Source organism: Arvicanthis niloticus, chromosome 28, assembly GCF_011762505.2.
Source record: "Arvicanthis niloticus isolate mArvNil1 chromosome 28, mArvNil1.pat.X, whole genome shotgun sequence".
NCBI classification, from domain to species: Eukaryota; Metazoa; Chordata; class Mammalia; order Rodentia; family Muridae; genus Arvicanthis; species Arvicanthis niloticus.
This window is the reverse complement of record NC_133436.1, coordinates 21,869,606-21,941,694: the sequence shown is the minus strand read 5'-3', so window position 1 is coordinate 21,941,694 and position 72,089 is coordinate 21,869,606. Positions and strand designations below refer to the sequence as shown.

Genomic DNA, 72,089 nt, shown 5'->3' with positions numbered 1-72,089 from the left:
TAGACACAGGTAACGACAGAGCAAGCTAGAGAATGAGGAGCCAGGAGATTAGAATATGTCACCAAAGTTAGCATGAGACCAAGCAGAGCAATTCAGGAGAGGCCCAGAGAGAGAAGCCAGACTGAGTCAGTCAGTTTGGAGAAGAGTTTGAGTCAGAACAGATGAGTTGAATCAGCCAGCCAGAGACCAGAAAGAACTAGAAAGGATGAGTTTATCCAGAAGTAAGTCTCAGAGGCTGAAAACATTCCAGACCTAGATTAGATTGTATGGAAGCAGCAAATCTCGGAGAGAACAATTACCTATGGGAAAATAAAAGATACTTTTACATGGTTTTAGAGAGCTTTACTGTCATGAAAGGTGTCAAAGCAACTCACATTATGGTCCATAGAAAACAAAGAGAAGATACTGGCAGGATGGCTCCACAGTTAGGAACACTGGCTGCTCTTCTGGACGTGTGGGATTTGATTCTCAGAAACTGCTCAGTGGCCCTCACCCATCTGTAACTGATCTGGAGGATCAGACACCTCTTCTGACCTCTACAGGCACTGTGCAGACAGACATGCAAATAGTACATCCTTACACATAACATAAAAAACAAACAACAAAAGGAATCAGAGAGGGAAAGGATAACCTGAAGAATCCACCCCTACCCACAGTGACCTCCTTCCAGCCAAGTGCTACCTCCTAAATGTTCAGAACCTCCCAAAATAGCAATAGCAGGTGGGGCTAATCTTTTGAAATGTATCTCTGTGGGACATTTCATATTCAAACATAACCAAAATTACTATAGAACATTAGCATCGTTCTATAGTAGCAGTGATATACAGAACCTTTCTTCCCCTCCTCCTCCTCCTCCTCCTCTTCCTCCTCCTCCTTTTCTCTCTCTCTCTCTCTCTCTCTCTCTCTCTCTCTCTCTCTCTCTCTCTCTCTTTCTCTCTCTCTCATGGGCTCTCACTCTTGCTCTTAGGTTTTTCTATACAGAGTAGATGGCCTTTGACTCTCACTCCTGGCTTTAATTTTCAGATTAGTGTATTCAAATCTCACATTTTTCTGTCAGTGCATTGGTGGCATTAAGCAGTAGTCTTCCAATCTGCAGTTTATGGTTGCTGTCTCCCCATAATTCTCAAACTCTGAGGCTTTTTACTGGCTTGTGTATCTCTGTCGTTATGCCATCAAATTTACCACAGACATCCGCAGCCCCATCCCTACAACCCACCAGCCCCACCCTTACCGTTAGAGATGAGGTACCCACCGCAGTGATCTGTGAGTGGGTAGACTTCAAGACCCTCATTCTAGACACATCTGTTTAGAATTACTTCATGGCCCTATTGTCTTAGGCTGAGCCTTTCAGCAGCAAAGCTTGAGACAAGGACTGACCACTGGAGGCTCTCAACTTGCCCAATGCTGCCACCATTTAATTCAGTTCCTCATGTTCTGGGTGATCCTCAGTTATAAAATTATTTTTGTTGCTATTTCACAACTGCAATTTTTCTACCACTATGAATCATAGTGTAAATATTTGGGGGGGGAAATAGAGATTTGGAAAGGGGTCTAGACCCACAGACTGAGAACCTCTGGCTTAGCCAAACTTGGCAAGAAAGTGGGCTCAGCAGGAGATTACCTTTAACTTGTGGAAGTGAAGTCCTAGCATTTAGTCACCACTTCTGTGGGATTTGAATTTAGGGCAAAGTGGCACCTCTTCTGTAGGGGGCCGTCCCTAAGCTAAAGAGCAGAGATTGATTGATTTGCAACCAGGATTTTTAAAATTTTATGAGGGTAATGAGGCACTGGGCTTCGAAGTGGAAGGGAGCCATCCTGAGTCTCTCTGAGGTTACTGTCCCTCCCTCTGCACTGTTGATCACAATGCCTAGTTCACAGATTCATCTGAAAGGCAAATGAGGTTTGATGACTGCTTGAATATGAATGAATCCAGATATCCCAGGATGCTGGGAAATGATGCCCGGAGCTGTCTGAAGTCTGATGGGAGGTCCTAGAGCTTCTAAGAAATAACATTCGATCATCAAGGTCTCCTTTTTGACTTGGTCACTCGTTTATACAAGTATCTCTGCAAATACCACAGTGCTCACTCTGGTCTGACTGTTTGCACCCCTCCCAGATGCCTTAGTGGAAGGCTAATCCCCAAAATGATCTTCCTCAGACCGTGAGAGTAGAGCTGTCAAAAGTCCAGGTCTCACTTCCTGCCCCAGTCTCCTGAGTGCTAGAACTGCAGGAGGTATAACACCAGTCCTGGCCTAAAGAACAGAATATCTGCTCTCATTTGTTTCTGTTCTAGGGATCAAATTGGGGCCTTTCTCATATCAGATAACACTTTGCACCAAACTACTTCTCCGGGCTTTTCGATTTGCACGTGCATGGGTATATACAAGTGTGCAAACGGTGTTCACACCCATTCATGTGTGCAAACACAAGAGGGTGTGCCACAGGGCACATTTGAAGGTCAGATGACAACCTCTGGTGCGGGTCCTCAACTTGCACCTTGTTTGAGACAGGCTCTCTTTGTCATTTTTTTCTGCTGTGTACAGCAGACCCGCTGGCTCACAAGTGTTCACAGATTTAACCATCTCTACTCCCACCTCCCTGTAGAGACAGGAAGACACTATCACACCTTTTACATGGGTTTGGTGATTTGAACTTGGTTCATCACACTTAGCAGAAGCCATCTTTATCCACTGAGCCTCTTCACCCAGATGTTGTTATTGCTGCTGCTGCTGCTGCTGCTGCTGCTGCTGCTGCTCCTCCTCCTCCTCCTCCTCCTCCTCCTCCTCCTCTTTCTCCTCTTCCTTTTTTGATACAACTTCATCAAGGTGCCCACACCAACCTGCAGCTTATTCTCTTCCTGATTTGGGTGTCTAAGTAGCTGGCATTGCTGCTGTGCCTCCCCAACCTGGCTCACAACCCCCCTTTCTATTTTAAGATTCAGCTGGAGTGATGTGCGCCTGAGCTCAGATCCGTGTTCCAAGTCTTATCATGCAACAAACACCAAGTGGAGAAGATTATGGTGAGGTCAGCTGAGAAGAACTGTGCTGGAGAAGTCAGAGAGGGCAGGCCAGAAGGACCTTCTAAGGACATAAATTCACAAGGGGGTTGACAAGAAGCCCTGTTTCTCAGGAGGGAGGTGTCTTTACAAGGCCTATACTTTCTCTCTTAACATTATTTTTAATTTTACATGCATGGGTGTTTTGCCTGCATGTGTGTCTGGGTACCACTTGGACCTCCTTGTACTGATTCTGATGGAGTCCAGAAGAGGGTATTGGATTCCCTGAAAGTAGAGTTAGAAATAGCATTTGGGTACTGGGAATTGAACCTGGGTCCTTCAGAAGAACAGCCAGTGATGCTAACCACTAACCCATCTCTCCAGCCTCAACTGCCAGTAACTTCTTAACTGGGAGTTTATTATTTATTTCAGACACTGTAGTGAAGTTTTCCTGTGTGAACTTAATGAAGAACCCATGACACTGGCCAATATAGATGAAAGATGAATATAGAAAAGCTATGGTCATGTTTCAGCACACAGGAAGTTCCATGCCCAAGCTATTTCCATTTCTCCCTGCTACTACAAGAAAATTAGCAGCAATTAAAACTATTCTTTTTTCCCCTTCCGATTCCAATGCAGAGCAGTGAGTTTAAAATAGAATGTTAAATAGTGTTAAGCGACACAGTAAAACATCCCAGCAAGTGTTTGACAGAGATAAGTTTTAACACTTCTGCTAAAAATTGAAAAGCTGTCACTTCCGTGTTAGCACTGGAAATAGTCCTTGCTTACAAGTTGTTCTTTCTGATGCAAATGTGCAGCACCCTTTGTTTTGCTAACACCAACATGCAAACATCCCATATTAATGCCCATAGCCTTACAACAGCCTGCGGATTGTTGGGAATGCATTTAATCTACTTTAAATGAATGCAGTCTCCGCAGAGACCTGACTTGCTTCTCTTTTGCCTTCTGTAAATTCAAGACTCCCATACCAATTCCAGTTAATAAATATGTACGGTGCAACTTTTAGCTAAAAATTTGAGGAGCAGACAGTCCCCAGACTAGACGGGTGAAGGCAGATGTGCTAAGCACTGTGCAGACTATAATGGGATTGTGGCTCTGAATCGGATGATCCTGCTCTGTGATCAGAGCAAAGGTAGATTAATTTTAATATATTTGATTAAAAGAAAAGTTGTTGGTATCAGGCTCCAAACCCAGTGACATCACATCTAGGCGACCCCCACATCGTTGCCAAGGCAACAGCCATACACTCCCAGAATCCACCTGGCTACCTCACCTTTACCGGGGAGATACTACATCACCGCCCATATAAAACAGGCAGGACCCCCTGACTCGCTCTCTTATCCTTCCACCTTCTTCTCCCACCTTTGCCCTATCTCTTGAATAAACCTCCTCCCCCTTGGAACCGTGTGGTCTGGAGTGGTCTGTTCTGAACTGCGGTCGGACTTCTAACAACTAACAAAAGTTGCTTATGGAATGGCCTAATATAGGGTTAGGAGAGGTGGCTCACATCAGGAGGCTGAGGCAGGAGGATTTTTTAATAATTTCAAAGCCAGGCTGGACTATAGAACAAAACCAAAGCAACAGAAGCAGGTGACAGATGGCCATAGAAATAGTGGGAATTAGAAATAGTGTAGTTTCTCTTCAGTGGGAAGATAAAATTTTTTTTTCTATTTAATTTTTTTTTTTTTTTTTTTTTTTTTGAGAAACTACATTTCAAAGGGCTTTGAATAACTGGGCAGCGTAGACATGACCGCTCTATGCCTCCCAGTGTCCTTCTTTTTCTTGTGTTCACTGTTGATATTACCCCCAACAACGTCAACTTCCGTTAGGACCTTTTTCTACTTGAACCCGAAGATAAATCCCTGTCCACTTTCCAATTAAATGGTTCTGTGTGTTTACATTTGTGTCAGCAAATAAAATTGGAATGCTATTCAGTGCCATTCAAGGGAGCGATTTGCCATTCTTTAGGTTTTTTGATTCTGATGGTTGGAGTGCGACCACGATGACAAGGCTCAGGTATGGAAGCCAAACATGGAGAGAGAGCCAGGTAGCAGGATCCCGACTCTCTGCCCTCTGGCTCCTTGAACCAAACCCGAGCTGCTTCCCTCAGAAATGGCTTCAGAGAGACATGAATGTCTGTGTTGCTTAGCCTACCGCCACTGGGATGTCTGTCTGTCTTCATGCCCCCCATCCAGGAACTGGGATGAACTTAGGTACAATAAAAGAATGAAAACCCAAGGGGATAGAGATATGTAAGAGGGCCCCTCATGGCTTAGTGTTTGGTTTTTGTCTCTCAACTGAGTCCAGTGCAACTCACCAAACCGGGGCAAGCAGGCCTACAGAGGTGGAGACAGGAGCTTGCCAGGTCTGGTCAGTGAGTTCCAGGTTCAATGAGAGACCCTGTCCCAAAAAGTAAAGAAAAAAGCAACTGAGGAAGACCCTTGGTGTTAATTTCTGCCTTCTACATGAACGTGTGTGTGTGTGTGTGTGTGTGTGTGTGTGTGTGTGTGTGCGCATGTGTGTGTGCATGTGTGTGTGTGTGCGTGTGTGCATGTGTGTGTGTGTGTGTGTGCGTGTGTGTGGTGTGGTATATCCACACAGAAACACACACAGGAACATGCACACATGCATATATCACACACCAAAAAATAATAAATGGTATTTTTTGAAGATAGTTTCAAAAGCCACAAAACCACATAATCAACATCATGAATACACTTCAGCATGTATCCCCAATACCTTTTTGAGTGTGCACTTTCTTTTTGTCTATTTATTTTTAATTTGGTCTTTTTTTCATTTTTTGTTGTGTTATATTATGGGTTTTGTTTGTTTTGTTTTGTTTTGTTTTGAGACAGGGTTTTCTTGTATATCCCTGCTGTCCTGGAACTTGTATGTAGACCAGGCTGGCCTCGAACTCAGAGATTCCCCTGCCTTTACCTCCTGAGTGTGGGGATTAAAGGCATGTACCACCACACCCAATTCCTCTTCTTTTCTTTCTTTTTTTGTCCTTCCTCCCTCCCTCCCTTCCTCCCTTCCTTCCCTTTCTTCCTTCTCTTTCTTCCTTGTTTCAGGATAGGGTTTCTTTGTATAGCCCTGGCTATCTTGGAACTCTCTCTGTAGACCAGCCTGGCCTCAAATTCAACGCTCCACCTGCCCCTGCCTCTTGAGTGCTGGGATTAAAGCCATGTGCCAGCACCACGCAGCAACTTCTCTTTTTTAAAATTAAATTAAATTAAAAATATTTATATTGTATGTGTACCTTATATACCCAGGAGGCAAAGGTAGGGGGAATCTCTGAGTTAGAGGCCAGCCTGGTCTACATGCAAGTTCCACATGTACCCACATGTGCCATGCAGGTGCCCATGAAGGCCAGAAGAGGAGATCAGATCCCCTGGAACTGATGTTACAGTTGTCAGTCACCTGATGTCTGTGCTAACAACAAAACCCAGATTCTCTACAAGAACTGCAAGTACTCTTAACCACTGAGCCATCTCTTTTTCCATAACTTAATTCTATTTGTTATTCTTGTGTGTATGAAGCATCTGTCTTTCTCTTGCTCTTTCTTTGTTCTTGTCTCTCTTTGTGTTTCTGTCTGTCTGTCTGTCTGTCTGTCTCTCTCTCTCTCTCTCTCTCTCTCTCTCTCTCTCTCTCTCTCTCTGTGTGTGTGTGTGTGTGTGTGTGTGTGTGTGTGTGTGTGTGTGTGTGTGTGAACATGGGCTGAGCATGCCACAGCTTGAGTGTGGATGCAGGTCGAAGAATAACTGGTAGGAGGCAATGTATCTCTTCTTTGTCCTTCTGTGCTCTGTATCCAGACTAGGGCTCCTAAGCTTCTGAACAATTCTTTTGTTTCTACTCCCTGGCCCCGTCTAGCCCAGAAATGCTGGGGTTATGGACATGTGCTACCATATCCAGTTTGCTACAGGGATGCTGGGGTTAAAACTTAGATCATCAGGCTCACAGGGAGAAGATCTTGACATGCTCAAGCATCTCACAGGCCTACTCTCCTCTTCGCTGTTATATTATTTATTGTTGTTGTTGTTGTTATTAATTTATGTGTATCGAAATTTCACCTGCATGAATGTTGTGTACCCATATATCTGCTAAGCCAACTCTTCCACCCACTCTTCTTTCCTTAATAAACTCCAACTTTGCTTTACACTGACTGATGCTGAAGTTACTCCCTGTGGTATAAGTCAAGATCTTGGCTGCATCTCAGTGCCGATCTCTGAGAAGCCATCAGTGCAGCTATGAATGTGGACTTGCATCTCCTGCTGTAGGAGACAGAGCAAGGAAAGGTGTTTAGGAGCCGAGGAGAGCCCCTGCTCACCATTCCATGAGAAGAGGCCAGCAAGGCGCAGGTTTTAGGCCATGTAGCAATTTGGTTCAAGAGGTGTCCAAGTTTCCTTTCTATTGTGGTGATAAACACCATAACCACAATTAACTCGTGGACAAAAAAGATTTATTTTATCTTACAATTTACAGCCCATCATGAAGGGAAGTCGGGGCAGGAACCTGTTTCCAGGAACTGAAATAGGAGCCATGGAAGAACACTACTTACTGGCTTATTCTTCTGGCTGGAGCTCAACATCCTTTTTTATATAACTCAAAAGGACCACCTTGCCCAGGAGTGGTATGTACCGTGGGCTGAACACTCTCAAAACAAGCATTAATCAGGAAGATGCCCCTACAGACTCGCCTTCAAGACAAACCAATGGCAGCATTTTCCCAATTGAAGTTTCTTTTTCCCAAATGACCCTGACTTATGTCAAGTCGACCAAAAAATCAAACCAGCACAGGTGGGAACCAGGAATGGAACAAGGCTGTGGGATATGTTAAATAAATATGATACCCTTCCTCAGAGATGCCCAAAGCCCTTGCAAGACTCCATTTTCTCTCTCTCCCTTTCCCTCTGCCCTCTCACTCCATCCCTCCCTTCCAGTAAGTCTCTCTCTTCTCTTCTCTTCTCTTCTCTTCTCTTCTCTTCTCTTCTCTTCTCTTCTCTCCCTTCATCCCTCCCCACTTCTGATTGGAATGACTGATCTCCTGAAATTGTCAACATTCTCTCATAGACTTTGTTTTCCTATAACAGTTTGTCTACTCTTCATTCGTTCATGCCGTTGACATAATTTTAATAAATGAAGCAGATATGGAATGGTGACTTAAATACACTTGGCTGTTCTGGAATTTGTTCTGTAGACCAGGCTGACCTTGAACTCAGAGATATGCCTGCCTCTGTCTCCTGAGTTTTGCCTTTAGAGGCCTGTCCTACCATGCCTGGACCTAACATTTTCTTGACCTGGAACTTGGTCTGTACCAGATTGGCATCTTATGTAACTATACAAAATCAAAACAGGAAATGGGCATCGGTAAGTTACTATTTATTAAGCTAGTTACTCACCCCTTCAACATTAAAAAAAAACAAAATCCCATTCACTGTTATGTGTGTTTAGGCGAGACCTTAATGAAAGTCTAGTAAATGCACACAGATAAAATGTAGTAACCAGGGGGAAATCAATGCTCTCCACAGTCATAGCAGAAAGTCTTCCCTGTGTAGACTGCAGCCAGCAGAATCTGAGAGGCCACCGCTAGTGTCAGAAATCTGGTGTATCTGGAGGGAGTAGAGAGATTCCTGACTTCACCTTATTTTTGCCCATTGGTGCTCCCGCTAGGGCTCAGGGCTGCAGGCAGAATGGCTAAAAATAGATGTGGGGCAACAGAGAACTTCTAAGCTAATGCTAAAGCTACTGTCTAGCTCTGCAGAACTCTTTGCATTTGCCAAAGGAGCCTAAAGTCACTATGTTGAAAATTGATACTTTTTGGAACTCTGTTCTTCGTACCAGCACTGAAGGGTGTGCACCATTCACCTGACAGGGACTATTAAATTCTATGTGTTCCCCTCAAATGAGACATTGCCATATAAATGATTGCCCTAGCCGAACAGACTCAACCTTCAATAACAGTGACAGAGGGAAATCTGTCGCATTCTCTGTCTGTTACTCACATACGCTCTGAGTGTTAGTCAACCTCTTAAAGTGTTCTGAATCACTGTAACTCAGGGCCCAGCTACTGAAAACTCAATTCAGCTGTTCCGGAGGGGAAATCCCGATAATGGGTTAATTTGTTTTTCAAGCACAGGCAGACAAACTGCTCAACCTAGTCAATGCCCTTTATTTAAAAGTCAGTGGATTCCAACTCAGAGAGTCAAGACCACAACAGAACCATCCCGGAATACACTTGCCTTTCAGTATGACTTAAAATGTCAAGCACACATGTGGCTATTTAGAATGTGTTTGGTTGCCCTTCTCATCCACACACAAGTGTTTATACCAACACTGCTCCAGGGCCTTGAGCTAAGCCAGCCCAGGGACTTATTAATTTTGACCTTAAACAGAGCATGTTCATCAATGTATATCTTAAACAGCATGCATGGGAATGTGCCAGTCCCCAGAGTGCTCTCCTGTAGCGTGTACATAGGCTCCTTGGAAAAAAATCCCATGATTCCTTTCTTCAAAGAGGACTCTGCTTTCAGATCATTCCAGGAAGCTTTTCTTCTCTTTTATCTTCTGGTTATGCTTGTTGGCTTTGACTTCACCAAGAGATAAACCCATGTATTCCCTTAAAATTTAACTCTTCTCAGGAGACAAGAATGACTGTTGTAATGGCCAGGACTTGAGAAGGAATTCTTCCGTTTATTATAAAGCTTTAGAGTTGTAGGCATATGAAAAGTCTAAAACAATGTACCATGTGGGAACAGAACAGACATGTGAGGGAATTTACGGGCCATAAATCTTTGACCTTAGGGACTCTTCTACTGATATTTTTCCATAATAAGTTTTTATTTAAATCCAGTTCAATTCTTTGCTTTATAGGTAGAAAACCCTGTTAAGGGAGGATATGTGCTTATAATTGTGACCGATGTGGTCATAGTAATGCTCTCAGCATTGGCAATTGTTGCTAGGCCCAGCAAAGCACTTTCCCATTTCCCCAGGCATATAAGAATGAAGGAAATACTGACTGTTTAGGAGAAGGTGAGTTAAGTCTTGTTTTATAGTGAAAGGTTTTGGTTATGTTAAACAGAACCAAAAAAAAAACCGACAACAATGGCTTATGTTCTAGGCTCTGTTCTAAGAAGTCTGCTTAGTTACTGAATTTTCATAGTTCTACATATGATGAATCTTACTGTTATGGTCTGACTGTAAAATGTCTCCTATAAGTCTAATGTGATTACCACTGGTGGTACTTCTGTGTGTGTGTGTGTGTGTGTGTGTGTGTGTGTGTGTGTGTGTGTGTGTATGTGTGTGTGTATGTGTAGATGTCAAGCCTTCGGGAGGCAGAACCTTGATGGAGGAATTGGGTCATTGACAGGTGGGCTACAGTCTCGCCTGCTTCTGGACTGGGACCCTTTCTGCTTTCTGGTCTACTCAGATGTGGGCAAGCAATGGCCTCATGGCATGATGGACTGAATCCCTTCAAACAAAAGTAAATTATCCCACTTTTTAGTTGTTTCTGTCAAGGTTTTGATCACAGTGATGATAAAAGCAACCAATACCGCTATCCTACTGTGCAGACTTTCTGCACATTTTGACATTTCTGAAATTAGGATGCACATTTCCATTACCAGAATAGTTAGTTCAAAGGTCAGTCTGGCTTGACATTTAATGTGCACGGAGAATGTGCCTCTGTGTGTGTGTGTGTGTGTGTATGTGTGTGTGTGTATCTTTCTTTTTTTAAATTTATTGCTAGGGTCTCACCCCAACATTAGGGTACTGAAGTGGGACACAGCATCCAGTTGGAGAAAGACCAAAGACTGATGACCTTTTAACTCTTTCTTTCTGTTTTGGGGTGCAAAAGCTGATGGCTTCTGGCAACTGACTCCTGACTAAGAAACGGGAATTAAGAAAAGAAACTTAGTTACTCAGATTCTTTACTCCTTAACTTAATTCTTTATGAGCCAGAGAGAAAAAGAATGAATCAAGAGAAAGTCATACACACTCATACACAGACATACACAGACATATGCATGCACATGGCACACACACACACACATGTGGGGTGTATTTCCATGGTGTGGTGTGTGTATAGAGATCAGTAGACAATATTGTCCACTTGGTTCTTACCTTCCACCTTAATGTGAGTTCCCAAGATCCAACTCAGCTTGCCAGGCATTTGAGGAAATGGCCTTTACCGTTGGGTCCATCTCACCAGTCTCAGAGGATATGTGCTTATTTCAGACAGACAACTGGATATAGTCTAAGCCCCCCTTAAATCAAGTTATATAGTAAGGCTCTTTGTCCTGCATGGGTCAAGTGAATTCAGACTTTCAGTTTCCATGACTACCAACCTTCTACAACCTCTAAGGAGAACATTTTCCTCTTAGAATTAATCTTGAGATACAAGTAGGGTGTGTAAGCCAGGATTTTCATCCGCGTGACAATACCTGAGAGAAACAACTTTAAAAAGGAAGCATTTGTTTTTTCATGATTTGGGGGAATTCAGTACATGGTCTCTTGGTCCTGTTGTGTAGCCGCCTGCAGCCGCGGACAAACTGGGTTCACCTAAAAGAGGGACTGGAAATGAAAAAGGGAGACGGAGAAGCAAGAGGAGCATGAAGTCAAGACAAAGTTTTCTGATCAAGGCTCAAATTTTAATATTCATCTCTTCTATTTAAAGGGAAAGCCCCACTGAACCCATCTTGTTTCAGCCGGAGCTGGGTGGGAAAACCCATCCTTTGTTACAGTCGGAGATATCTCAAGGTAAGCTCAGTGGGCAGTCTATTCTTCTAAGTTCCTGTAAGAGGTTGTATGTGCAGCCAAGGTGGGTAACTCCACCTAGGTCTTATTCTTAGGTCTATTGTGGTAAACGAGGTCTTTCTGGCCTGCCCAAGGCTAGGTGGAGGGCACACTATTGCTTTGAGCCTGAAGTGACATAGAGTTTCATGGTGGCAGGAGCATGTGGCAGGGAGACCACTCACTTAATGGCAGCCACAAAGTACAGACAGAGACAAGGAACCAGGTACTTCTATCCATTCCCTTCCCCCTGCCATGGCCTACTTACTCCAAACTCAGCCTTACCTCCATGGTTACACTGCCTACTTCCTGTTAGTCCGTTCAAATTTCAAATCTATGCATGGATCAAACCTTTGATTTGATCACAGCCCTCATGATCTAACCCTCTCTGCATGCATCCTCAGAGACTCACCTGTAATGTGCTTTTCTAGTCTTCAAGTTGACTCAAGAGTTGAACAAGTTGACAGCCAAAGTTAACCATCACATAGAGCCTAGATTGAGACCATACGGTGTTTCCAGAGAGAAGATGTTAATCAATGGAACTAGGCTTGCCTAGAAGCAGATTTGATAAAGAACGTCCCCTAAAGTGCCCCTCCCCCCCCACATCCTCCAGCTAAGCATTTTGATCCATCATGGCAGTAGCAACAGCCAAATGTGTAATGACCAACAGAGCTGTCTTGTAACAACATTCTTTCCACCCAAAAGGCAGATTGACATTTGCTTGTCACAAGAACATGGATGCATCCCTCCCTGAAGACTACAAAGCCAAAGTAGAGCTTACTCTCCTGTTGGATGGTAGCGTGCTACTGTGCTACCACCTCCTGAGGACACTCCATATGCACTCAAAACCAGATCCTGTGCACAATTATGAAGAGACTCATGCCCAGGACCTGAAAGCCAGGTTAGAAGGAATATATGAGGTACTTTAACAAGTGACTCATGACACACAAACTTAGCACCTACCACCAAGCACCAGGGGGGACAGTACTGTGGAGTCATCAGAAATAGAGTCCTTCAAAGACACAATTTTTAGAGTCAAAGAGAAATGTTATCTTTTGCTTCATTATTTTAAAAAATGGAAAGAGTTATATTAACTAGTATTTTATAAAGTAATATAATAGTGATAAAATGTATTTTCAAACTTAAAAATGATTGAGACAGACAAGTCTCCTTATTATTCTTTCCTGGATGATGGGCCTGTGGAAGTCTTCTGTAAGAGCCCTTCCATGTTGACCTATTTATTAGTATTATATGGAATAGAGAAACATCTTGCAATGAAAGATGTATATATAAAAGCAAAATAGATTATTAACATTCTCACTACAGATTAGGGAATTCTCTCTCTCTCTCTCTCTCTCTCTCTCTCTCTCTCTCTCTCTCTCTCTCTCACACACACACACACACACACACTAGTTAAATTGGCCAAATGCCCCAAAGCAATGTGTTGCAATATAGTTGGGAATGAAGACTGGGTTCTCCATAAGCATGTGCTAATGGAGTCTAATATGCCAGCTGCTTGCTAGGGATGACTTAAGAATGGAAACGTCAGAAGCAAGATTGGGCATAGGAGAAAGCCAAGCTGTGGTACAGACATGATAGAACCTCAGTCAACAGGGCAAGAAGCACTGAAGCATACGATGTTCAGCGGAGTCCCTTTAAAAGCTGGACGGGCACAGGACACTGGCTGCATGGGGATGGTGTCCTTGCAGATGAAGTGGCTCTCTATGGCTGAGTCAGACCTGGAGTGTGTGGACAGCCGGAGCTGCCAGCTGCCTGCACTTCTAGTGGTCAGACATCAAGTTCTCTCCTAGAGGAGGAAACACAAGCTCAATAATACATTGCCTGTTTAAAACAAAAAAATGGAATGGATGATTCAACTCAAGCAGTCTGGTTTCAGAGCTCACACTTTTGTGTGTACATGGTTTTTTTTTTTTTTAAACCTTTTTGAAAGTATATGTTAATTATACAAAATGATGGGTTTCATTATGACACTGTGGGACATGTATATAATGTATTTTGATTACATTCACCTCATCACTCTCTTTTTCCCCTCCCCCTCCTGCTAATCTCCTCTATCTTCCCAAGCAGTCCCTCCTCCTACCCCAGACGCTTTGTCTCAAGCTAGAAAAGTTCACCAGGGTTACTCACATCAATGCAGATTATTTAGAAGTAGCTACATCATTGAGGGAAATGTCTCTCCTTCTACCAGTAATTATTGACTGTTTCCAAATCTTCAGTTGGGGTACAGCCTTATGAGTCCCTCTGCCCTCCATAATGGATTGTTGGTGGGTTCAATACTGTGCAGATCTCCTGAGACTTCAAAAAGAAAATCGTCATGCAAGCCCCAAAGTCAGCAGCCTCTGACCACTGGCAAGTTCTTTCTTCCCAAAAGAAGCATCAGGATCAGACAGACCCTGGTGGGCCTTTGATGGCAGGCTAGAAACTTAGACCCAGGACCAAACTCCACTTGACCACAATTTTCCATGTAGTACAGGCCTACATTTCTCACTAATGTTGATGTTTGCAGGGGTCTAAGGGACCTACAAAACTGAGTTTTCACTTTGGTATGACAGCTACAATCCAGGGCTGGCAACATGTTCAAATTTGCAAGTGTACGGTTGGTCGCAGCATTTCTGCCCAGTTGACGGGTATGAAATGACAAACCAAAGCCTGATTCTAAGAAAAGATCCAGTGATGGCTTAATGGTGACAGAACTGAAAAACGAAGCAAAGCAAGAACAAAACGAAACACGGAGGATATCGGAGCTGCCACCTAGCCCACAGCAGTGTAAGCAAGTCCAATCCAGAGAACCTGGACCTGCGTTCAGAGATGCATGTGCTCCATACGAATGGGCGTCACTGCACAGATGACCTCAGCATCTCAGGTCAGTCACACTTAAGTGAACATAGCTACTCAGTAGACTCATCTTATTAGACTAAACTCCTTTTTAAATTTTTATTTTCTAGACAGTTTTAGATTGACTCATCGGGAAATCGTGAATGTTGCTTAAAGTGTCATACTATGACAGTACAGAACCCTTATGTGAGTTCTCACTCACACAAGTGACCGGTGGGTTCAGAGTAAAAAAATTCAATACAGATAACAGGCAAAAACCCAAATTCCCACAACCCTCAGAGTAAAGGTTTGTGGTTTTGTTCTATCAAAATGACATTAAGCTGATTTTCTCTCTCTCTCTCTCTCTCTCTCTCTCTCTCTCTCTCTCTCTCTCTCTCTCTCCCTCTCTCTCAATGCTGCTTTTACCTTCGAAGTTTTAATGTGTGGATTGGTTTGGATCTAATAGTTATTAAATAGTCCATAGTCATAAGGTATTTATATGACGTTCGTATTTAAGTGGCATTGTCCTCAAATAACTTTACAGGAGATACAAATGATCTCCACTGGGAACCCTGTGTTTTCCTTCCTTTGAGAAGGTTCTACTTGCTTGTCAAGTTAAAGAGATCTTATACCAGGACCATGGAAGCAATAACATACGTTCAAATCAGAGCCAGGACCCACACCTTCGGTGTTGTCACTTGTGGGTTCTGGTTTGCACAGGGGCATTGTAATGTTTGTGACTTTAGATGTAGAGTTATGTGGCAACGTCCTGTTTCTTAATTCACCTTTGCTCATCACCAACTTGGAGGACATGGGGTTTGAGGTAATTCTCTGCTGTTGCCAGCTTTCAACATAAGATGCAAATGGTGCAAGGGAACCACAGAGCCTTCTTCAACCTCCTCACTGAGTAAGGGAAGGAGCTACAGACCCAGGAGAGTGACTGCTTCTCCTAGGGGAGAGTGTTATGTTATCCCTAAAGTCACGTTGTCACTGAAAGAACCTACCCCTTATATCTGTGCGTTCACCACACGGACTTCAATCTGTTCCCTATGTATTTGCTTGTTTTTCTTTAAGGTGGGGGTCTCCTGAAGCCTAGTTTAACCTTGAACTGACCATGTCATCAAGGATGAACTCCTGGTCTTCCTGCCTTTAGCTCCCAAGGGCCATGATTGACAGGATATGCCACCCCACCCGGCCTGGGGGGGGGGGGCTCTAGATAAAGCCCAGGGTTTCATAAATGCTAGGCAAGGCCTCTGAGCTCCACACAACTGCTTTATGTTCCCAGCCTCCACTCTGTTTTTGCTGTATCACTTTAAATCAGTTCTCCATTTGGAGCAGTTTAGGACTTTATGGTGACAATAGTCTACTACTTTTGTGTTTTCTTTAGCTTCATGGTAAGAGGCTTCGAGGCCGAGTGCGTTCCAGGAATTCAAAGAAGCTAGAAACCCTAGGCAGAGAAGGGGTCTTTTTGTCTGAGAAGTGTGTAAAAGAGGAAAGCGGGACAACTAAACTCCTAGAACTTTGGCAGGGGGAATGAAATGGAAGATGAGAAGAAGCAAGAGGAAAAAAAAAACAGTGCTCAAACTCGATGTAAGGCTTTCTGCTGTAGAATACATCATTTCTAAACTAGAGTCAAGGATTCGCCTAAAATAAACAAAGAATATGAATGTAACGATGTTTCCCCTATTTATAAAAATGACACTCCCAGAAAATAAATAACTGCCATTCGAAATCCACTTAAGGAAGCTCTGATTCTCTTCACTCAAAGTTATTGTTGGATCATTTATCAGTCTGTAAGAATATGGGCGTTTCCTGGGCAGTGGTGGTTCATTCCTTCAATTCCAGCACTTGGGAGGCAGAGGCAGGTGGATCTCTATGAGTTCAAAGCTGACCTTGTATACAGCGAATTCCAGGCCAGCCAAACCTACACAGAGAAACCCTGTCTTGAAAAACAAACAAACAAACAAATGAAAAAAAATGTGAACTTTTGTGCTGAGTCTGAGGGCTGAACTCTATGTAAAAGGCCTGGCTTACTCGTTATTAGTGTGTCGGGATTTTTCTGTTCCTTTTAAAGCATATATTAATTGTGCATGGCAATGGGTTTCACTATGACATTTCTAGATATGCATATAAAACACTTTGATCATCTCTCCCCTCACAATCCTACCCCTCCTGTTTCGCTTTGATCAGTTCTGAAGAGGATGACAGTGTTGCAAAACGAAGTTTCCAGAAATGAGCATTGAGCAACAGTCCCATCACACTTCAACAGCTGGTTTGGCAAAGTCATATCTGCTGAAAAATTAGTTTCTACTATGTACAAGCCACTGAGCAGATAAACCATAATGTCTCCAGGTGAGAATTTTATAAACCCATTTTCTTTCACAAAGAGCAAAAAAAAAAAAAAAAAAAAAAACCCTTCCCCCAGAAAAAAAAATCAGGTTTCCCGGAAACATCAACAAAACTAGACACTACAAGATACAGTAAAACAAGGCACAAACGCTGACCAAGGCTGGGAGAGGCAACCCAGGAGAAGGAAAAGGGTCCCAAGAGCAAGCAAGACAGTCAGAGATACCGTCACTCCCACTGTGGAGATTCCCCAACTAATAGCAAGTCAACAACCATCTTATACAAGAAAAGGACTTAGCACAGACCTGCCCAGGCTCTACAATTGCTGTTCCAGTCTCTGAGACCCTCTATGCATGCTCCCTGTTCAGTTGATTCCACTCTCCTGGTGTTCTAGATCTTTCTGGCTCCCACAATCCCTCCTCTCCCGCTTCCTCAGAGTTCCTTGAACTCTGAAGACAAGGACCCAAAAATGACCTCCAACCTGGGCTCTTTTTCCACCTCATGTTTGGCTGTTTGTTTGTTAGAGCAACCAGAACGTGTTCAACTTCAGATCTCTTACAGTATGAAAATATACCAAGAGAATGTTTTCATTTCTTGAGGTTTTTGTTAAAATTAAAACAAAATACTATCATTTTCAGAACTGTAGACAAGGGTGAAACTTAACCAACACCAAAATAATATAATGTCTTCCGTTCTTTTTCTAAACTTAATGTGAATCATGAGCGGGAAAATAAGTGACCTTCTAAACATTGCTTTTTAAATTTATTTTTTAGTTTTTTTGAGATTTATTTTTCTTTTATAAATATGGGCATTTTGCCTGCATGTATGTCTGTGTACTATGTGTGTGCAGTGCACACAGAGGCCAGGAGAGACATCAGATACCCTTGCAGCTGGAATTACAGGAATGAGAGCTACCATGTAGGTGCTGGGAATCACACTCCAGTCCCCTGGAAGAGCAGATAGTTCATTAGCCCATTTATTAATTGGATAATTTAGTATAGAGTACTTAATTTTTTCAGTTCTTTATATATTTCAGATATGAAGACCAGTCTTATGTGGTAGTTGGCAAATTCTTTTCACATCCTGTATTTCTTCCGTCTATATGGGTCGTTCACTTTGCTATGCAGAAACTTTTTCATTTTATTTACATAAATGTAAATAAAAGTCAGTCAAACCCTGAGATTATTTCTTGGGTTGCTAGAGTTGGAGTCAGAAAGGTTTTGCCTATGTTTTATATCTTGAAGTGTTTTCCTTAAGCAGTTTCAAGGCTTCAGGTCTTACATTCAGACTTTTGAATAGGGGTGTGTGTGTGTGTGTGTGTGTGTGTTGGGTGTGTGGTGTGTGTGTGTGTGTGTGTGTGTGTGTGGTGTGTGTGGTGTGTATGTGTGGTGTGTGTGTGTGGTGTGCGTGTGTGTGTGTTGTGTGTGTGTATGTGTTGTGTGTGTGTGTTGTGTGTGTGTTGTGTGTGTGTGTGTTGTGTGTGTGTGTGGTGTGTGTGTGTTGTGTGTGTGTTGTGTGTATGTGTGTTGTGTGTGTGTTGTGTGTGTGTGTGGTGTGTGTGTGTGTGGTGTGTGGTGTGCGTGTGTGTGTGGTGTGCGTGTGTGTGGTGTGTGTGTGTGTTTGTGGTGTGTGTGTGTGTGTGTGTTATATGAATGCATACACTGATGCCCATGCTCATGTGTGTACATGCAGAGACCAGAGGACAATGTTGAATGTCTCCATCTATCATTCTCTGTCTTCCCTTGAAACAGGGTCTCTCACAGAACCTAATGCTTGCTATTTGGGCTAGGTTGGCTAGTTAGAGGGATCTGCCTGTCTCTGCTCCTCAACTTACTATGTTCTTGAATTTGGTTTCTAAGTATTGTATTGAGAATTTCGGTATCTATATTCCTTAGGGAAATTCATGTATTCTTTTCTCTCTTTTAAAAAAAAGTACTTTTATCTAGTTTGGGTATCATGATAATACTGATTAATAATGTGAATAAACAATATAAAAATCTGTCAGGAAAATACCAACTTGTCTACAAAGGCACACACATAGGAATAACATTAGATTTCTCCTCAGTAACTCAGAAAATTAATAAACGTAAAGGATACACACTAATTAACTAGGTCACACAACCAACCAACCAACCAACCAACCAAACAAACAAACAAACACTGTTTTCAAGAAACATGCCCTCATTGGCAAAGGCTGCCACAGACCAAAAGCCAAAAGATGGACATTAATTTATCAAGCTAATGGAAGCCCAACCAAGCTAGGTAGCTGTTCTGATGTCTGAAGGAGTGGGCTTTGAACCAAGACTAATTAGAAATCATAAAAGACCACTAAATATTAGTCAAGGAAAAATTCTATCCAGAAGCTAGAATAATTACAAATATATGCATCAAATTTTGAGTTCCTAACTTTATAAAATACTTTAAAGCATGAAAGGCCAGATTGGTCGTGATACAATAACGTAGAATGAATTCAATACCTCATCCCATCTTTAGCAAGGTGATTCCAAACTAAAAATCAATGAAGAAACTTCAGAGATAAATCACAACACAGATCAATTGGATTTAGTAAGTAGTTTCTAAATGTTCTGTCTAACATAGAACGTTTTTTTTTAAACTAAGCACTTTATTGTCCATAAAATAAGCCTTAACAAATATAAACAAATTGAAATAATTTCTTGTGTCTTATCAGATCACAGTGCAATAAAACTAGAGACTCACAACAGGAGAAACCACAGAACATACACAGAAATATGGAGACTGAACAACCTGCCTTTGAGTGAACAAGGGGCCATTGAATGATGTCAGCAAAAAAAGTTTTAAAAAATTCCCGTAATCAAATAAAAATTATAACACAGCTTATTAGGAGCTCTGGGATACAGCTAAGGCATTTCTACAATAAATGTTTTAACAGTGAGAACTTATATCAGAGATCACAGTGCTGGAGAGGTGGCTTAGGAATTAAGAGCATTTGCTGTCCTTGCAATGGATTGGGGCTCTGTTCCCAGCATCCACAAGGTAGCTCACAAGTATCTATAACTCTAGCTCCAGGGATACACTGTTCTTTTCTGGTTTCTATTGCCATTGCATGCACATCATACTCATACATGTAGGTAAGAACACAAAATAAAAATAAATAAAATTTTAAAACAATAGAGATCTATTGAGGTGTTGTTGGGGGTCTGGAAATCACCACACACACCACTCAGACATTGATCTCAGTCAAATAGGGATGGTTTGTTGAATGCCACACCCTAAGACTGATCAATCATGGCCATAGGTCAGACTCCAGAGTTGATTATGACACTGAATTAAGATTCTACAAGGTTTTAAAGCCTAAAATCCACAAACATCTGTGCCAAGTTATTCCACCAATCAGGATTTAAGGATAGAGCACTTCCTTAGGAACATGTCTTTGTTGCACACTTATCCTGCTCCCGTTGGTTGGTGTATTCACCTGTGGCAGGGCACTTGCCTCGCCTAACATTCATGTCTTAACTTGCTGTGGTGGTTTGAATATGCTTGACCCAGGGAGTCGATCTATTAGGAGGTGTGGCCTTGTTGGAAGAAGCAAGCAAAGACCCTCATCCTAGCTGTCTGGAAGCCAGTCTTCTCCTAGCAGTCTTCAGATGAAGATGCAGAACTCTCAGCTCCTCCTGTACCATTCCTATCTGGATTCTGCCATGTTCCTGCCTTGATGATAATGAACTGAACCTCTGAACTTGTAAGCCAGACCCAATTAAATGTTCACCTTTATAAGACTTGCTTTAGTCATGGTGTCTCTTCACAGCAGCAAAAACCCTAAGACACTTTGCCAGCCAGGATGTAAATTACCCATGTAACATGACTCTTTCTGCCAGGTAGGATGTCACTTCTCAGGAAGATCTTGGGAACCTAAACTTTACTTGACCCCTACTTGGAATGGAAGTCTTATTCCAAATGGTTTCTTATATTGGTGTGGGTGTCTCTCTTATGTTGGGGCCTACCCCAGGGGCAGCTTATGAAAACAAATACCATAAAGCTTATACACAGGTGCTGCTGGGTGGTTGGTTTGGGTCCAAGCGTATTGCAGTTAACTATACAATGCCGTTCTCCTGACTTCTATGGTGATTGGTTTCCAAGGGCATAAAACGTAACAGAATATATAATTAACTTGGGCATAAGAAAGTTTCCTAGTAACAGCAGAAACAACATATGAGAAAGTTTCCTTATAATATTAATAACAGCACAAAATGGCAGACTAGCCAGGTAACGGTTACGTAGTCCTTAACATTTTACATAGGCTTTAACATTCCATCTAGGCCTTAATAGTTTACCTAGGCCTTAAGAGGTGTTGTGGCTTTAATTACAGCATTGAAGAAGCAGAGACAGGCAGGTTTCTGTGGGTGCAAAGCCAGGCTGGTTTACATAGAAAGTTCCAGGCCTCCTCCTCCTCATCTTCATCGTCCTCCTCCTCACTTTCCAGTGCTTGGATCCAGGGCCTCCAACTTCAGTCAAGTGCTCTTCTACTGATCATCACTTCCTGGCCTTCTCAATATAATTCATATTAACTAAAGGGTAAAAGCAGCCCAAAGTATGAAGCCATAATCGGGTGTAAGGTATACAATGTACTGCTGTTCAGACTTAAAAGGCATGGGATCTGCAACAGCAGTAAGATAAGCTGGTGCTTGCTGGAGGCTTGGGTAGAGAGTTTCAGTCAAGAAGATGAGAAAGTTCTAGACAGGCACAACCGTTGACGATTACATAACAGTGGGGGTGCACCTTGTGCCACTCAACTGTACATCTTAAAATGGTTGCAGAATAAAGGTTCTATTTCATCACAGTTTTTTTTTAGTTCATTGTTTTCAAGAAGTTCTAAAACCAATGTGGAAGAGACACGGAAGTTTGTGATGACTGGTGTGAGGATGCAGAGTTACTCCTTAGCCAATGGCTATTGGAGGAGGTGCTGTGTGCAGTTTACATGGCTGCCCCTTCCGTCCCTGAGCACGAGTGGGTCTGTGAGCCCATTAGACACACCAGCAGTGTCTCAGACTCGTCAGAACAACTGCCTCCTTGAAAACTTGACAAACTGGAAGTGTCAAAAATAAATTCTTAGGCTGAGGGTGTAGCTCAGTGTGTACAGTGCTTGCCTAACATGCACTGTTGTTGAATGTTCACCAGCAAAGACTGCTCAGACATGGGTTTAAGCCGACAGAACATCTTTGTTAGCCAGCTGGTGACTACTCTGAATGTTTGGGATCCAAGCCTTTTTCAGGAGGAGCTTTTAGGCCCCCCCAAAACCATGTTCTGGGTAGATATACGTCAGTTATCCAGAACAGTTAGCCAGAAGTAGAAATACAAAAGCCAAAAAAGTTTGTACATTTAGGGACCTTCCCAGAACTATGGACTTTGATGGATTATACCTTTGTTTTAGTTTTGGCAGTGGTACTGTCTGTGTGCTGAGTTTTATAGCCTGAATGGCACTTTTATCATGGAGTCAATTGGGCTAAAGTCTACTTTAAAGGGACCAGGATCTAAACCTACTAAGGTCTAGAGATCTATTACATGCATGAAGCTCTAGGTTTGATTCGCCACATAGAACCGGTGCCCAGAACTCCAGGAAATTGCTCCAGAAAGGTCAGAAGTTCAGGGTCATTCTTGTGGTAAATTTTAAAGGTCAGCTTGTGATACATGAGACTCTTTCTCTAAAAGTGGGGATGGGTGATTGTCTGTTGGGGGATGATATTGTATAGTTTTTGTGTGGGTATATGAATGTGGGTGCATGTACATATGACAGTGTGTATTACTCTATTGCAGTCTACCTTTTGCATATGTGTGTGTCTTTGGCTGACACAAGACTCATCAATTGTCTAAGCTGGAGAACTTCATGAATCTACCTCCCACTCCCATGCTGACTCCTGTGCTGGGTTTACAGAAGCAAGCCATGGTGCCAAACTTCTTATATGTAGCCTATGGATCCAAACACAGGTCTTCATGCTTTCATGGCAGATGTATTAACAAAGCCATCTGGTTCTGGCCCCACCACAAACACACACCAATATGGACTTTTTACATGCCAGCAACCTCTGTCCCCACATTCTTACAACTTTTGAGATGGTCTCCCCAGATCTACATAGGAGCCCCTGTTCTGATAACTGCTCTGAACAACAACAACAACAACAACAACAAAAGACTCATTTTTTATTCCTCTTTCTCATGCCCTTCATCCTTTTAGCATCAAGTCCTCTTTTTGTGAACGTGGCTGGAACCCTGTGGCTTCTTACTGTTCCACCACTATGCTTTCTTGTGACTCGGGATTTTCCAGCAAAGCAGAACAAATAGATGATACAGAGCACTGTCCTGTACATATGCCTGTGCACGTTAAAGAATTGCTTTCTGCATTTATGGAAGCTGGGAAGTCCCAAGAGCATTGGTCAACGTAGTGGTAACCCGGAAGTCATCGTGCAGTTCCAAGATAATCCTGAGGGCCAGAGGAACAGAAGAGCCAATAAGGGAAGTTCCATTCTTCACTTAAGTCTAAAGACAAAAAAATTCTAAGGTTTCATTTCAAGGACAGACAGATAAAGAAATTGACCCTTAGCCTTTTTGCTTGATTCAGGCCTTCAGGAGTCAGCATAGGCCAGCCTGCATTGGGGAGGGCAGTTTGCTTTACTGAAGCTACCGATTCAAATTTAACCCCATCCAAAAGTCACCCTTAGGTCACACCTAGAATAATATCTGGCCGCTCTGTGACCCAGTCAAATTTAGACATAAAAATCTGCCACTGTTCCTTAACATATCCAACTGCTTCTCTTTGTCTCTAATCTAGCCTCACCAGAACGGTGAGGCTAGAAAAGCCACATTATGTCTACCTTCTGCTAGAAGTTCTTCTTTGTATTGCATCTCAGTGGAAGCCAAATTGAGACCATGAGGGGTCTCCATGCCCACTTCTCCATCCTTAGCCCAGCCCTGCCACTCCACCCTCTGCATTCCTCCTGCACTAATGGTTCCAGCAAGCTGATGGTTCTCCAGGAAGGCAAGTGTGGTTCAGCTTCAGGATCTTTACATCTGTCCTTCCCAGGTCCCAAAGGTCCACATCAAATTACCATGGAGACAGCTTCCTCCCTCAGAGCATAGAGTGCCCATTATCCTTGTTTTGGTTCTTTTTCAAATAATCAGTGCTGGGAGATTGGGGGTTGGTGGTCAAACACTTGTCTACCATGCTTAAGGCCTGCGTTTACAATGCCAGCACAAGTTTAAAAACCATTTTTAGAACACTCTTAGATACACACACACACACACACACACAAGTTGCAGAACTGATGCCATCCTATATTTTCTGTTCTAGGTTCCCCTTCTATTATGATCGTACGTTAGGAAGACAGATTCATCCTGGCTGAGAAGCCAGTCTCCTCCCTTCATCTTTAACTAAAGTTCAAGGCAGATTCCCGGAGTATTTTGTTCTCATTTTCAAAGATTCTTTTTATTTTACACATGAGAATGTTTCCCCTTCATCTATTGTACGCATACCATGTGTGTACCCCACGCCCACAGAGCTTAGGAGAGGCATTGGCTCACCTGGAACTGGAGTTAGTGAGCTACCATGTTGGTGCCGTGAACCAAACTGAGGTCCTCTGCAAGAGCACCGCGTGCTGGGTCATCTCCCTGCCCCTTTGTTTTTGTTTAACTTTGAATCCCACCTCCCAGCCTTCTCGGGATCTTTTGTGGCAGTTTAAGATTCTTTTCCGATGTTTGTTGTATGACCTTTCAACAGCTGTAATATTGGTCATGCATTTTCCCTGGGTGAGCATGGGAGTGCAAATGAATTTGGCCTTGTTGTGCCAGCCTTGTCTACAGAGGGAGGAGAGGCAACCTCTACTCACTGTCACAGCAACATTTATCACCTTTGAAACTAGGTCTCTCATTGGCAGGGAACTTACCTATGATGTAAGCCTGACCGGCCAGGCATTACCAGGGATGCTCTGGTCTCTTCCTCACCAAGGCTCTGCAGGCACAACATTTGTATGTAGGTTGTGGGGAATCTTAAATCCTCAGGCTAAAAGGCAACCGTATTACTCCTTGAGACACCTCCCAGGCCCATAGCTAGGGGGTTTTAAGGGTGTTGGGCTCCTGGGCTTCATTTGGTATTTCCTTCCTGATAAGGCTAAGGTGAGCTGAGAGAGAGTGGTATATGCCTTTAATCCCAGCACTCACAGGTGGATCTCTGAGTTCTAGGACAGCCTTGTCTACAGAAGAAACTCCAGGACAGCCAGGGCTATACAGAGAAACTGTCTCAAAAAAAAAAAAAACAAAACAAAACAAACAGCAAAATGAAATAAAAGCCCGGGGCTTGGAGGAGAAAGACGCCAGGGGTAAAGTGTTACCTCCACCTGCGTTTTAAGAGTACACACCCTCAGTGTTCTGTCTGACCTTGTGCGGTAAAAACTACTTCCCCCCTCATTTAGGACAATCCTTTGTTGAGGAGCTGGCCATTTGTCGACACAGCCCATACTTAAGAGTGCAGAGACAAGGTTCTTTCCCGTGAAAGTGGAGTTTCTGCCTCAGTTGCTTGAAGTTGCTCTGCCCAGATTTGTCATTCTGGCCCTACCATTTGTGGATCGAATATTTCATCGGTCATCTGTTCACATTAGACGGATAACTTTGGGTTATCATCCAGTGCCACCTTGTTTCTCAAATTCTTCCGGCTTTGGGCCCCAGAAGCTCTTTTTGGTGGCTTCCTATTCCTAGCATCAATGCACAAATTCATTTTCTCTCTCTGTCTCTGTCTCTGTCTCTGTCTCTGTCTCTCTCTCTCTCTCTCTCTCTCTCTCTCTCTCTCTCTCTCTCTCTCTCTCTCTCTCTCTGATGGCCAGCCTTCTCCTTGTTTGCTCAGCGGCTTCCCAACCTTTTCTGTTTCTGAGTCTCCAGTAGAGTGTCAGCTGGCAATACTCCTGTGGATGCCCCACTGACAGAAGGCGGGTAGGGGCTAGTGGAAGGCGGGACTCAGTGTCTACGTGATCCACAACCTCCGGTTCAGCCATCGGGTCCCCGCTGGCGCAGCCACACCCACGCTCAGAAACGGTTTCTAGCGTCCTAGCCTCGGAAACGCTCTGGACTGCAAATGTCACTCGCACCGAGGGGTTTTCCCGCGGAAAGTCCGACGGATCCCTCCCCGCCCATCTCTTCATTCCAGAGCGTGGAAGAAGACAGAGGAAGTTCCCGGGTGGTCCACACCGTCGCCCGCAGCATCTCCAGGCGCACAGAAGTGGAAGGAGGCTCGTGCCTAGGGTCCCAGCAACCCGCAGTGTGGCGACTCCAGTCCGGACGGGAAGCTGCGCGCCCAGACGAGGGCGTCCCCGGGGCGGGGCCCTGGTCCCCAGCTGTGCAGCCTCAGCGAGTTGGGGGCGGGGCCAGCAGCGCCAGATGAGGCCCGGGTGGCTCAGGGCTCCGACCCTGGCTGAGAAGCGCAACCCTGGCCATCAAGAAGCAGAAGGGGCAGAGCCCCCAGGACACGAGCACTCGGTGTCCTCCCGGCGTCTGGACGCTAGATCAGCGCACTGCGGGATCACGGTTCGTTTTGTCACGGGAGTCTGCTTGGGTCTCTAACTCTTTCGGCATCGGGGACCAGGGTGCTGGGTTAGCTGAAGTGAAGGACCGCGCTGGCCCAGGGCAGGGATGCTGTTAGCAGCAGGTGGGTTTGGGGTGGGGCTCCCTCTGTGCCTCTAGGTACCTTCAGGACGCGCACAGCTTTGGTTTTCTCACCTAGAGCCGAAAGCTTTTTTAAAAAATGTTTGAGAATATAAGTGCTTCATCAGAAGTGTTTCAAAAATGACTAATGTAGACTGACTCTGAAGCTACCTGAGGCAACTTTTGTTTTGAAGTTTTATTGCTTCATTTAATGGAGACTTTTTCCCAATTTGTTCGCCACTTTCTCAAACACATCTGAATGGGCACTTCTCCACTTGAACTTGACTGTATGACTCGGGAGCCAGGAAATACAGGAACATTGATAACCGCGTTGAGAAGCTCCCACAGAAGATTTGGGGGAGTTTGTTTTAGGAGAGCGATCTGGTGGCTTTGTTTAGAGAACCACACCACGGAATTCTGTTGGCTTCTTTGGCTCCGTGAACACCAGCTGAGACCTGCGTTTAACTTCCTGTGGCTCTCTCTCACTTACTAGAGCCATTTCTCAGCAGAGGGAGGAGCTGTTGTTTCTACACGGGTATCCACAAATGAGTCACAAGTCTGCTATAATTGCAAGGCTTTGTTAATACACTTTTGAAAAGTGAGGTTGGATTCCTGTACTTAGAACAGACCTGAGATGAGTCTGGTGCTGTCAAACTGGGGCAGGCAGCCTAGGAAGTAACTATTCAAGTTTTCGGTTTCCTAGAGCGACTGATGGGACAACATGCCAGCTAGGGTCACTAGGCTGATCTGAGATAACCCTTAGAATCATGTGCTTTCCCACAGAAGCTGAAGAGAAATTTAATTTCATTATTCAATAACCATTTGGCTGTTGTTTTCACTGGTTGGTAGAAACTGGACATTTAATGGAGTGAGTGTAAGTTACTCTGAAATTTAAAATACTCCAGAAAGTTTATTTTTACCAAATTAGTGCTTAAAACACATATAGAAGCTTTTAAAGAAAGTAGATGGTTGTTGGAGCCAGACAGTAAGATACCGAGTCTCAGTGTGGCTGGATAATGGATCTTAGAAACAGACTTCCCTAACTAGAAGCTAAGCAGACACAGGAATAACTGTGTATCCTGGCTGAGCTGAGGTCAGCCCTAGACAGCAAGGTTCTGGTCTGTTACAGCCTTTTCATCAAGTTCCCTGTATACAACCATGGACACAGTGCTGTCCTGGCAACCAGAGACATAGCTGAGCAGATTTTTCTTGAAATCCAACATCATGAGCTGAGTGCTATGAGAAATTTACACCCAAAGGAGGTGCCCAGTGTGGGGGATCAGAATACCCTGGATCACTGCTGGGACGCAAGGGGGGGTGTTTGGGTTCCCATCATCTGCTTGTCTTGGTTGGCAGCCTAGTTTTAATTCAATACATACATGATTTTAAAAGCATATTAGTATACGCATATGTCTATGATTTAAAAGCCTATTACTGAGGCATGGCTTTTAAAGTGTTTGAATTAACCATGTTTCATATTGCTTAGTAGCTGTGTAAGACAAACCCAGTCTGCTGTCTCCCTGGGCCGTTGTAGATGCTCTTCTATGTGTCTTTTAAACAACAGAATAACTTATGAGTGATTAGCGGGTTTTCTGCTCACCGGTGGATACAATAGTTGCTCCCCATCTGAGGACTGGCTTTACTTCCATGATTTTTGTTACCCAAGCTCTGAACTAGAAAGTTCCAGCAATAGTAGTATATGTTGATTTATTTTATTTGAAACATGGTTTCACTGTGTAACCCTGGCTGACCTAGAATTCGCAAATATCTATCTGCCTACTTCCACCTCCTGAGAACGCATATTAAAGGTGTGTGCCACCACACTTGGCAGTAAGATACTCCGATGGAGGGTGTACATCCACACCAAATTAAGTATAACCATATTGCTGTAATGGTTCCACTACTAATTCATGTTAATCTCTTACTGTGAATAATTTATGAATTTAAACTTCATCTTAAATATGTGTGCATGGAGAGCAGCATAAATAGATGTCAGGCATTCACCAGTCTGTTGGACCAGATCCCCAAGGATTAAGGAAGAACAAATTCTCCAGTCATCTGAGGTGGCCAACTAGTTAAGGGCATCTGCTCAACTCAACAGCTTTCATCTACGTTTCATCTCTTTCTCCACGGCCTCAGAGGCATGTTTTCTAGAGGGAAAAAAAGATAGAGTGTGTCATTCATCATTGCATTCCTGACCTTTAGCACAAATTTGACTCACACACAGTTAGTGCAAAGAAGCATTTATTAAACAGTGAGCCTGACTGTAGATGAGGCTTGTCCAGGAGCTTGAAAGGGTAGGTGACCCAGCAGAAAGAGCAGCAGCACCAAGGACAGAAACAGCATTCTGTGGTCAGGAAACTCCAGCCAGTTTCCTGAGGGTGGTAGGGGTTGGGGGGGGTGGGGAGGGAGGCAGAAGGATGAGGGAGGAAAGATAGGAGGAGAGGACCTCATAGGCCCATGTGCCATGGAGGCTTCAGGACTTTATTCTGTGGAGGCCTCAGAGAAAACAAAGTGTATGAGAGACATGTTTAAAACAAAGCAGAAGACGAGGAGGCTGCTCAGACTGTGAAGTGCTTGCCACACAAAGACTTGCATTTGGTCCCTAGAATCCATGTAAAAGGTAGGTCCAATAGCTGTCACCTGTAATGTAAGCACTGGGTAAGTGGAGGCAGAAGGATCCTGGGACTCGCTGACCCTCTAGTCTCGCTGGACCAATGAGTCCCAGATTCTGTGAGAGGGTTTAGGTACCAATGTCAACCCCACAGGCATGCTAGCACACGTGTACCTGCATACGTGTGAAGAGGTACACACATACACATGAACAAACTCAAGTGCTCACACCCTTAGAAGATTCTGGTACTACTGAGATGAAAACGAGACTTGGGTTGGTGAGGAGGGGTCATGGAAATGCAGGAAAGGGCTGAGAGAACGGACAGAGTATAACACACAGAACCCAGCTGCCCACTCATTGGGAAGTGGGTTATGAGGACGGGGAAGAAGAGAAAAGATAACGCCTACATTTTTGGTTAGTGACTGGGATAGGAATGCTCCCCCAACCCCAATGGAAGAGTTGGTGTAACATTTCTGGTTAGTGACTGGGATAGGAATGCTCCCCCCACACACACACAATGGAAGAGTTGGTGTACGCTAAAGGATGGTGAGAAGTTCACCTGCTACTTGGCATATGGTCAGCACTTGGTAACAATTTTCGACCAAATAGTAACTAAGATTTTACGCTGGTTAGTTTTTGTGTACTTGAGACAAACTAGAGTCGTCTGGGAAGAGGGACCCTCAGTTGAAGAACTTCCTTTGTTGGTTGACCAGAGGGCATATCCCATGGAGCAGTTTATAGATTAATGATGGATATGAAAGACCCAGTCCACCGTGGGTAGTGCTGCCCCTTGGGTAGGCGGTCTTGCATTATATTTTAAAAGCAAGCTGAGCAAGGAATTGAGAACAAGCCAGTAAGGAATATTCCTTTATGGTCTCTGCTTCAGTTCCTGCTTCCAGATTCCTGCCTCAATCTCTTGCCCATCTGTCTACAACTGTGTGTGTGTGTGTGTGTGTGTGTGTGTGTGTGTGTGTGTGAGAGAGAGAGAGAGAGAGAGAGAGAGAGAGAGAGAGAGAGAGAGAGAGAGATGGATAGACAGATAGGTAAATAGATATAGAGAAATGATAGATAGATAGATAGATAGATAGATAGATAGATAGATAGATAGATAGATAGACAGATAGATAGACAGACAGACAGACAGGCAGGCAGACAGATAGATAAATAATTAGGAATGGGATGGGCTTTTGAAACCTCAAAGTCAACCCCAGTTGTCTCATGCCTCATCACCACCTGATTCATCCTGTGACTTAGAACATGTAAGGCAAATAAAGCTTTTCCTCTGCAAAATTGGCTCTGTTCAGTGTTTTAGCATAGCAACAAGAAACAAACCAGGGCTGATATATTGAGTACTTATGTGGACAGAAATTATTCTAGGCCCAGTAAATGGATTAAGTCCTGTATTCCTTATTGGAATCCTGTGATTAGCTTTCCAACTATTTTACAAACGGTTATTGATTGAAAGCATTGGAAATCGATCCCAAGCACCTGTCTCCACAGTTGGCATTATTGAACTTTTCTACATGATGATATACTTTCTGAAGCAACAAATGAATGAAGAACACTTAAGACTTTGTACTAAATGCAGCTGCAATCATTTTCTATGACAATTCTTTTCTGAACAGGTATAGTTCCAGTCATAAAATGAACACTTTATGACCCCTATTTTACTGTGTAGCAGCTTTCTCCTGCTTTTCCTCCAAGAAATATGTGATCAGTCTTGGAATACAGCTGACGTTATCATAAATTGCTCAAGTGTGGTGGTTTGAATGAGAATGGCTTCCATGGGTCTATATATTTGAACACTTGTTCCCCAGCTGATGGAACTGTTTGGGAAGGATCAGAAGGTGTGGCTTTATTAGAGAAGGAGTGTCACTGGCATTGGGTTTGAGGTTTCAAAAGCCCCATGCCATTCCTAATTAGTGTTCTGACTCTGCCCTCTCTATCTGTCGCTGTCTCTGTCTCTGTCTCTGTCTCTGTCTCTGTCTCTGTCTCTGTCTGTCTCTCTCTCATGCTTGTAGACCAAATGTAAGTTCTCAGCTACTGCTCCAGCCCCATGGCTCCCTGCCTGCTGCCATGTTGCCCACCATGATGATAACGGGCTAAATATTTTTGTGGAGACTCAGGGCCTCTAAAGATGCTCATAGCTTTTGACCCACAGAGCTGTTGATTAAATGCTGAATGTTCAGCTTTACCTGTTTCCTCAATGTGTTTGGTCAGTAGAAAGACTGGCCAAGGGCCCAGGTACTGATCAACAGGTGGTGGGTAAATACTGAAAGAATCACTAGCACATGAAGTCAGGGACATAAAAACTCCACATCTTAAATTTCTCGCTTGCAATCTGTCTTCTGATGCCTGTTTCATCTTGGTTTGACGCTGAACAGCTACTCTCCTGCCTCTAACTTCCAGAGTCTAGTAGTGAAGCAAACGCTACTGAATCCCTTTTCTCTTGACATTAGCTGGACTAATGATTCAGTTATTTTCTGCTGAGATCTTGCTTTGTACTGCAGGCATTTGAGTAGATTTCATTGGTCCAAAAAGGGGGGGGAGAGTGTTTTAAAAAAAAAATACTAAGCCTCCCACCCCCTACCTTCTACCAAGTTCAGCATCAACTCTACACCACTCTACACCATTTTCATGTTTGGTAATTTGATCTGATCTGACTTGGGTTGATATTCTGTTTTGTTTTGCTTTCACCATGGTCTTGACCATCTTATTGTTGGACCCCTCAAAGATTTAGACATTGAAATATTGTCCTCAAACTTAACCAAGTTCACCAAGTGTAAAGCTCTAAACTGTTTAGATCTATAAAACATAATACCTTTCCATGTTTTCTCTCTGTGTGAATTAAATGTTTCCACACTTCAGATTTATCAGGAACTTGATAGTTGCAGGTTGCAGGAGGTCAGCATGGAGCCTTCTCAGGGAATATAACCCACACTGTCTCTTGGTTCGAATTCCTATGACCGCCTGTGGTTCATTAAGTACTCCTCTTAATAGAAAGTGAAAGGTTTTGGTTACTACTTCATGTGGTTCATCTTGCTTCCTTATTTCTGCTGGGAGTCCCATGAGAATGGGCAACCGCTATGGTTGGTTTTGGCAGGTTACCCCCAAACCTTCTCCCCATTCTAGCCGTTCTGTGATTTTTGCTGATAACAAGGTCAGCTATTGGAGTAAGCATCTGTGGTTCACTCTCTGAGCCTATAGGTCTTGGACACTGCTGTATGTCATTCAAAACCTTTGTAAGGCTTACTAACTGGTAATTTTCAGTGTGGATTGTTTTGGGGATTGGAACTCTCCAGTTGAGACAATGAGATGTCTTTAGCACTGAGGGTATTTTCCTTTTTGTTGGATACTAAGAGAGCTCAGATACAAATATTTCTTTTTGTGTCCTGGACTGTTCTACTCCTCTCTGTGTTCAAAGATGCTGTGATATTCTTTGTAGAACTTAGTGGTCAGTAATGTGAATTCCAGCTTTTTGGAATAGTGGAGGGAACAGGACATGTCCTGGCTTCAGGTTCAGCATCTGAATTACAGCAAGCCTGCCTCCTCTCCTTCTAGCTTTCTTTACTCCTCACTTTCTCCTCAGACCTCTGGGCTACTGGTCCATGATCTGATTTTGGATGAAGTAGGACTGTTCATGAGGTCACACCCATAACATTGCTACACGGCCCGCCTCATCCCCTCTTCATCTACTACGTCATAAACTGTGTGAAACAATGTCTTCGTGTGGCTATTTCAAGGCTCTTTATTACCTACAGGGTCCTTTCAGATGGAAGAACAGCCAGGAAGCGCAGTGATAACAAGTAGTATTATCGATGCTATCACTGTTTGAAAAGCCTCAATCCATTGAATCTCTGTGTATAGCCTGTAGGTTATAAACATCAGAATTACATAGTATATTTCAAAATAAAATGGGGGGGATAAGAAGGAGGAGGACAGAAAAGATAGAAAAGAGGAGAGAGAGAGAGAGAGAGAGAGAGAGAGAGAGAGAGAGAGAGAGAGAGAGAGAGAGAGGAAGGGACAGAAGAAGATGAAGGGAGGTTCTGTTTTGGTTTTGGTTTCTTCCCATCTCAGATGGAGAAGTGTCAAATTCCTTGAATAGCTGTGCTTGAAGGAAGGTCAGCTTCTAGGAACCAGTAACTCTTCTAGGATAGGAAGACATGCCAGGAAGGCTTATGCAGAGAAAATGTTGAGGTGCTGTCTTTAATCCTTAATGACTGTATAAAAGCATGCAAGAGTTAGCTTGCGAAGAAAGATTAAACATTTATAGGTGCAGGAAACACATCATTTGACTCACAGAAATGGGCAATAATTTTTCTTGGAAGGAAGGAGAAAGCACTTGAGAGGATATTGATTTTGAATCAGCTCTTTGCAGGAAACATTAGACATCTGCAGAGAAACATGGTAAATGAGGCATCGTGCTGTTTTGTTCGCTCCTGAGGAGTCTGACAGGTGTTATTCCTGTGCCCTCCACACATGCTTCAGGCCTCTGCTCAAGTTATCTCTGCCTCAGTTTCCCCTAACAAGATACCTCTGGTAAGCCACTTCGAGTTACCTCAGACCCTGTGTTCTCTAAGAAGAGTTTCGTTTCTCAGAGTTCTAAACTCTCCCCTGGGCATGGCATGCTTCTCATTTATTACCACTGTGAGGGCAAGGGCTGTCTCTTTTACCTGTGTAATGTGTGACACAAAAGGGACTGAAAAGAGCCATTCTAGTGGGCACATCTTTTGAAAAATATTTATCAAGATTTCCGTGTTAGATACTTCAGAGCACAAACACAGCAGACATAGACTTAGGCACACAGCCCCAGACCCATGAAGGTTACTGGCAAAGAGAACTCGAACAGCAAGTGACCGTGTTGTAAACCAGTCACCAGGGGAACATGGTCAGTATTGGGAAAGAGGAAGTGTGGGGAGTGTCAGTTCACAGACCCAGTCTGAGGTCAGAGAAAATGTCACATTTTCAAGAAAACCAACTCACACTCAAATCACATCTGGGAGGGTGGCTTTTGTTACAAGGGTCCCCTTTTCAACAAAGGAAGATCTTTTGCTGTATATAGATTAAAATTGGCATCCTTCAGATGGGTATGTGGGCATACAATGTATACATATTTGTACTTGTGTGTATGTGCATGCATTTGCATTTATGTATGTGTGTGTTTGTGAATGTGTATGTATGTGTGTATATGTATGTGTATATGTGTGTATATGTGTGTATGTATATGTGAGCATGCACGTGCATTTATGTATGTGTATTTATGTATATGAATGTGAGTCTGTTTGTATGACTGTGTGTATATGTATGTGCATACATGTGTTTATATATGTATGTATGACTATCTCTGTGTGGATATATGTGTCTGTGCATGCATATGTGTTTATGGATTTATTGTGTGTATGCATATACATTTACGTATGTATATGCATATGTATGTGTGTGTGCGCGCATGTGTGTGTGCACACATATACACACAGGCACAGGCATGTTGGGAGGGTGATGCTGCTGAAGAAAGAAGACAGTGACTTCTTCGTTTGAAGAGTGAAAGGGATAGGAAGGAACAGAGAAGGAAGTTTCTGCATATTTCATGCAAACTGCCGTTACTAGAAGTTGGTCTTAATTAATGTCCCAATGGGTAATATACACAGTGGTAAAAATCAAAAACAAACAAATCCCCCAAGCATTTAAAGCTCTGCAATTCATGAATGTGTAGACATTTTAAATTTTAATGTTAAGCATATAAAGCTAGCATGACGGCTCGGTGAGTAAGGACATTTGTCACCAGGCCTAATGGCCTGAGTTTCCAACCCAGGGCTCTCACATGGTGATGAAAACTAATATTCACAATATGCGCGCACACACACACAGAATAAACAAATATGAGGCTTGGAGAGACAGTGCCACAGTTAAAAACACTCGCTGCTCCTGCCCAGATTTGGTTTCCAGCACCCACAGGACCACTCACAGCACTATCCTTTGTAATTCTAGTTCCAGGGACCCTGACACCCTCTTCTGCATTCCTTAGGCAGCAAGCATGGATGCTGTATACATACACACATGCAGGCAAACACTTTGCACATAAAATAGAAATAATTTAATCTAATAGAAATAGCTTTTTAAATACTTTTTAGCGTCACTATTATCAACTAAGAGGTTGTTGGGCTTGGCCTACGACAGTTACCCTTGAGGTTTTGTTCTAAATGGCCCCAGGGGTGAAGCACAGTTGCTGAGAGCTGTCTCCATTCTGACCTCTCTCTGTGAACTTGGCTCCCAAGTTGGGGAGAGAGGTTGCAAATCCGGTGTTGCAATTAACAGCCTCCTCCCAGCTCAGCAGCTCCGGCTGGTTCCTTCCTTTTTCTTTGTTTCTGGTCAGTTCTTCATTTTTCTTATTCTCCTACTGTCATATTTTTCCTCATAGATCACAAGCTTAACCGAGCACAGAAAACTGATAAATTCTTGATTTTCTTTTAACTATTAGGATTTAATATTTAAATTGCCAGTCGTTTTGTGTTAGTTACATTTCTGTGGCTGTAATAAAACAGCAAGCTCAAAGGCAACTTAAGGAAGAGAGAATACATTTTGGCTTAAAGTTCCTGAGGGTTATTGCCCATGATGACAGGGAGGCTTGGAGACACACAGCGAGTATGGTAGCTGGAATGGGAAGCTGAGAGTTCACACCTTGAATCTTGATCACACAACAGGGAGAGTAAGTTAGTAGTAGGAGGGGCTTTTACTATCAAAGCCTGCCCACAATGGCATACTTTCTCCAGCAAGGCTATACCACCTAAGCCTCCCAAACAGTGCCATCAGCTAGGGACCGGGTGTTCAAATGCCCAAGACTATGGGGGACATTTCTCAAACCACCACACACTATTAGTATTATTTTGATTGATAAATCATATTTACGTATTTGTGTGGTACCCTGTGACATTTGATATACATATGTAACGTATGTGACTAAATTGAGCTAACTAATATGTCTGACATTTTGTTTGCCTACCTTTATGTTGGCACTTAAATTTCAAATTTAATCTCTTCTTTTTTAATCCGAGTGTGCGAAAGTCAGAAAGAGCCATCGCGTCTTTTATTTATTCTGTACCATAATTTCTATTGTGGGACAGGTTCATACATAAATATAATAAATTTTTTGTTTCCAAAATAATTTTAGGTGATAAGATTTGTTCCTTAAGGAATCAAATTGAATTCAATTAATCAAATTAAAAGTTAGCAGATGACACTAGGGATGTCCTGTTTAGTCAATGTCCTTTTTAATATTGAATTGGGCAATTTCTTGAGTTATTAATTACTCTTAACTGAACTTTGAGTGCTGTGAGCATTTTGTGTCTGGCTCACTGATGACTGTCTGTCTATCTGTCTGCCTATTCCACCTCTGTCATTCTCAGCATAAACACCATGAGTATCATCCAGACCTTGTATTCTTGTTATTTCTCTCATTTTTGGCCAAGTTGATAACTGGCATCTTGTGACTTGCTTTCTGTTGTGTGGAGCTCTCCAGTTTTATGTCATTATGCCTGGTTTTCTTTTCTGATGGGATTTCTTCAGATCCTTATCATTATTCTAAAGGACAGATAAAGATTCATGAATCTTCTACCAGAGAGTTTCTCTTATTGATTTTGCATCTCGAAATCTATAGTTTCTCTCCAGTATTAGAGAGTTTATGGTAAAGATGATAGAGAATTCAGTTTATACCAGTCAATGATGACAGTCTGGCTCATTTAATTTCCTCTTAAAATTTTTCTGACAGGTGTGTGTTCACACACCATTGACCTGTATGTAATGATTCTCAGTGTTTGACTCCTATCCATTTGTCTGTATTTTTATACTACACAGTGTTATTCTCTTCATTACTGTCTTATGATAGAGTCACATCAGCCAGGGTTTCCTCTGTTCCTTACTACAGTGTTTTCATTTTATATAAAAAAAAATTAACCATTCACTAGTTGAGAATGATTTATTTTAGTGTGTGTGTATGTGTGTTTCACATGTGTGTGCACATGTGTATGGAAGCCACAGATCAACGACTTTCTGCCGGGTCATTCCATGGGGTCTCTCACTTGTTCTGGATTAGGCTAGGTGGTCTGGCCAGCCAGCCCTCCAGGGCTCCCTGTCTCCTCCTCATCTGGGCTGGGGTACCAGGCTGGCCTTGTGCCACCAGACTGGTGTTCTATGTGGGTTTTGAGAATTGAACTCAAGTCCTCATGCTTGTATTAAGCACTCTGCTGACTGACTGGGCCATCGCCCAGACCCTTGACAATTATTTTAGGCTCTTTCTCTCTTTTTTTCCCCTTTCCTATGTCAGGGTTTCACTGTGGAGGTAGAACTCAAATTCACCGGAGCCCTGCCTCAACCTCCCTAGTGCAGAGATCACGTGTGTGTATACCACGACTAGCTCAGGATCGTTTTCCTTTTCAGGATTTTAAATTTAAAGCCTTGTGGGAAATTTGGGTTTATTTCAATCAAAAAACTTGATATGTGAAGAGTTTCTACACACACTAGAAAACCACTCCATCATTGAACTAGACCCCTAAAGCCTTTTTACATTCTCTTTTGGGGTGGGGTCTCACTAACTTGCCAATCTGGGCTTGAGTTTGGTCTTTAGTTCAGGCAGGCATTGAACTTGTGATTCTCTTACCATAGCCACTCCCTCTTATGAGATTATAAGCCTGTCCTTTTATACCCAGTTCTCTCTCTCTCTCTCTCTCTCTCTCTCTCTCTCTCTCTCCCTCCCTCTCTCTCTTTCTCTTTTTCTCTCTCTCCCTTCCTTTCTTTTCTACTTTTTAATTTTTATCAAACTTATATATTCAAGGAAAGCTAATTAATTCCATGAAACATATAATCAAAAAGAAGAAGAAGAAAAGAAAAAAAAAGAAGAAAAACCAAAAACCTCAGTCTTCTTTTGCATTTCCACTAAAGGCGAGCGTGTCCAGCCTCTTGAGATGTGGGCCTTCTAAATAGCATACTTCTGTCACTTTTCTGATTTTTCAGGTTTAGACATTGACAATGGTTTAGATCACTTGCACCCCATTTTTTATTTGCATCCCTTTCTAGCCAGCCATGCACCCCAATTCCCGGTACAACTCTATCATAATTTAAGCTAGATCTATATTCGGAAGCAGAAACATGTGTTATAATCAAAAAGAAGAAGGAAAAAAAAGAAAAACCACGATTATGTTCTAGAACTCACGCTATGTCCCACTTTCTGGATAGTCAGTTAACTTCTATTCCTTACCGTTCTATTCTTGCTAGGTTGATTTTCTTTCCAGTCATGCAACTCCACATTGTCTAAATTTACTCTCAAATTGTGAGCCATCCAGAATTCCATTACCTTAGTCTTTCTGAACAAGCCTACAACCTCTTTTCTCTCCTAGAAGACAAATGGTTCTTTTTTTTTTTTTAAGCAAGTCCCACAAGGCCATTTTAGACAATCCCTCTGATATGATACTTGGTAAGGTCTTACTGTCCAAGCATGAGGACATGACTGCACCTCCCAAGCACCTACATGGAAATCCAGGTGTGTCAGCATAGGGCTGTAATCCCTACATGGACAGGCAGATGCTGGCCAGTCAGTCTACCTGGATGACTCCCGGTTTGGTGAGAGACCCTGTCTCAAAAAAGTAAGATGGGAAGTGACTGAAGAAGCTATCCAGTGTCAGCCATTGGCTTCCACACATGAACACATTCGTTCATATACAAACATGTACACAGATGTGTAACACATAAATAATAAAAGAATACAAATGAAAGCTAAACCAAGTGCTTTATAAACACTAAGTCATGAGGTCATCAGGCCTCAGACTAGCTTATACACCGTGTGATTCCTCCTTAGTCTCTGAAATGTGTGGAACCGGAGTAGCTAATCACCATGAGATTCTTGAACATAAGAGCACATGAGAACATTCTCTTCCTTTCTAGAATTTTCTTTCCCCTCGTCATTTTATTTAGCGTCACTTTTGATGGTGGAATGTGCCCTGTGACTTTCTCGGTGACCCTGTGGGATGTCTCTGTCCAGAGGAAACCTCACAGAGCCCTCTGTTTCACCATAGGAATGTTCTCCATGTTATAGTTCCAGGGTCGGTCAATGCTTCTAAAGGTTTTGTTGAGTGTTCATGACTTGCTAGGATAAATGGTATCTCGAAGGAGATGTTTTAAATTTTTTTTTTATCGTGGGCTACTTTGTAGTCATGACATGCATTTTAATAAATGATTTATTTAGATGATGGGAAAGGTTTATCTTATATCAAATAATTCTGAGTTTTTATATTCTTACAAAGAGTTAAACAGGAAAAAAGAGATTTTAGAATATTAAGAAAAGGGGACTAGTGAGATGGCTCAGTTGTTAAGAGCACTGACTGCTCTTCAGGAGGTCATGAGTTCAGATCCCAGCAACCACATGGTGGCTCACAACCATCTGTAATGGGATCTGATGCCCTCAAATGGGTGTCTGAAGACAGCGACAGTATATTTACATATAATAAATAAATAAATAAACCTTTAGGCTGGGGCAAGCAGGTGCCTGGAGCAAGTGGGGCCAGAGCAAAAGGGAGAAAAAGGGGGAAAAATATATATACACACACACACGTGAATATTAAGAAATATATGTGAATATATGTGAATATTAAGAAAAAAATTATTTTAAAAAAGAAAGAAAAGTTATTTAAAACCTCAAATAGGGCTGGCAGGATGGCTCAGTCTGTATAGTAGTTACTATGAAAGTCTGGTGACCTGAGTTCAATCCCTGGGACCCTCAAAGGTAAAAGGTAAGAGCTGATGCCACAAGATTGTCCTCTGACCTGCAGCTATGTGCCATAGCACACATGACCCCTCTTCCATTAAAAATGTTTAAACTTGAATAATATAATGACCCATAATAGGTGTTAAGGTCACTTACAGCCACAGATGAAGTAGAATAGAAGCTGTTAATAGCACCCTGGCAATGCGCAGTTGACACACGTGGTTACTGGATCTGCACTAGTTATTTGAGACAATTAAGGTCCAATGAATCTCAGGAACTGATGAAAGCAGGTAACAAAGACAGAGTATTTACTCTTGCACGTGTGAAAGCTCTTTGTGGGCCATCCCACTGAGTCTGTTCTAAATCAATCCAGAGCAGCATTCCGACATGGGAGAAGGTAGCTGGGAAGGAAAGGTGACATCAGCGGGCTGGGAAAGCAGCAGCTGCTGAGTAATTGTATCCCTTTCTTGGCGGTCACCCTGTCTTCCTGCTGGGATGCTGGAAGTCTGAGGAATCTCCAGCGAGGGCCAATGGTGCCAGAGGTGGAATCAGAACATGACCTCAGGTAACAGCCAGGGCTGAACCCTTGGCCACTCATAATTTGATATGTAGATGTGGGATTCTAAGTAGACTCCAGGCTCTGAGGAGAATTATCCTGTTGCCTTACCGTTCAGAAAGATGAGTCTGGCCACATCAACTCCTGACAGTTTTTAGAGACTAAGTTGAACCCCCACTAATTTGGGTTCTTTTAGTTTGATGGCGCGAAGCAACTCTGCCGCAGTCTCTGCTGACATTGTGCATGCAGTAGATCCAAGCCAGTTGGAAAGTTGTACTGTGCCTGCAGGCTGCACCTTATTTGGGGTGAACTGAACAATAAATAGGCTTGAGCTACACTCAGAACTATCTACTTCCATCAAAACTGGCTCTTCAAGTCCTCCTGACCTCTTATCCGACTGAACCCTGGCCACAGTTAAAGCTACCAGGTATCTGTGTACTGTCCACAGCTCACAGTGCCTGGCTCTCATGCAGGGCTGGGACCTGAAGCTCCCCAGCTCCTGTAGAGCGTGCAGCAGTGTGAAGCAGCTCCCTGGCACGCATGCAGCGTGGGCCCCATGAAGCAGCTCTTTAAGCCTTATTGTCCTTGCTGTGACTAACTACAGTCTTCAACAGGAAAGACAGAACTATCCTCTGATTCATTAAGATATGTATCCTTGCTGGGCAGTGGTGGCACACACCTTTAATCCCAGCACTTGGGAGGCAGAGGCAGGCAGAGGATTTCTGAGTTCGAAGCCAGCCTGGTCTACAGAGTGAGTTCCAGGACACCCAGGGCTATACAGAGAAACCCTGTCTCGAAAAACCAACCCCCTCCCAAAAAAAGTATCCTTTTTGAAAAACTAAATGCGTGTGTTTTTATATGAAATTTTAGATAAAATATGAATAGAATATCACAAATGTAATGTGTAGTCAAAATATATACCTCAAACTATGATTAATAGTATCATGATCTTTAGGGTAGTTATTTGGAATATTGCTTATATTTTCATTTCAAAATAAAACAAAATTTTTAAATGTATGAGAATTAACTTTCCAAAAAAATATAACTTTTCCTATCAGCTTCTTAATTTGGGATTAAAGAAGAGTTCATTAGGGGTCACAGAACAACCCAAAGAGAGGTGCATCAGTGAGTATCATGACAATAAAGCACCCCTAGATAGCTGTTAGTCATCTCTTATGTTTGAGACAGTAACATGAGTTGATCTATATAAGCTTTCCGCAGTAAGCCAGCCCTGGATAGATTTCCCCAAGTCCTGTCCAGGCTCAGTCATTCAGCCACTCTGTGTGGTTCCCATTCTCAGAAGGCTAGCTCCAGTTTCCTCACAAGTCCCCAATAGTAAGAGACGAACACACACACACACACACACACACACACACACGTACACACGTACACACACACGTACACACACAAAACGTGCTGAGTCCATTTTTGTCGTCGTTTGTGTATACAGTTGCAGGGCTGACCGCTTCTTTTTCTCCCAGAATCCTTAGTTGTCCATAGTTCTTTGGGGACTGCAAGATGTCAAACTTTCCCCTTTCCGTGTTAAGATGTCTGTTGATTTTACCGTTGTTCTGGTCTTGTTTAGATGACCATACCCAGGAGAGGCTTCCACAGCAAACACTTTTATCATTTCTTGTAGCTCTAACTTTTATAATTATACTCCATTTCAGTGAATGGTTTTTAAAACTCCCGTCTTGTGCTTTGAATGAACCATAAGAGAGTGTTAAATACGTATTTGACAAATGTGCTTTTTAAAATGTGCTTTTTATTTTCTTTCTTTTAATTACTTTGAGAGCAGTGAGAAAATATTTCAAGCTTAGAATGTTTAAAAGATAAAAGAATACTTCCAGGGGGCTGGAGAGAAGGCTCAGTGGTTAAGAGCACTGAGTGCTCTTCCAGAGGTCCTGAGTTCAATTCCCAGCAACCACATGGTGGCTCACAATCATCTGTAATGGAATCTAATGCCCTTTTCTGGTGTGTCTGAAGACAGCGTACTCACATACATTAAATAAATAAATCTTTTGGGGGGAAGATCTCTTTTGTTTTATTGGATATTTTATTTATTTACATTTCAAATGTTATCCCCCTTCCCAGTTTCCCCTCCACAAACCCTCTTTCCCCTCCCCCCTGCTTCTGTGAGGGTATCCCCCCCCCCCCACTCTGGCATTTCCCTACACTGTCATTGATCCTCCACAGGACCAAGGGTCTCTCCTTCCATTGATGCCCGACAAGGCCATCCTCTGCTTAAAAAAAAGAGAGAGAGAGAGAGAGAGAGAGAGAGAGAGAGAGAGAGAGAGAGAGAGAGAAAGGAAGGAAGAAACAGAGAAACAAAGAAAGAAACAAAGAAACTGTAGGAAAGAACATTTTAAAAAAGAAAAGAAAAGAATACTTCCTTGCTGGGTAGTGGTGACACACATCTTTAATCCCAGCACTTGGGAGGCAGAGGCAAGTGGATCTCAGAGTTTGAGGTCAGCCTGGTCTACAGAGTGAGTTCCAGAGCATCCAGAGCTACACAGAGAAACCGTGTCCCTGGGGTTGGGTTAGGAATGGGAGAGGAGATAGAAGGACATGGGGCTTTCCCCCGTTTTGATATATTTTTAAAATTGAGAAACGGAGCAGAGCACGGAGGATTACTCCGTTGAGTGAAATGATTATTCATGGACTTGAGTCAACCTTTGGGGGCGGGGGGAGAGCCTTTGTTGTTTTTTAAGGGTGTGTTCTTATGGGTGAGCTGGAAAACAACCTTGAAGCTTCTGTGACATATTGGAATGTCCTGTTCCCAACCGGATGACTGTGGTATGGGGGTGGCTGAGCAGGAGGGGCTGCAGTAAGCAGTTGAGCAAGGTCTGTACAGGGGTGATCACAGCTGAGCTGTCTGTGACCTCAAGTGTGTGGTGTGTGGGCAGGGCTGCAAGCTCAGCTTGACAGGCAGGGTACTCTGCGGTTGCATCCACCAGAGAAGGGGTGCTTTAGGAGCTTCTGCCAGGGTCTCCTATGGACTAGCAAAGTACTGTTTCCTCTGTAGCAGTCATTTCCTTCTATTTGTTTAAATTTGCTATAAAACTGAGGGCCAACAGCTATATATTACAAAACCTCAACAAGAGCGCTGTTACGATGCTTACAATGCAGAAGTAATCATTTATAGTCTCTGGGGACACGATGCTTTCTGTTTCATCAGTAGCTGGATGCTACATGTAATTCACGCTCCTGTGTCTAAACATGTTGTTGACGTTCATATGGAAAGAAAACCACTAAACTCTCTGTGTACACGTGAGACCAGAATGAAGTGTGGACTGCTACCCTCTTCTCCAATTCACCTCTGGAGCAAACCCCTTAGGGTCCAGCCTGGAACTCCCTCGGCTCCACATACCGAGTATCTGTGTCTGATTTGTCTCTCTACAAGTCGAAGTACAAGTAACACCCTGTGAAACCAGGAAGGATTTCATTTATTGGTGTCAAGCAACATGTCCTTGATGTATAAGTTGGTTTGTGAGGGATGGCATGGCAAAGTATGATGATATGAGTGGCTTTTAGGCCTGTCCAGTTTGCTGACCTCATTCAGCCAAAGGCAGCTATGAATGGAGGCTAAAGGGAAAACCACAACCGTTAAAATGTTATGAGTTACTTTTGTTATTGGTGGTGGTGGCTTTGTTGTTGTTGGTTTGTTTGTTTGTTTGTTTGTTTATGGATTTTTATGTGGTTTTTGTTTTACAGCCCAGTCAGTATGCAGCTCTCTGGTAAGAACTTTGTGGAAGGTAACAACATATCACAGTGAGAAAAGTCTGGATATCCTGGCACCAGACACTATAACTCACAGTTCACGGACGCTGTAAATCCAATATAAGAGTTTTGTCAGGTTTAGCGGTTTGAATGAGATGTTCTGCAATGTCTTGGGTGTTTGAATATTCAGTCCCCAGTTAACGGTGCTATTTGGGAGGTTTAAGAAGTGTGGCCTTGCTGGAGGAAGACTGTCACTAGAGATGGGCTTTGAGAGTTTCAAGTCTCATACCATGTTGAGTCTGCTTTCTCAGTTTTGTACTTCTGTTCACGATTCGAGCCCTGGGCTTTCTGCTCCTGCCACCATGCCTGTTGCTTCCCTGCTGTGGTCGGCTCTCATCCCTCAGTAACCATGAAGCCATGGAATCTATTTCTTCCATAAGCCGGCTTGGTCAGGGTGTTTTATCACAGCAATAGAAAAAAGACTAAGTTAGCAAGGTTTGTTTCTTCCTAGGTCTGTTTCTTTGGCTTACAGAATGACTCTGTCTTCTCTTAGCCTTTCTCTGTGTGTACAGAATGTCTCCTGTTGGATTCCTTATCAGCCACCTTGAATTAAGATCCATCCCCAAAGACTTCATTTTAACTTAATTACTCCATTACCAGCTCCAAATACAGATACATTCTGACATTCTAGAGTCAGAACCTTCACACATAAATTTGGACTGAGGCACAGTAAAGGTGAAGTAACCTACCTGAGACAGTTATTATCAACCACACTGATTAAGCCAATTCAAGTTCTAAGTCCTATTTATGGAGGGAGGGCCAGACCAAGAGTGTGCTTGTGACTCTGCAAAGTGTCCTGTTGCCCAAACCGAAGCACACAGAGCTTTTAGAAGACAAAACCACAAAGGCCACAATTTATCTTGAAGTTAGATGAAGGTCAGACTAGCCTTGAAACATGCATTTCTAGCAGGGCATAGTAATTATTTTAGACAAAACATGTCAATTATGTTTTTACCTATCTTTTTCCTAATTATTTTACTTTCTTTTCTAGTTTTCTAATTTACTTTAGTTATTTTGGTTAATAATTCTGGAGCACGCCAAGGCTGTGAAAATATCAAATGTGTTGCCAAGGCAGACATGACTGTTGTGGGAAGGGGTGGAAGGCTGAGAACTGTCTAAGCCAGTAGTTCTCAACCTGTGGCTTACAACCCTTTCACAGGGATGGTCTAAGACCATCTGTGTATCAGGTATTACGATTCACAACAGTAGCAAAATTACAGTTATTAAGCAACAAAAATAATTTTATGGCCGGGGGTCATCACAACATGAGAAACTGTATTAAAGGGTTGCAGCATCTGGAACATAGAGAAACACTTCTCTCCGCAAACAAAAAGTGGGGTCAGGACAAGATGGCATTACCTTTGTCATTTCAAAGGGAGCTAATTTATAACAATTAACCATTTTCTTTTTTCTTGCTATAAGGTAAATGTACATAAAGCCTTTTCTTTATAAGCATTTATTGCTACACATTGTGTTTATGAAACATTTCCTTAGGGACAAGCAGAGACAGTGGCTCTCCTGGCTGTTCTCTGTAACATCTGGTATGTTAGTTTTTTTAGTCACCATCCCCATTCATTGATCCTGAGTCATGCTTCCTAATATGAGAGAAAATGTGTGTGTGCAAGCATGTGTGTGGTGCACTGTGTGATGTATTCTCATGCGCTCATGTGTGTGTGTGTGTGTGTGTGTGTGTGTGCACCTGTGTGTGAAGATGTTGGTACACACGTATATGCATGAATGTGTAGGCTAGAAGTTAACATTAGATATCTTCCAATTTTTTTTCTCTACCTTAGTTTTTGAGTGAATTTCTCACTGAATTTGGTGCTAAATAAATTACTTGGCTCCAGGGATTCACCTGACTCTGCTGCCCCAGAGCCATGACTGCAGATCTGCCTCACAGCACCCGAATCTTTACATCGGTGCTGGGGAATTTCAGCTCAGGTCCTTCTGCGTGGGTGGCAAACACTTTACCAACTGAGCCATGTCTCGAAAATAGCAAGATTTTATGGGCCAAATCCAACAGGAGGATCCAGGTCCCAGTGTCTCACATATTTAGCTAATAGAGTCATACCATCCTTCATTTTGAATCCTGTTAGGTAACTCATTAATATACTTCAAGGTGCCACGTAACTGTGAAGCTCAATGCCCATTTCATTTTGAATGCCCTGTTGTTAGTGTCTGCCTTAACTGTTCACCTGAAAGGGAAGTGATTCTCGTAAGGCCCTACCATCCTTGCTTACGCTACCTTTAGGGCTTCCTGGATTGTTCCCACGACTTGACTGGAGTTCTCAACTGATCGTCACTTCACACACAGCCTCCCTCCTTCCTCGAAAGCCACCATCTTTCTGGTAGAGGAAGAGGCCAGGGGCTCTCCTTTTCCTTCACTGTGATTTCTTTTTTTTTTTTTCCATTTTTTATTGGATATATTATTTACACTTCAGATGCCATCCCCTTTCCCTATCCCCCCCTTAGAAAGCCCCTATCCCATGCCCCCTTTTCCTTTTTGCACTTATACATTTTTTTAAAAATGTTAATCAAAGGCTTTATAAGTTTGGTAATGCTCAATCAGAGGTGTAACCCACTACCCAACCTAGATATATCAACTATCTTTGACTGGTGGAGATACATGAACATCTGCCTCCCTGTCTCCCCCCTCTTTCTCTCTCATCACCTAGCTTCTCCTCTCCTTCTTCTCCTCCTCTCCTTACTCCTTCTCATCCTCTCAGTACTCCTCCCACCTTAGCTCCTCCTACATAGCACCCTTCCTGTTAAAATGAAACTTTTCTCTCAAAATACAATTAGAGCATAATTATGCCAATTTGTACCCGCGAGGTACAAGATAGTCCTAATACCCAGCCCATCATTTTGTTGACTAACCAGAACCTCTGTCGTCTCTCCTAACTAAAACACTTAGTTCTGAACCTGGCTTTTTTCTTGGCTTTAGGATGAATGTCAGCAGACGACCATCCACTCAAATCTTTTCTCTCAAGGTAAATAGCCAGGATTGGCTATGAGGCTATAAGTTTTCAACCCCGTCAGAAATCCAGAATGACTGAGTTAACTATAATTGTGGGAAGCACAAAGCATAGCTTCTAAAACTTAGCCAATTTATAGAGACCTCTGAACACCTGGACACTCCCTCTACTACATAATGTTGGAGCATCTGTTCTTCTGCCTTCTGGCCCAGGATCATCTGACAGACCTTAGTGCTGCAGAATTATTAAGGACTGATTATATCTGTCTAGGCAGATATAATCAGTCGACTATTCTGCAAGTTCACTGTGATTTCTTGACCCTGTCAGTCTCTCTTCAGCCTGAGGAACCATTAAGGTTCTCTAGAACTTCGAGACTTTTATGATCACAAAATTTCCATGAGAGGGATTTAAGGAATGGGTTACAAATTTGATTATACACTAGAAGCACTAGAACTCATTCTGGATGCCTCGGTGCAGGCAGCTGCCAGCACTGGAAACTCCCCAAGTGACTTCATTGTCTCCTTACGGCTGAAATCCACTTAGGTGCCGCCACCTCGTTGCTTCTCTACGTGCTCTCGCATGAAATGTTATTGCTCAACAAAAGAAGGGTTAAGCAATCCCCCTCCTTTCCCTCCTTCCTTCCAATCCTCTATCACATGCGTGAGTAAAAGGAAAGTTAGAAGCAGACTGACATCAGGTGAATTCCAATAGACGTTAACTCAGCAACTCCGTGAATGGTTTGCTAGTGTCCACATGCTACTCTTTGCCACCCTGAAGTTCAGATCGGTTGAGTTGTCTGATCTGTTTTTATCAGTTCCTGTAGTTTTCTCTTTTAGGATCACATATCAACCCATTGGACATAAAGCTTCTTTTGATGCTCTCTCTTCTGTGCTCTCCTCCACATTTTGATGTACCCTCAGCACAGGTGTCTATCTCTAATATTTTGGAAGGCTTTCTCAGAATGGAAACCTCTTGGTTGACACACAGCTTGCATTGTAATTTTTCTGCTGCTGACCAGTAGGAGAAATTCTTTTTTTGTTTGTTTGTTTGTTTTTTTGTTTTTGTTTGTTTGTTTGTTTGTTTTTCGAGACAAGGTTTCTCTGTGTAGCCCTGGCTATCCTGGAACTCACTCTGTAGACCAGGCTGGCCTCGAACTCAGAAATCCGCCTGCCTCTGCCTCCCAAGTGCTGAGATTAAAGGCGTGCGCCACCACTGCCCAGCTTTTTAATTTATTTATTTCACATATATGAGTACACTTTCACTGTCTTCAGACACATCAGAAGAGGGCATTGGATCCCATTACAGATGGTTGTACACCATAGGGTTGCTGGGAATTGAACTCAGGACCTCAGGAAGAACAGTCAGTGTTCTTAACTACTGAGCCATCTCTCTAGCCCTGGTAGGAGAAACCTGATGAGTGAAACTTACCCATTCATGCCTGGTACTTTCTGTGCTGTCAGGAAGGTACTGGGAAAGCTCCCTCAAAACACCTGCCCACAGGTCTGAACATTCCCTCTGCCCTTCTCTGTACAGATTAGAGACTTGTGCCTTCAAATGATCTTAGGTCTTTACTGATGGAGGACCTATGGTGCCAGATTGTTAGATTCCAGAAAACGAATGACTCTATGAAAGTTTTCTGATACCATCTTCTAGGTGCTTTGGACCCTGCCTTGCTGTTCGTGCTGAGAATGAGGTGGTCTTCACACACAGCCCCTTCACAGCTTTGGGGAATCGGTAGAGAGCATAGAACCCGTCTACAGGCAGAGTCCTAGAAACCTGGTACGTGTGATTCTTTCCATTTGTCAACAATCACCTTCCAAAGTGCTTTGCAAGGCCTGGCCAGGATGCAAGGAGAACATCTATCCTCCATTTTTACTGTGTTTATCAAAATGCATCCATTTAGTTTATCTGGGAGAATAGTGCCTAGTGATTATACATAGATGATATCAATTATAAAATTATCAATTTTATATTGACGTCAATTATAAAATCTGTATGGATCTCACAGAATTATGGAAAACACATAGCAAAAGCAAGTATTAGCGAAAGTTGCATGTTATCCCAGAACTCAATGAAAATCACTGTTAACGTTTTGGTGCATCTTACTCAAGTCTGATTCACACAGCCGTGTGAGACTGCTGCAATTCTTTATCTCTAGCTATCTTTCCTACCTGAGAGAGCATGCGTGCTTTCATCTCATTGGTTGGTCTTCTGGATGCTGTGTAGCTTTTTTGTGCATTGAGATCATTTCTAGATATCTGCAGAGATTATGTGGTGGTGAAACTGTACATGCCTTGTAGGCTCCGTGCATCTTCTCCTGGATCCTGAGAATAAATATGTACTTGAAAAGCTTTCAATATGTATTGCTGAGCTGTCCTCCGAGAAGCTTCTATCAGGGTTCCCTCATCCCAGCACTTCCTTTAGGAGTTTCAGATTCCTACCCATTTGCAAACATATTACCTTTAACTGTTTCCTGTGAGTTTGGTGGAAGAAAAAGGACTGAAGAGATGGCTCACTGGTTAAGACCATGTACAGCTCCTGCAGAGAGGACCAGGTTTCAGTGCCTGGTACCCACACTGCGTGGCTCACAGCTGCCTGTAACTCTAGCTCAAGGAGATTTGACACCACTGGATTCCTCAGACACACATATATGCACAGAATTTAAAATAAAAGAATTCAAGAAGAAAAAGAAAAAAAATCATTGATACATTTTGCAGTTTCTTGTTTCATCATAATTTCTTTTATAATTAATTATACATCTGCTGGAGATAGGTTATTTTTAAAATTTGTTTTGTGTTGGTTTTTTTTTTTTAATTTATTTATTTCACATATATGAGTACACTTTCACTGTCTTCAGACACACCAGAAGAGGGCATTGGATCCCATTACAGATGGTTGTGAACCACCATGTGGTTGCTGGGAATTGAACTCAGGACCTCAGGAAGAACAGTCAGTGTTCTTAACTACTGAGCCATCTCTCCAGCCCTGGAGATAGTTTTGCATATAATGCTTGAGTAGAGCTAGTTCTCCTGTTCCAGAAACATAAATATTTAAGGAGACAGATGTATCTAACCTGATTTAAGCTTAAAGCAATGTGTACATGTATTGAAACATTACATAGTACCTCGTTAGGATCAACAGTTTTATGTTTATGTGTCAGTTAAAATTAATTTAAAATAATCAAAACTATAAGTATCTTATCTCATTATCTGCCTTCTAATTTCTCCTCAAGCCTCTCCCCGGGCTGGGTCTTTTTAATTTGCAGTCAATTATTCTGCTAGGAGAATGACATTCACTGTCACTGAGAAAGTCTGGTATTGATTTTGCTTGCCAAAGAGTAGAAATAGCATTTTAAGCAGGAGATTTTGCTATAGTAAAAATTATCATTACAGAATAGAATTTCTACCTTAGCTTATGTAAATAATAATCTTGGCAGCGTCTTTTCCCTAACCATCAAACCAGAGAGCCTCCGTCCACTGGTGCTGTGGTACTGCATTAATTATGGCAACCTGAAAGAAGCCTTTGAGGTCACATTCATTGTAGAGCCTTTGCTACAGGTTATGTAGTGGGATCAGGCTCTTTCTAGCCAGAGAGTACCATGTTCAAGTACCATGTATAAGTTCCATGCATAAGTACCACATGTAAGTACCATGCATAAGTACCACATGTAAGTACCATGCATAAGTACCACATGTAAGTACCATGCATAAGTACCACATGTAAGTACCATGCATAAGTACCACATGTAAGTACCATGTATAAGTACCACATATGAGGACACACCAGTCCCAACTTCACATTTACACTTGACTGAAAATGTGTGCATATAGGAAACATTGTAACCTTACAAAAGGATTGCATGATGGATAATTGAGGCTATGTTATATTATTGCTGTTAAAACTACATGTGTGGTGAAAAATGTTAACAATGCTTGCCACTAGAAAATGATACGGGGATAAAGAGTGAAAAAAACTCAGCCTTCTTCTCCCAGTGGGGTTTGGTTGTCTTGCCCTAGCTGTGCTAGACCTCACAGGACCCGATGTTCATCCTGCCTTAGCCTCCCCAGCAGCTGGAACCACAGCTAAGCACCTTTGCACCCGACTTCAGTGTCCAAATTTTGGTTTGTAAGACTGTATTAGGGTTGCCTTTGTTGATATTTTGCTTCAAAGCATTTGTTTGTGTGCCTGTGTGTTCATGTGTGTGTGTGTGTGCTCACACGTGTGCATGTGGGAGCGTGCATGGATATGAGTGTATACGTGGCTTCCTCAGTCACTCTCCACCTTATTTTTTTTTTTTGAGGCAGAGTCTATCACTGAAGCTAGAGCTCCCTGATTTGGTGAGACTGGCCAGCCAACAAACCTGGGGCGTCCTCCTGGGATTACTGGTGTACCCTGCCACATCTGGCTTATAATACAGGTGCTGAGGAGGTCACACTCGGGTTCTCTGAGCCATCTCCCCAGCCCTTTAGAGCATTTATTTTATTCATTTGTTCATTTATTTACTTATTTATTTTGAGACAGCGTCTCACTATGTATCCCTGGCTAGTATGGAACTAACTATGTAAACCAGCTTGCCTCAAGTTTACAGAAATCTGCCAGTCTTTGCCTTTGGATCAAAGGCGTGTATCACCATACTCAGCTCTTGATCAAGTTTTTTTTTTAATTCATTTTCTGTTTGTTTCGTGTGTGTGTGTGTGTGTGTGTGTGTGTGTGTGTGTGTGTCTGTCTGTCTGTCTGTCTGTCTGTCTGTTTGTCTGTCTGTTTGTATTTGGGCATGTGCACATGAATGCAGTTGACCAAGAAGCCCAGAAGAAGGTGGTATTGGATCACCTGGAGTTACAGGCACTTGGGAGTGTTCGCTGAGGCTAATGCTTCCTGATTTGGTTAGACTGGCTGCTTAGTGCAGCAGACATGAATACTCAGAACTAAACACAGGTCAGCAAAAACAGAACCTCATCTTAAGCACCCTAACCCTATGTCATGACATGACAACATTTTAAAGAGACAAATACCTAAAGGCAACTTAACATTGTTTGTTTGTTTGTTTATTTGTTTTTTGAGACAGGGACTCTTTGTGTAGCCCTGGCTGTATAGAATTCATTGTGTGGACCAGGCTGGCCTCCAACTTACTGAGCTCCACCCGCCTCTGCCTCTCTCGTACTGGGATTAAAGGTATGTATGGCCACCACATAGGCTAAATAAGTTGTTCTAAGTACAAGAGGGGATGTTTCCCAGTTACAACTAGCCACAAAATAAGGAGTTTAGTGTCTTTCTCAAAGCCATGTACCTTGTCTTTATTGAAAAGTTTGCAAATCTTTCTCCGCCCCCCTCCCTTGTGTCTGTGTGCCTAATTCATGATGGAGAAACAAAAAGCAAACAAAAGAAATTGTCTCCCAAAGCAATCTACAAGTTTAAATTGCTGATTGAATTAGGGGCGCCTGTGATACTGAACTGCAGACATGTACAGGTTGTGAAACCTAACAAGGGTCTGAGCCATGGTATTTCTTTACTGTTAAGTAAAATGTCACCGGGCATTTTGCCGCTTTGATGCATGCACGGAAAAGGAGTTAAGAGCACTGGGCTTAGCAAGTTCCTTACTTTGAGCTTCAAGTCCTCTGAATGTACAGAACTGACTGTCATTAGAGGATCCTAACGGCTGTTTCTGTTGTAGGCAAAATGAAGGACCGGCTTGCAGAGCTTCAGGAATTGTCCAGGAGCTATGACCAGCAATTCCCAGATGGGGATGATGACTTTGACGCTCCCCACGAGGACATCGTGTTCGAGACCGACCACATCCTGGAGTCCTTGTACCGGGTCATCCAGGACATCCAAGATGAAAACCAGCTGCTTCTGATCGACGTGAGGCGCCTGGGGAGGCAGAATGTCCGCTTCCTCACCTCCATGAGGCGCCTCAGCAGCATTAAGCGCGACACCAATTCCATCGCCAAGGCCATCAAGACCCGGGGTGAAGGCATCCACCAGAAGCTGCGCTCCATGAAGGAGCTGAGCGAGCAGGCGGAGGCCCGGCATGGCGAGCACTCGGTGGTGTCCCGCATCTCACACGCACAATACAGCGCGCTGGCCCGCACCTTCCAGCAAGCCATGTATGAGTACAACCAGGCCGAGATGAAACAGCGCGACAACTGCAAGATCCGCATCCAGCGGCAGCTGGAGATCATGGGCAAGGACGTGTCGGGCGAGCAGATCGAGGACATGTTTGAGCAGGGCAAATGGGACGTGTTCTCCGAGAACCTGCTGGCCGACGTGAAGGGCGCGCGGGCGGCGCTCAACGAGATCGAGAGCCGCCACCGCGAGCTCCTGCGCCTCGAGGGTCGCATTCGCGACGTGCATGAGCTCTTTCTGCAGATGGCTGTGCTGGTGGAGAAGCAGGCGGACACGCTGAACGTCATCGAGCTCAACGTGCAGAAGACTCTCGACTACACGGGTGAGGCCAAGGCGCAGGTGCGCAAGGCGGTGCAGTACAAGAAGAAGAACCCCTGCAGGACCATCTGCTGCTTCTGTTGCCCCTGTGTCAACTAGCGGCTGGCTTGGATCTCCACTGCACGTGCCATGTTGGAAACACATCTATGATGCCAGCCAAATGCATCCTGGGCTGGACGGAGGGAGAGGGTCCTAATGCCTTGCAGAATTCAAAGCATAGAGAAAGTGAGGGTTGGGATGCAAGATTTGGAACCTGGCACCTGCCTACAAGGGATGGTTGTTAGCATCCAATGGCTCCTTAATGTAGGCAGATTTCCACCAGCGTTGTGTGATGTCATTATAAAATCCATAGCACTCAGCATTACAGGGAGGAGCTAATGTCATTGCTAAGATCCATGTCTTGAAGTCTAAAGGAGGAAGCCAAGCAAACATATGCTAATAGTATGAGCACATTATCAAAAGTTACCTTCGTTTGTCCTCTCTGGAAAGTTCCTAGGTGTTATACGATTTTGAGTGACATTCACTTCAGTATTCCTTACTTCTGTTCAATTTCAAGTAACTTTGACCTTGGGTAAGCTGGATGCCATTCACTTCCAATTATCTATTTATGTTGTGTGAGTCCTGCGTGGACACCTTCCCTTGAATCGCTCCCCCTACGCATTAACCTGCACTGGACACTGGTTCCTTATCTCGCTCACGTTTTATAACGTCTACCAGTTTATATAGGAATATTTTTTAAGCACCAAATATTGAACAGGCACTCAAGTTTAACTTTATATTGGTCACATTTTATGGATTTTTCCACAGATAACATTTATTTAAAAATGTATCTTTGTACTTCATTTCATATGAATATGGGTGTAAATGTAAATTAATCTTCACTCGCACGTGTACATTAATGGCCAATCGGATTGACTTTGCTTTTGGAAATTCTGTATATAAACAAGAGCTTTTTTTGGTACGTGTCAGTGTTTGGTGGCCCCCAGGGTATTTCATTCCTGTCTGCACAGTCCAGTTTGGGTCAAACTTTATTCTGAACAACTGTGTGCTGTCATTAATAAAGATAAGCAAGGAAGGTTAAAAAAAAACTGTGAAACAGCTAGAGATAAAGTGAGGGTCTTGCAAATAGTAATTTACCTTACTGTGAGCGTTCCTGTCTCCATTAAAGCAGAGAGACGTAAAGTAAACTCTTGTTTTTTTAAATAAGTTTAATAAACATGACATTATAACCATCTCTTTTTTTATATTTACATCTTGACCCACTGAACCTAAATTGATTGTCTTTTTCGGTTTTTGTTAAACTTTCTCCCACCTGACTATCATGTCTGCATGGGACTCAAAACACAGTTTTTACAGTTGTTTAGAAACCGCTGAGGTTTTAAAGATTTGCTTTCATTCACTTGAAGATGTTCACATGAAGATGATCATGTTCCAGACCGAAGTTACCACGCCTGTGTGTGTCTTCTGAATCCACGCCCAACTGCTGTGTTTTAACACCAGTGATTTCACTGGAAAGTCCTATATCCTGGGTTCATAAGAAGAAGAAAGAGGAGCAGAAACTCTTTCAGGCCCGTTGATCTGCTTACGAGAGAGAAAAACCAGTCTTGTGCAGTTTTGCTTTTTTAAAAAGATTTATTTATAACTATTTAATGTATATGAGTGCTCTATCTGCATGTACGCCTGCATTCCAGCAGAGAGCATCAGACCCCATTACAGATGGTTGTGAGCCACCGTGTGGCTGCTGGAATTAAACTCAGGACCTCTAGAAGAGCAGACAGTCCTCTTAACCGTTGAGCCATCTCTCCAGTCCACAGTTTTGCTTTTCACTGTTTAATATGAACTGTACATGCAGAGCCCTGCCAGGCTCGCCTCAAACTTTGCCCAGTTTCTTTATCACATATCTACTGGGATCTTCCGCTTTCACTAAGGAAGGGGGAAGTTCCCACATTGCTCCAGTGACCTAGTTTTTATTGCAGAGAAGAGTCTGTGTGTAGAGACTAGCTATTTTCCTCAAAAAGGAACAGTCTGTAAATTTAACTTACATGAACTCTGGAAGAATTTCCTCTCTCTCTTTCTTTTTTAGAACCATTACAAAAATAAACAACTTTCTGTATCTGCATAATATTTTTTGAGACACAGTCTCACTATATGGCCCAGCTGACTTGGAACTCACTGTATAGACCAGGCTGCTCTTAAACTCACAGGCATAGCCTCCTGTCTCAGCCTCCTGAGAGCTGAGATTAAAGTCATGGACCACAACACCAGGGTAGATCACTTTTGTCCTAAGTAATCCTAATGATGAATCTGTGGTAACTATTCTATCCTGCTTGCTTCTATTAGACAGTTATTCCATCCAGTCCTGTCCTACCAGGTCCTGTCCTGTCCTGTCCTGTCCTGCCCTGCCCAAGATACGAATCATAAGCTCCATGAAGAGTTCTGGGAAGTCATACAAGCTGCAACACAGACCTCAGGGGAAAGCATCAGTTGCCTGGAACCTATGATAGAAAGGAGAACTGACCCCTGCAAAGCACACGTGCGCGCGCGCGCACACACACACACACACACACACACACACACACACACACACACACACTGAATTTAAATATAGACTCTGAATATGAGGGAACACGAGTGGTGTTTGTCTTGCTGAGTCTGGCTTATTTGGGGTTTGTTTGTTGTTTGTTTTTGACACAGGGTCCCTCTATGTGGCCCTGAATGTCCTCAAACTCACTATGTAGACCAGGCTGGCCTTAAACCCACAAAGATTTGCCTGCCTCTGTTTTCTGAGTTCTGGCCCGAGTCTGGCTTGTTTCATTTAGCATATCAGTCTCTACTGTCATCCACTTTCCAAAAAGAAGTCATGATTTTTTTTTTAATCACTGAATAAAACCCCACTGTGTGTAGTGTCACATTTTATTTATGTTTATCTATTGGTGGACATCTAGGCTGGCTATTTTTCTAGCTATTGTAAACAGTAAAGCAATAAACGCAGACATTCAGGTATCCATGTTCACTTAGTGTATGTGTTCCATCGTGGTTTGGGTGGGGATGATGGTTCATCTTGGTTGTTGACTTGGCTGGATCCCAAACTAATAAAAAGACAAGCTGCTGCCACTCCTGTGAGGTGTTTTCTTGATCAGGTTAGTTAAAGTAGAAAGAGAACTGTACATGTGGCAGTACCTTCTGATAAAGCCCAGACAAAAAATGTAAGAAGGAAACTTTTGCCTGCTGGCCTTCACTCTTGTGTGCCAGTCCATCTATTCTGTTGCTGCTGCTGCTGCTGCTGCTGCTGCTGCTGCTGCTGCTGCTGCTGCTGCTGCTGCTGTTACAGCTGTTGTTACATTCCTTTGCTGGTATCATAACCCAGCTCCTTCAGACTAAATAGACTTCCAGCGGCTCTCCAGGAGTACCCCAAGACTTCAGCACCAGACTGCCAGACTGGAACTACTGAGACAGTCCTATGATTAAATAGCTACTGGATTCTCAGACTTTCTGTTGTAAAGCAGCCACAGTTGGATTACTCAGACCATCTCATGTAATACAAGCTAAGAAATCCTCTATTCTATCAGTACACTGGATCATAAGGTAGTTCTATTTTCAATTTTTTTTAGTTACATTAATGTTGATGTGAGCTGGTGCAACTTACCTCGCCGCCATCAGTGTGTAAAGCAACTCCCCCACCCCCACATCCTCACAAGCTTCTCTTGATTTTTGTTTTCTTCATGATAGGTATTCAGACAAGGGTGAGATAGACTATCAAAGTGGATTTATGTTGCGTTTGCCTGGTGGCCAAGAATGATAAATACTTCTTCAAATACTTACGGTCATTTGTGTTTAATCTTGGGGGAACTCCCTATTCAGTTCCTTAGTCTGTTTCTTTACTGTATAATTTAGAATTTTGATTTAATTTGGAATTTAATTTCTGCATCCCTGCTAACTCCATGTCTGATGCTCAGTCAGCAAATATCACTTTCTCCTTCTACAGGCTGACTCTTCACTCTGTTGACTTTTTTTTCTTTGTGTACTTTTTAATTCATTGACAGATTAGTATGTGTATATAGTTAATTTTATTCATTGTCCCTCACCATTACCCTCTTATTCTTCTTCTCCCAACAAGCCCTTTCTCAAAACAAACAAACAAAAAACCTTATCTAAGGTACCATGTGGGTGCTGAGAATTGAACCCAGGTCCTCTGGAAGAACAACCAGTGGGCTTGACCACTGAGCCATCACTCTAGTCCCCAATAAACACTTTTTTACTTCCATGTATTCTATGTGTGTGACTGAGTGCAGAGGCAGCCTGCATGAGCATGGGTGAGAGGAGATTTACAGGATGGAACACGGACAACTTGTCAGTGACTAAGAAAGAAAGAAAGAAAGAAAGAAAGAAAGAAAGAAAGAAAGAAAGAAAGAAAGAAAGGAGAGAAAGAAGGAAAAAGAAAGAAAGAGAAAGGAAAGAAAGAGAGAGAAGAAGAGAAAGAAAGGAGAAAAAGAAGAAAAAAGAAAGAGAGAGAAAGAAAAGAAAGAAAGAGAGAGAGCAGAAAGAAAGAGAGAAAGAAGAGAAAGAAGGAAAAAGAAAGAGAGAGCAAGAAAAGAAAGAAAGAGAGAGCAGAAAGAAAGAGAGAAAGAAGGAAAAAGAAAGAGAGAGCAAGAAAGAAAGAGAGAGAAGAAAGAAAGAAAGAAAGAAAGAAAGAAAGAAAGAAAGAAAGAAAGAAAGAAAGAAAGAAAGAAAGCAGAAGAGAAAAAAGAGAAAAGAGTAACCCCTTCCTTGGGATTGGAGGAATCAGAGAGGTCAGGGACACCATGAGAACATGGCCCACAGAACCAAGTGACTGGAACTCAGGGGGACCTGAGTGCAGAGATCAGGGAGCCTGTAGGGGTCCAATCTCGGTCCTCTGAATATATGTTATGACTGAGCAGCTTGGTGTTCTTGTGTGAATCCTAACAGTGGGAGCAGGGGCTGTCCCTGACTCTTTTGCCTACGTATGGGACCCTTTTCCTCTGACTGTGCTGCCTCCTCCGGCCTTGATGTGGTGATATGTGTCTGGTCTTACTGTAGCTTGTTATGCCGTGTTGGTTGGTGTCCCTGCTCTTTTCTGAAGGAAGGCAGAGTGGACCAGTGGATCTGGGAGGAAGGGGAGGTAGGAGAGAGATACTTGGGGTAGGAGAGGTAGGGGAAATTGTGGTCAGGATGTGCTATATGAGAGAAGAATAGGAAAAATTTTTTAAAGGAAAACAAAAAAGATCCCTTCTCTAGACAACATTAGCTGTCACTCCTAAGAGAGAGCGTTTTGTTTTACAGCACTCCTCCCAACCTCTGGCTCTTGGAACCTTCCCATCTCCACTCCACAGACGTTCCCTGAGCTTTGGGAGGAGGTGGGTGTACTGGTTGGAATGAGAAATTGCCCTGTGTTAGTCTTAGGCATTTGAACACTTGGTCTCCAGCCGGTGGCACCATTTGCAAAGGTTTGGATGGGCAGTCTTGCTAGAGGAAGTCTATCACGGGGGTGGGCATCAGCCTTGTAGGCACTTTCAATTCACTCTCTTCATTGAGCTTGTGGTTGAGAATGTGGCTTCTCAGCTTCCTGCTCTAGATCCCAAGACTACTGCTGGTGCCACGTCTTCCCCAGCATGAGAAACTCTTATCCCTTGGGAACCAAGAGCCAAGATAAACGCTTCCATTCGTAGCTTTTGGTCGTGGTGTTTTATGACAACCATAGAAAAGCCTTTAATACAGTGGAAAGTGATAGAGATGTCTTGTTTGGGGGTCAGCCAATATAGTCTGGGGGGGGGGGGCAAAGGAGGCAGAAATGAAGAACAAGGGGTTAGGAAGCCATGTGAGTACCGATCCTGAATGATCAAACCAGGGCCGGCTATCAGGAGGCAGACCAACTTTACTTAGGGCTTAAAAGTTTTAGAGGACTGAGGGTAGGAACATCCAGGATGCGCAAAGGTCATTGGCTGAGGGCTTAGACATCTAAATGCCTCATTAGCATGGGGAAGCATTTCAGGAATCTGAAGTGCTAGCTGGACAGGTTCTTATCAAGAGAACGGAAATTGATCCTGTAATCTAACTAAGGCTAGGTGACATTGCTCAGGAAGAGGAGTCTTTGGGAGCTTAGAATTCCCCAGACAAAGTCAGAGGAGAAGCCCCACTAATGAAGGGAGTCTCCCATTACTCCAGGAGCCCAGAGGCTACCCAGTCAACGGTTGGCTTCAACCTTAATTAGCAGAGTTTTCCCACACTGCACTTTGATGGATTGTGTGTTTCTATCTTTACCACTATGTACGGGGTAAAGAAGCTTCTCTGGTGAAGGCTGAGGGCAGCATTAATCTATGCATATAAAGTTAAATATTTATAAAACAGTTTGATATCTGTCCACGGTAAAGCAATAGTTGTAGGCTGTGCCCTGTGTGCGGGCCCTGTGACCCCCCAATTGCAGGTTCTTAGCCAGGTTTACAGTTCCAGGCATGTGTTCTTTTCTGTGTAGTGGTCTTTAAATCTAATCATAAAGTAGTTGGCTAGACTGATGATGTCCGTGCCACTATTAAACCAGCACATGGTATTTTAGTTCACAGAGGACTTAGCTGGGTAATATTGTTGATGGTTATCTCTCTTTGTATATGCTTGGTGCAGGGGAGTGGCACCGTTAGGAGGTGTGGCCTTGTTAGAGTAGGTGTGTCATTGTGGTTTAAGGCCCTTACCCTAGCTACCTGGAAGTCAGACTTCCACTAGCAGCCTTCAGATGAAGATGTAGAACTCTCAGTTCCTCCTGCACCATGCCTGCCTGGACACTGCCATGCTCCTGCCTTGATGACAATGGACTGAACCTCTGGACCTGTAAGCCAGCCCCAATTAAATGTTGTCCTTTTATAGTAAGATTTGCCTTGGTCATGGTGTCTGTTCACAGCAGTAAAACCCTAACTAGGACATGCCTGTAGAAGACTGCATAGCCCCTTCCAACACTATGAAAGCCAGCCAGCAGGGAGGCTTTTAGCTGAGTTCCATCTTGACCTCTCTATGTCTTAAGACCAAAGTGTGTAGTATCTTCAGCAATAAGAGGCTTTTCATCAAGTTTTATCGGGCAACCAAGAGCAATTATCAGTAGTCTGTATGTTTGGGGAATCTTTGGGACAATCTACACAACAATTCACAGGGAAGTATCTCCACCTGGCACAGAAGATTTTGTTTCATAACCTATGGCTTCTGAAAATATTAACCCCTGCCATGTAGGGTACCTCAACTCAAACTATTTTTTTCTTTTTAAAATAATGTGTGCATTTGGGTATTTTTCCTTGTATGTCTGTGTACTATGTGTACCCACAGAGTCTGGAAGAAGATGTCAGAGCCCATGGAAGTGAAGTTGCAGGTGTTTGTGAGAGGCCATATAGGCACTGGGAATTGAACCCGAGTCCTCTGAAAGAGCATCCAGTGCTCTTACCTATTGAGCCACACCCTCCTTCACTTTTTTTCTTTAAAGTATGTATTTTCACTACTCGTTTCCGTATAACATTTCATACATGTTTTTGTTGGGTATTCCTCCCTCAGTCTTCTGCAAACATGCTTGATCTGGTCTATTGTACAGTGTTCTAATTTTATATTCTTTCACTTGTTCTTCGAGCCACAGTCAGCCAAATCATGGTGATGTTTTTGTGTGTGTGTGTGTGTGTGTGTGTGTGTGTGTTTAATTCATTTAGGTTTTTCAAATGTTTTACAAAATCTCGGTTTCCTTGCTCTTCTCTGCGGCCTGATTATTTTCAGAGCTATAACAACATACCTGAGGCTCTGTAACACGGAAAGCAATGAGGTTTGTTAAGCTCATAGATATGGAAGCTGGAGTACAAGATTGAGCAGCCAAAAATCTGATCATCTGGTGATAAATGACAATAGTGTGTGCTTCCAATTCTCAAGGCCTTACTGTCCATAAACTACATGTGCGCTCACACACAAACATACACATGTGCACACACATACACATACATACACACATGCACGCACACACACACAGAGATGGACACACCCGCACACACGTAAACACACGCAAAATGTAAACATTTCATTTACAATTCACACTGTGAATTAAGTAGCTGCAAGGCCATTCATTCCTCATCTGCAGGGGTGAAAGCATAACTCGTGGGGATGCAGGAGGATCCCGACCTATACTTACTAAGCTGGAAATGCAGCTGGATTTTAAGACACAGATGTTTCATCTTGGTGACAGGTGTCTCTCCCCAGAATGGGGAGGGCAATCCAGGGAATGTCACCCCAGATGAAAAGGAGTTATTTAGTCTTCACATGACAGACCCAGGAATTTTTCTTGCTCTCTCTTGCACATAGGAATGTTTGACTAGTTCATTCTTTGCATTGCCCTGTGGTTTACCCCAGTGCAATGCAGCCTTAAATGGGTGTAGTGACATGGTCTCACAATCTTCAGCCACACTTTGCAATCTGTTGATGAGAAAAAAAAAACAATCCTGTTGAACAAGAAATGTCACTCCGTGGTAAGGTGTTAGGACATGCATTTAGGAGAAGAAATTTAAATCTACCATTAGAGAAATTTAAAACAAGAACAAAACACTTTTCTATGCCTCATCAAAAGGACTCAGCCATTATTAATGTTTGAAGTAATTATGCAATAAGTTCTCATTGCCAGTGGGAAAGTCTCTACTCACAGGTGCCTCTCTCTGTGAGGTGTGGACTGGCAGTATGCAATACAGGACTTGCAACCTGTAAAAAGCCCTTGTGGATATGAGTTAAAACAACTTGGAATGAATTCCTCTAAGACAATCCAGTCTTATCAATGAATTAGTGTCTAAAATAAAACTAAATTAAAAAAATTAATATCATTGCCAAGACCTAGAAACCTAATGCTTGGAAGACTGAGGCAAGAGGATTACTGTGAGTTTAAAGCCAACCTGCGATTTAAAGGTGGCAGAAAACACATTTTTAAAAAAACACCTGGGAGTGGCAGGAGCTTGGCTGTCATACATGGAATCCTGGGTTTATCTTCTGCTAGAGAAGGGGGGGGGGCTAGATCCTCCCAGGTTCACCATAAGAAAATGAGATACAGCCTAAAAGAGGGAAAAAAGAGACAAATGCCAATTTGTAATTAAGCCAATAGAAGTGTATAGGATAGGCTCTCCCAGTGTTGCAAGCTGCTACAGTGTCAAAGGCATTCTACCCATCACCTTACTGAATGGTTCTCTGATGGACGAAACAAGCAAAGAACAATGGTGCTGGTAATTCTATTTAGTCTGCTGTTTCCATATTTACCCTTATTTTGTATTTGGAAGAAAAGAAAACATTAAAGACCTGCATTGTTCTTAAAGCTTTAAGTCACAAAGCCCTAAGTACACAGTAAATACTGTGGTTTACACCTCAAAGGATCAGAGGTTTGCAAGCTAGTACCAGAGTAACTGAACTCCTTCAAGATTTGCAAAGTAAGAAAGACAGCAGCGGTGAAGATTCATACATTCAAATTTATATTAGCAACCCTTGATTTATGTACCACAAAGTGCGAAGGGTGTAGGCTTGTCTGACAGGATTTGTCAGGGACTAAACCACACACACACATACACACACACCCTTTTGCAATAGATCATCAGATAGATTAAGGCAACTGAGGAAGAGAGGAAGGGACATTTATTCCCCCACCCCCACCCCACCAGTTCTTGGTAAAACCCTTACATCACAGGTCTTTGACAATGATGCAATGAGTTTGCCTCCTTGTGGACACGTGGCCCTGGATACTGCCTTGTTCTCGCCTCAATTTGGATCACAGGAAACCAGCATGCAGTCCCAGCATCATATGCCCTTCATGGTGTCAGCTCAAGAAAGCAACTGGCACTGAAGCCACAAGCATTTTTTTCTGCTTGCAAACCACTCTCATTTTAATCTTTAAAAAAAAATAAAATAAAATTGCTTTGAAGACTGGAGTGTAGCTTACTTGGTAGGGTGCTTGCCTAACTAAGCATACACAAAGGCCCAAGTTGATCCCCAATATAAAACTAGACATGGTGATACAGGCCTGTAATCCCAGCACTTGAGAGGTACATCAGAAGTTCAGGGCCATCCTTGGCTACATTAGTGGATTTAAGGTCAGCTTAGGCTACATGAGGTCTTTTCTCAAAAACAACAGCAAAAAAGCAAAACAAACAAATAAAAAACAAACAAACAAACAAAAAACCAGGATCTGGAAAGATGGCTCAGTAGTTACATACAGGTGCTCCTCTTACAGAGGACCGAAGTTTAGTTCCCAGCCCCCACATGGGGTGGCTTACAATCCTTTCAGGGGACCCAAAGCCTCTGAGGTTACTACCACATGCATGCACACATGCCTATGCATACTTTAAAATAATAAAAATTAAACAATAACAAAATCCCACAAATCCAAGGCTGAGGACCTGGGTGTGAACTGTCAGTTTGCTCAGTGGACACAGTAGCAAGGTGTCCTCTGTGTCCACGTATCTCCAACCACACTTAGGTGTAGTTCTCAAACAGACTCAGAGAAGCATCCTTGTGCAGTGGCTGGTGGCTAATCCAGAAACTCACAACTGAGTTTGTGAGTCTAAAATATAAAGAGTAAGTGACTAAGAGGTGCTCAGCCACAAATGACACAGCTGTGTCATACCTCTGGTCCCCAAGACTCAGGGATCATCAAGGAGGAGGGGCAAAAAGTATGTGTTAGTGTAGAGTGAAAAATTATAAAGGCCATTTTATGAAATGTGTATAGATATTTCACCTTAGACCTTGGGCAGAAAAGTGCAGATTCCAGAACGAGGAACTGAATGTAAGATTTTCACCACCCCAGAACACATTCCAGGTGAATGTGAATCAAGCCTCAAACAATAGGCCGAAACTAATAATAACAGGGCCCTTTCCCTAACCTAAATAGTTAAAAGTGCCTGCCAGCAGGTTTGGGCCCATCTAATTAGTTACAGAGGAGGGGGAGTTACAAGACAAAGGCCTGTTAAGAACATCCCAGAAACTGACTGGCCAAGGGAGGAACTACACCCTGCCCCCATGGTACGGCCTGCTAGTGTTCAAAAAAAGTAAAACAACCAATCCCGTGCACCCGCGCAAAAGTTCGCTTTTTCCCCACCCCGCCCACATATAAGCGCTAGACCCCTGAGCCACGGGGACAGTCCCTCTATCCCCTATGTGAGATATGGAGATATGGGCTGGCCCAGAGCTCTGATTTAATAAACCACCTCATGTACTTTACAGCAAGACGGTCTCTCATGTGTCCTTTGGGTGCGTGCTATCCTGTGACTTAAGTGGACCTCCCTTCTGGGGAGTCCCGGACCTTTCATTAGCATTCCTTCTAGGCTCTGCCCCATAGCTACCTAGGGATAGCCAGGTAAGCCTGACTCACTGGGGTCATTTGCCCCCTCCTCGCTCTCTTACTCTCCTACTCTGTCACTCTCTCTATTCCTTCTCCCTCCATTCCCCTCTCCAAGTGTTCCTAGCTTATCTCTCCTCCCTGACCCCCCCCCCCCCCGCATTTCTCTGTCTCTACGCCCTCCTCAATTCCCCTTCTCATGCCCTAAATGAACTCTATTCCACACTATACCCTTCGTGTGTGCTGAGTTAAGCTTTTGTTTATCGGCTGCCAATTCTCCTGTTTACCCAGTCAGAGTCCATCCCGAGCTGAGCCCAGACTGTTGTACAGGACACTGTCGGAAGCACTGCCATTTGGGGGATCCGTTTTGGACCTAACATATTGTCATGATATAACACTGGCCAGAAGCAACTTAGTGAAGAAATGGCTTGCGTGCTTTATAGGTCTCAACTCATCACCGAGGGGAGTCAGAGCAGGAACCCAGTGCAGAAACCCAGCGCAGGAACCTGCAGGCAGGTGCGGAAGCAGAAGCCATGGAGGAACCTGCTTACTAGCTGGTTCTCAAAACTCACTCAGCTTGCTTTTTTATACAGTCCAGGACCCCTTGACCAAGGGTGTCACCACCCACAGTAGGCTAAGCTCTCCCACATCAATCATTAAACAAGAAACCCTCCCCCACTTGTCTAACAGAGCCATCTGATAGAAGAATTTTCTCAAATGATGTTCTGGCTCCCCAGATCACTCTAGCTTGTGTCCAAATTGACAAAAGTTAACCAGCTTACAGGAGAACATTATGTTAAATAAAGTAAGTGAGGCTTAGGAAGACAGATACACATTCTTTCTCTCACGTGTAGTCTCTACATTTAAATATCTCTCTCCTCTTGATCTCTCTTGGGTGGGTATAGGGGAATAAAGAAAAGAATCATGAGAGAGGAAGAAGAGGTCTTAGGGGAAGGAAATAGAAGGAGAAAGGACAGTAAAATACATCTAACATGAAGCAGAAAAGGGAACTATTCAGGGCAAAAATGAGAGCCAGAAAAGGGGGGGGCGGGGGGGTCATGGGTCACAACAGAAGGTCCATTGGGAAGAGTGATAAGATGCCACCCAAAGTATAATGACACATATGTATAAAATGTCATAATGAAGTTCATTTGGCTTTATATGCTAATTTTAACATCAATTTTAAAAATAAATTTAAAACAAGAGACCGAGATACAGTGTGGGTGTATAATGTGTGTGTGTGTGTGTGTAATAAACACACGAAGCAGTAACATAGCCATTTTATTAATGCTGATTGCTGCAGGTAAATATGATGAATTGGTTATTGCACCACTGACCAAGCCAGAGAGGGTCCGTTCACACCAGCCACAAACACAGGAGTCACACATTGCACTGTAGCAGCCACCCTGCGCTCGCCGTCAGAAACTCTCAGCCTCATGCTCCCTTATGAGACCATTGTTTCTTATGGTACCCTGACGGAAATACTGCTGTATGGACCGTGACTACATTGAGATCACAGGCACAGGCCACAGAGCCTTCAGTCTTTCTCTTGTCCCTTGTCCCCAGTAGCCCTATATGTGGCAATGCTTAAACACAGCCCTCACTTCAAATGGAATAAGAGAGTTTATTCTGCAGTCAGAGCTGAATAGCCACAGCCCAGGAACACAAATTTGCATTACTTTGAATATCATATTCCAATGTGGTAAGAGTTTGCGAAGTTTTTGTGTGTTTGTTTGTTTGTTTGTTTGTTTACAGAACAAAAGAAGGTCATAAATCAGACAGTTTTCAAAGACATTAGTAAGAATAACTAACTGGTAAGCTGTTGGCACAAGCAGGGAACCTTTATTCGCCTCAAATGGTATCTGATGATTTTAAAAATATATATTTATTTTATGTGTAGTGGTGTTTTGCCCACACGTATGTCCATGTGGGAGTGTCAAATTCCCTGGAACTGGAGTTACAGACAGTTGTGAGCTGCCATGTGGGCGCTGGGAATTGAACCCACATCCTCTGGAAGAACAGCCAGTACCACTTAGCCGTCTCTCCAGCCCCTCTGACTAAGCTTCAGTGGAGTAGAGAGCATAGTAGAAGTCACATTTGGGAAGCTCGAAAGGCAGAAGCACAGACAGCTCTGTAAATTAGAGGCCAGCCTGCTCTACACAGAGTTGCAAGCTGGCCTGATCTTCATAGTGAAACCCCAATTTAAAAAAAGACACATGAAGAAGATTCTAGAGGAAGCTAAGGGTAGGTTAGTAGTCTTAGAAAGTACAAGTGATCAATTCACTCATGAATTTGAAAACAAATGAAAAAGGGAAGTTGAGCTAGGGGCTCACTACAATTAACACTGATAAATCTATCTGTGGATAAAGAGCACGTGCCTGTGAACATGTATCAATTCGAGAACATGTATCAATTCATGTAAGAAATAATGGAAACATGCAATCACAAATGCTGGCTTTCTGTCACAGTTCTTGGGGGTTGGGGAACAGGACCTTAGCTGGGTGGTTCCAGCTCAGGGTCACTCGGCATTTGCAGCCAAAGTTTTGTCTAGAGCTATGGCCATCTGAAGGTTGTATTGAGCTAAAGAGTTCTATCCAAGTACACTCATGGAACCCTCGAGTTCTGGGGTTGGGGTTGGGGGCTGGGGGCTTGGAGCTTCAGGTCTTCACCATGGGAGCCTCTACAGAGTTATTCATGATAGAACGGCTCACTTCCTTCACAGGAAATGATGTGAGAACAAGCCACCAAGAAGGCACTGAAGTGCCTTTGATGATTAGCTGCTCTCCAGGGGTGGGTGCTTCTACTTGTTTAATTCTATTATTTAGAAACGAGTCCATGCAGCCCGTTCAGGCTCAAGGCTCAATCTACTGAAACAGGGAGTGTCAACACATTCATAGACTGGGCATGACTAGACACGCCAGTGCACACCTGTCATCCTAACAATAGGAAGGCTGAGATGGGAGAATTGAGGGTGGGTGGCCAACCTGGGCTATATAGTAAGACTAAAAGCACTCAAGGGCTTTTTTATTTGTCAAGATTAGATGTCTTTGTGTAGCCCGGACTGTCCTGGAACTAGTTCTGTAGACCAGACTGCCTTGAACTCAGAGATCCATCTGCCTCTGCCTCCCCAGTGTGGGAATTAAAAGCATAAGCCACTACCTCCTGGCTTGGGGAAAAAAAAAATTTAAAAAACAATCTATACAGCATATCATAGCTCAAATAAACACATATGTATATTGAAGATAATTTATCATGAAACTTCTCCTTAAGAATCACGCCCAAACAGCTTCTTAATCTGTAGTCAGTACAATGTTATAAAATCTAGTTACTGTTGCCATGTGTGCCCTGACTAGCACTGTGAGCAAGCGCCATTACTAAAGGCTTCTTTCCTTCAAACACTAAAGTGAGTACTTTTTTATGCCTTGAGATTGTCAGCCTCACTTGAACACCCTTTCCCTGTGCTTGGGGAATTTCCCACACTTGAGGACAGCTTTCTAAAACACTAGAACTTTTGCTTCCTGGACTCCCTTATAGCTAGTTATTAGGGATAAGACTTTTGTTCTCACTTAAGATGTAGATATGGAAAAACAGCATCTTCTCCCCCCCCCCATTCCCCCCCAACCAGGTTCCCATTGAAAATGCAGGACATATCTCCCATGACAGATTCTGGCCTTTGGCTCTCTCCATCTCAGAGTGGTGCTGTCCCCTGGGTTGCTGTATTCTTAAATTGCCTGTCTGCACTTAATACTCCCTCAGCGACTCGTCACAATGCTCTGAGATGGTCAGCCTCAGAATTGTTTCACTTCAACACACACACTTAAGCATTGCCAAACAATAGTGATTTGTATTATGTCCACAGATACTGAAAATCAAGAATTGAAAAAAAGAAAAACAAAAAACAAACAAACAAACAAACAAAACCATGCAGGGGCTGGAGAGTTGGTTTAGAGGTTATAAACACTGGTTGCTTTTCTGGAGGCCCTGAGTTCAATTCCTAGCAACTACAGGGTGGTTCATAACCATCTATAATGAAATCTGGTGCCTTCTTCTGACATGCAGGCAGAACACTATACTTAATAAATAAATACATCTGTTTTTAAGAATGTATAGTGAGGTCAGATGGATTTCTTTTCTATGGTCACTGGGCACTTGGAGGATCCAGTGTCTGGGGCTGTCACTTGAGGATCTGGGACTATAATCTGAAGACTTAAACACAGTCATTAGCAGCAGCTGCTGGTTGAGGGCTGTTGGCTAAATAACTGCAGGTATCTCCATGTGCTTCTCATTTCACAGAAGAACTTTCTATGGGATGGTAAGGACTGTTATGGTACTCCTTATCAAAACATGATATACTCCATCGATGATTGATTGACATCTCTCCCCAAGTAAACCAGGAGTCCTTGCAACCCCGATTAAAACTAACTCGAGTTCCAGACCCATCCCTGAACTGCAGCCAGAAAAACAAAATGCAATCCAGAGAAAGCAGCAGAAAGAGTATTTCTGAGAGGAGTCGTAGGATGCAAAGCTGGGTTGGCAATGAAGCTCTGAAACACTGGGCTACACCAGCCGAGCATACAGCCGGGGGGGGGGGGGGGGGGGGAATAGGAACACCGACTTTACAGTTATTAAGAAAATTAACTGACTCCTCCCCTCCCGCCTCTGGAGAGAAGTGGTGCTCACTCTAATCCTTTAATCCCAACGTTTGGGAGGCAGAGACAGGCAGATTTCTGTTGAGTTTGAGGACAGCCTGGTCTATATAGTGAGTTCCAGAACAGCCAGTACTACGGAGTGAGACCCTATCTCAAAAAAAAAAAAAAAAAAAAAAAAAAAAAAAAAAAAAAAAAACCTAGAAGAAAAAGAAGAAAAAAATCAGGCTAGATAATAATGTGTGTAGGGGGCATAGAGCAATGCTTGGGGGTAGAGAGAGCGCATGTTCTCATTATGATTTAACACCCACTGCACGAAGCTAAAGGCCTCTGATCACTTGCTAAAGTAACACGGTGATGACCAATGTTATATTCGACACGCTGCCTCCAGACTCTAGCAGTGTCCACACAGAGGACAAGGACTGAGGACCTAGGCAATCTGGTGTACTTCTCTGAGTGCCCTAAAGATACTACTGAGAAACATGCCCAGGATCATTGGATCTGTCCCCACACCTCCCCCGCACTGGGTGGTAGACAGGAGCTGTCTGGGTTGCTATAGTACAGACCCTTCTTGAGCAGTCCGGTCAGACTTAACCAGGACTCAAGAGAACCGAGAGCTAGGTGTCCCCAGAGGCCACAGGAACTGTGAGAGGTGGCAGAGCAGTTGGATCGTTACAGTGAAACCCAGAAAATGTTTGAGGGAGCCACCAGAAAGTCTGAAACAGTGAGGCACCTGAGCGAAAGCTAGGTCACTGTCAAAGACTGAAGCCATTGGACCTGTATAAACCAAACATTGAGGTGGGGGGTGGGGTGGGGAAGGGGACAAGGAGGGACAGCCAGGGCAAGGCTCAGCCACCAGCTCCCTGCTGCAGAACACCCATCCTGGACCCAGGGGTAGAGCCAAGGTTTTGAGTGGCACCCTAAGTAATGCAAATAAACCGCTGTCCCCTAAATTACTTTTTGTTGAGGGTGTTGTGCCACAACAACAAAAGCGAAAGTAAAACATGGAACAAGTTAAAAGAAGGGGTGGCAAGAACCCGGGAGATCTTGACCCTGCATTTGAAGCGCTGCAAAGGGGACAGTGCTTACGGCGACCAGGGAGGGAGATGGGTGATTGGGCCACACTGCCCTGCCAACACAGCTTTCTCCAGAACCTCCTTCGGGCGTGTCTAACCACACTGGCGAGGAAGGAAAGCAGCGAACAGGTTCCGGGCCCCGGGGACCCATTCGATTTAGAAGAAACACATCCAGGGAAGGAGTCCCCAACACCCGAGGGACTCCTTCCCACGTCCGCTCCGGAGCCCAGAAGTTAGCTGTGGGGTTTGTTTGTCGCGCCCGGGAACGTGCAGTGTGCAAGGAGAGCCAGCGCGCGCCCGCCCGCCCAGCGCGCCGCCCCGCCCCGCCCCGCCCCGCGCGCCGCTCCTGCAGTTCCTTCCCCGCCGCCGAGAGCTCGGGGCGACAGCGAGCGACTGCGGCGGCGTGAAACCCCGGCGGCAGTCTCGAGTCTCTGTAGCCGGGGCCCGGAAAGCCGGGAGCGCCGCGGGGCCAGCGGGAAAGCATCTTCGAATAAACGAGAAATGAGGACGGCAGTGTAAGCTTTGTAGGAACAGCAAACGCCGTAATGTACGCCTGCACCAGGATGGCCGAGTGGTTAAGGCGTTGGACTTAAGATCCAATGGACATATGTCTGCGTGGGTTCGAACCCCACTCCTGGTATAGGTGCTGATCTTTTTCCGCGGACTGTCAGTTTTTTTTGAGGTCCAGATCTCCTGAAAATTAAAAATCTTATTTTCAGTTGGAAAAAAAGGTTAATCCTTAATAGGGCGCTGCTACAAGCCTAGTTTCCCGCAGTGAGGCGACCGTGTCTCCAGAAACCTGTGCACGGCAGGGGAATACCAACTTGGGCCAGGCAGAAGGAGGCCCGGCCGGGGGAGGTCTGGTATTGGCCAACTTTTTACAAAAGTACTTCCGCACAGAAGGAAAAAACAAGTCCGCTTCTGCCTTTCTTTTCCTCTGTCCCTGCTCCCCACTCGCTTCTTTTCTTTTCCTTTTTCCTTTCCTTTCCATTCCTTTCCTTTCCTTTCCTTTCCTTAAAACCCCTCCAAAGTTTAACTTGTTCACGTGCAGTCTTTTAAAAATGTACCATTTGATCAATGAAGACCCACAATTTCAATTTTTTTTTATTTTTTTCTTCTCCTATTTTCTTCAAAAGTGTTTTTAATCAAAGCAGTCTAAGATGTTAAACAGACTTTGTGGGTGTGGCTCAAGGAACTCCTCAGCCTTTTGAATAAGTTGGGCGTGAGACACTGATTAACCCCTCACTACAATCATAAACCC

General features: G+C 43.3%; 1 protein-coding gene, 1 long non-coding RNA gene and 1 other non-coding gene across 5 annotated transcripts in view; all 3 read left to right on the top strand.

Annotated features, from left to right (window-relative positions):
* Positions 1-26,364: 26,364 nt before the first annotated feature.
* On the top strand, positions 26,365-56,879 carry Stx11 (syntaxin 11). Of its 3 annotated transcripts, none has more exons than XM_076926868.1 (3): positions 26,367-26,529; positions 48,978-49,103; positions 52,996-56,879. In XM_076926868.1, exon 3 carries the CDS (start codon positions 53,001-53,003, stop codon positions 53,862-53,864), a length of 864 nt encoding a protein of 287 aa, XP_076782983.1. In that variant the 5' UTR covers positions 26,367-26,529; positions 48,978-49,103; positions 52,996-53,000; the 3' UTR covers positions 53,865-56,879. The 3 variants fall into 3 exon arrangements, with proteins under 3 accessions (XP_076782985.1, XP_076782983.1, XP_076782984.1); XM_076926869.1 differs by lacking the exon at positions 26,367-26,529 and adding an exon at positions 26,551-26,650; XM_076926870.1 differs by lacking the exon at positions 48,978-49,103 and having other exon boundaries at positions 26,365-26,529.
* Positions 56,880-71,185: 14,306 nt separating this feature from the next.
* The window catches only part of LOC143440163 (uncharacterized), an 8,774-nt gene continuing 7,870 nt past the window's right edge, over positions 71,186-72,089 (top strand). Inside the window, exon 1 of the long non-coding RNA XR_013108019.1 lies at positions 71,186-71,343. This is a non-coding gene — a long non-coding RNA (uncharacterized LOC143440163). The remainder of the gene's footprint in view (positions 71,344-72,089) is intronic.
* Positions 71,386-71,468, top strand: Trnal-uaa (transfer RNA leucine (anticodon UAA)). Its single transcript has one exon. It is a non-coding gene; the product is annotated as a tRNA-Leu (tRNA).

Coding starts and splice junctions, on each gene's coding strand:
- Stx11 (XM_076926870.1), top strand. CDS start 53,001: ATGAAGGACCGGCTTGCAGAGCTTCAGGAATTGTCCAGGAGCTATGAC.